At 42.2% G+C, this 72,089-nt stretch overlaps 2 protein-coding genes across 2 annotated transcripts; one reads left to right on the top strand and one right to left on the bottom strand.

Moving 5' to 3' along the window:
• Positions 1-19,514: 19,514 nt before the first annotated feature.
• Positions 19,515-41,624, bottom strand: CHIC2 (cysteine rich hydrophobic domain 2). The gene is made up of 6 exons (XM_088524704.1): positions 41,477-41,624; positions 36,209-36,263; positions 35,909-36,064; positions 23,744-23,800; positions 23,518-23,577; positions 19,515-20,460 (listed from the first exon to the last, which is right to left on the bottom strand). The coding sequence occupies exons 1-6, from the start codon at positions 41,593-41,595 to the stop codon at positions 20,410-20,412; spliced, it is 498 nt and encodes a 165-aa protein (XP_088380830.1). The 5' UTR covers positions 41,596-41,624; the 3' UTR covers positions 19,515-20,409.
• A 14,445-nt stretch (positions 41,625-56,069) lies between these two features.
• On the top strand, positions 56,070-57,003 carry GSX2 (GS homeobox 2). Its single transcript, XM_088524815.1, has 2 exons — positions 56,070-56,545; positions 56,663-57,003. The coding sequence occupies exons 1-2, from the start codon at positions 56,086-56,088 to the stop codon at positions 57,001-57,003; spliced, it is 801 nt and encodes a 266-aa protein (XP_088380941.1). The 5' UTR covers positions 56,070-56,085.
• The last annotated feature ends 15,086 nt before the right edge of the window (positions 57,004-72,089 follow it).

Here is a 72,089-nt window from a genome sequence, read left to right as displayed (position 1 = left end):
GCAAAAAAACAGTGCTGATCTTTGAAGATAAGCTGCCCACATGTCTTTCTGGGGGAAGCCAGATGGTCGCAGCGCGGGGCGCGCGCCGAGCTGCAGTGTTAGTACAGGCTGAGTGGAACTAATGAGCGCGGTGAGTGTGGGTGGGGTGCTCAATGGCTTAAACATTTGCTTCTCACTTTCTGCTTTAGATGATACTGGTGGTCCATGCTGGCTAGTAACCCTCAACTTCAATTAAGGTTGTAGGTGTAGGATTTGCATGTTCTTTTTCTTAATGTGTGGATGCTAATGAGAGCCTGCACTCCACCATACCGTGCATCACCATCAGGTACATCAGAAGCACCTAAAATGGATCTAAAAGTATATTTTGTACTTCCCACAAAAATAAAAGCATACTAAGATTTTTCATGTAGTTCCTATTAGTATTTTATCCAGTTAGCTTACAGGGTAGAAGTTGGTCTTTCCCAAATCATATTGCAAAATAACCTTTAATAAGAATATATTGAATATTGATTAAAAGTATCCTGCGTTTAGAACTTGAAAGCTCTATCTTGTTGGTTGACCTGACAATGCAACTAGACAAGAACTCTACATTCCTCAGAAGATTACAGATTCATATTTATTTTTTCCTGGAACTGCTACTTTCTAGTCATTTCTTTAAATCATATTACTGTGCTTAATGAAACCTTCCTAAAAGATGCTGACCAACAGCTTGAGAGAGATCAATAGGGAAGTGAATGAAAGAGGTCTCCCAGGAGGGTCACAACACAGAACCCCAAGAGTGAAATAAGTCAATAAGTCTGATTGGGTTCTGTTGGTGGCAGGACAAAACTAACTCCTACAAAGAAAATAAGCGCAGCCTTTCTGTTCACCCAACATCCTGGATTTTCTATACAGAACCTGGGGACTTTTAACAATGCTTCATGAAAAGAAAGCAAGTCTTCTTTACACCCCAGTAGCGGTCCACTAATTCTTGGAAAATATTAATAATAAAAAAGTTAACTGCTTTTGCGCTGTTTAAAATCTGTATAAATTACCATCTTAAATGCTTTATTTTAGTCATTTTCCCACCTTAGCACTTCAAAATAGAGTTCTAGAAACTATCCGTTTAAATACAGAAATAGAAATTGTTCATTTAAATTATACTTTGAGTCCATTCATATTCCACATGTCCTACTGCAAATTAAACTATAACTAAAGCCACATACCCTTTACTTTGTTAAGTATTTCATATTCTTCCATGATTTGTCTTTAAAGCATTGCCAGCACTCAGAAAAAGAGAGTTACCCTGATTTTCTAGGAAAACAAGCCATGTATGGTCACAGCACATCTACTTCAGCCTAGGGCCAGAACCACAAGGGTTGTACTCCTCATTGCCGCTCATGCTTCCCAGCATTAAATTCCTGAGTTAGGCACCATAGTTCCTCACAAGATAATGCAACATCTTGAGAAGGGAGTTATAGGAGCATCTGAGTTGCAACCGCCAAGACACTGACTGGAGAGGAACCAAAGACAGCGTGCTGGGAATCCTGGAGAGAGGACACGTCCTTGCTCAGATGCAGGCTCTTCCCTGTGGCTGCAAATTTGTCTCTGAGGCTTGGATTCACAGTCGGGGCTGGTTTTCTAGGCGCTGACACCTGGTTTAGGCAATGTTTTTCATTTAGAGCTTGGCAGAAGAAAAGCATTGGGATGTGGCTTTTCTTTCCTCCCCAAAAGGATGCAAGTGCAGCATTTGGTCTTAAGCTAATTTCTGAAAAGCAATTTTCTACCATGAGTCCACTCTCCCAGCATGAATTCCCACCTTCTGTGTAGGAAACTTGACTTACCGGAGCTGAGACCCTTCCCTAGCTGTCCTTTTACTTTCCCTCTGATCAAGCACATGGAACAAAGAGTACATCCAGTTGTCTCAGCACTTTTTGACTACCTACAGCCCCCATGCAGAACCTTGTAATGTGCATTGGCACCTTGGGCTACTGTAGTAACAGCAGCATTAGTTATTGGTACTGTTAGTTATTAAACATCTTTTAAATATTTAAATATTAGTCTTTTGTCTGATGTCAAACTTCTGTTTCAATACGAAGAGTATGGCAAAAGCCTATCTTACAGTTACAAACCAGCAACTCTATTTTATTGCTCTTTTTTTCCCCCCCTCTGCAGCCAAAATACCTTTCAAATCATTCCCAATATTGATAAGAACAGGAAAATAGCTCTTTAAACTTTAGGAGAATATGTTTCTGAAAATTTCAGTGTCAAATGAACAACACTGAAATGCTCAATATTTAACAGAGTGTTTGCAAGTACAAAGACTAAGAAATTGTGAAAAAAAATCTGTCTGACATGAACATTTTTGCCTCAGTTCAGGTAATGAAACAGACTATAAATCGTTGCAGTGAAGTCTGATTTTTCAAATCCTCAGTAGGGTTCCAGTGTGGGACAGCAGAGAAATGAGGGCAACACTGTAAATTGGGAGGCCCTCTGAGCCCACCTCCTGCAGGTTACCTGTCCTGAAGACTGCAGTGGCCAGTAGATCTGTTCGTGCATGGAGATGGCCTTGCCTGGGCCTGTTCAGAAGATCTGGGTCCATTTTCAGGTTCTTGTAGTCAATGAAGAAGCACAGCCTGAAAACCCATATATGCTTGTAGGATTTTACATTATTTCTTATGATTTTTGATGAAGCTCCTAGTTTTCAGATGAAAAATTTAGCAAATTCCTCTCTGTGAGATCACAGTGATATCAGAGGTGATGAATGATTTTAGTCCTAAAAAGGTGAGTAACATTAAGCCTTAGTTATTCCATATACTAACAACATGTTGGCTTTCTGACATGCATCTAGTTTAGAGTCTCAATCATAAAATATTTGTTACCAACTAACAAGCTTACCTGTACTCTGTTAAAAGCAAAATGACATGGCTCTAAAAACGCAACAAACACGCTATAACGTTCTTAAGTCACACTTTTCTGTACTAATCAGCACCTGTGAACCTGAGTCCCCCACAGGCAGACGCAGAGGGTGTCTCTGTCGGCAGCAGCGCTCAGGCGGGAGGCCGGGGCACGCGGGAGCCAACGTGAGCGAGGCCCCGCGCGGCGGCCGCGGGTGGACGGGGCGCTCGGGAACGCCGGGCGCTCGGGAACGCCGGGCAGGGCGCTGCAAGCAGAGCCGAGGTGCCGGCAGGCATCGTTACGAGGCTTGAGACAGAACGAAACAGCAGCAACCAACGGCTGGGTAATCTTTTTGAAGGGGATGTGCTCCTCTTTCAGTGTTTCCTGAATCTCCGTGAATTTTGGTTGGGTTTGGATTCGAAAGCAACTCGCCAATGGACAAAATTTAAAATTGATGAAGCACAATTGGTCTGGTCATGGGATGCTTGGAAAAGAAAATAATGATTTTTCAGACAAAAACAATGCAAGGAAGCTAAGCCACCATGTCAACACAAAAGAAGGAAAACAGTGGTACTGAAATGGTTGGAGCAAACTACATTTAAAGGCAGATTTTGTCCTGGATTTTATCCTTTGCCACATTTAGAGGACTCAGTATTTTTGGATCTTCAGTAAATTCTTTTATACCATATCTTCCAGAGGATAAGCATGCTGGCAGCACAGCAAGGACCAAGAGTCATTCTCAACTTGTATAAAGCACTTCAGAGGTGTATGACCTGGGAAACTGCAGTGCTTAACTAGAAAGCTTGTGTTGATTAAAGAGTTCAGAAATGTCAGCTCCACCTCACATGGTTGAGAAAGATACTCCCAGACAAAACCAGAGAAATCACAAAACGCTATGGAGGCAGCTCTGGGCTGGGGACAAGTTCAAGAACGTAAACAGAGTAAGTGCAAGCTAGTTTGTCTTCAACAAGACGTAGGGCAATGCTGTATCACCTCTTCACTTGGCCTCCTGCACAACAAGCAGCGGATTTAACAGGGCAGCCTGCTGGGTCCTGGCTCAGCAAAACACTCAGGCTCCTAATTCCCCACTGAGTCCCAAGGGCAATCTGTGCCATGCTAGAGTTTAATGAGGCCCATGAGTATTTCTGTGGTTCTGAGGCTTGGGTCTGGGTGTGTTATACGATCTGTTTTTGTAGCTGTATGCCTTCTGGGTGACATCTCCTTGTTTGTTGACCCAAGATCAGAGACGACTGCAAGAGACAGAAAAATTAAGGGTTCATATAGTGAAGGGTTCATAATAGGGGTTCATACGAGATGGGGTGATCAGTGAGACAGGCCTTTTTGTGCTGGGGAAGGAGTACTGGGGAATCTGATGAAGAAGTATTTGCTGTGTATGAATACATCTCTTTAGCAAACCTAGCCCTCTGCCCTGGCATCTGCCAACACAATACAAGAGAAATTCCCAATCTAAGAATGGCAACAAACTTTTCTTCCCTGGTAGGAAGTGTTGTAAAAGGTAGAGGACTTAGATTTATGACTGTGCCTCAGAAGAATCAGCCACCCTTTTGGTCAGCACCAGCCCAGGCAGGCGCATGCCGGTGGCGAGAGCTGACCTTTCCCTATCTATGTGGGCAAGTAGGAGCAGGGAGTAGCTGTTGGAAAGGCACTGTTCCTAGGGGGTTTACCTGTTATCCATTGAAACAAACTGAGCAGTCTGGGGCAGTAAAAGGAGGGAGGGTTGGAGGGTGGGTGTGCATGGAGCTGGGGGACACCTGCAACTCCTAGGCTTCCTTTCATCCTTCTGTGTTCCCTCCATTGGTGCCAAGTCAGGGTCCAAGTCTGCCCATGAACAGCGAGCCTTTAGGAAGTGCTCCAGGAGGCTGCCACGTAGCTTCATGCTCAGCTGCAGTCGCCTCCTGCTCCTCCCTGTGCAGCATAAAGGAGGTCGAGGCAGCGGAGGGGAGGCAGAGGAGGGGAGGCTCTCCTCGCTCCTCTGCAAGAAGAGCAACAGGCCCTTCTGCGCTCCTGCAACTGACCCCAGGCCATATTTGGCTCAGAAAATAAAATTCTATTTCTGGTAGCAACTAGCTGGGCAAGGCAGATTATGAGTACTAGATACAATAACAACAAAAAGCAATCATTCTCATCGTTTTGAACCAAATTAAGGGTTCCTGCTGCAAGGCTTTTATATCACGTGGCCATGACTTTGAGATCCCAGAAAGCACCAAGGAATGTCACCTTAAACATGCAAAGACCTTGCAAAGGCTTCTGTTTTCTTCAGACTATAAGGGTTGAAGCTGACAAGAAAGCTGCACATGTTGCATTGAAGGACAGCTGTTAAAATAGTGTCCTTTGATCCAAATTCTTCCATGTTTATAGCTGGAGCAAGATAAAGTACTAGAGGATTTTCTTAGCCCAGACTGAAAATCATAAAAAGGATGAAACTTTCAAAACCTGAAAACTTCATTTGTCATGAGCGGGCATAACTTTAGAAATTTCAGTTAAAAGAAGATAACCCATGAATAGGCTATGAGGATTTTCAGACTTTCTATTTCCCTAAAGTCCTCTTTTGTTTTACACCGAGAGTGGTGCTGTCTCTTCCTAGGGAAGCGCAGGCAGGCAGTAGATTAGTCCTTATTTAGATGGTAAGTTCCAGCTATTTGAATTGTATTAAGCATTCTCCTTACTTCTGTGGGATTTGTCATAAACCTTGAGTAAATATACTTAGCACAATCTCAAAGACTGAAGTTTTGATTTCTCAGAGGGCTCAAATCTTTAAGCCTTAAAACTTCTCTTGTTTAAGAGAGATAAAGCAAAAGAATCTACTTGTCAAAACAAACACAGAAAAAAACCCCTCACTACAGCCCTAGACATTGTCTCAATGGGAAGTGGCACTCGTTTGAGCCTTTTCGGCAGCATTCTTTGCCCAGGAGTGAAATCTATTATAGGAATTAGCACTGCCCCTAAAAACGGTAGCATCGCTATGAAGCAAATGAATCCGTCTCTCTTTCTCCCCCTTTCCCAATGCATTTGCCTTCTTCTAAACAGCATTCAAAGACTTCTTCAAAGGTCCTCATCCTATCTTTGTTGCCATGGTCTCTCACGGAGTTGAATCAACATTTTCAGAAGTACTGCCTGCTCTCAACGCATTGTTGTTGGGATGCTGAGTCAGTTCTCTGCTTACGAGCGCAGAAGAAAAGGAATCTTTGAGAATCGATTTTAACATTCAGCTAACCTGAATGGGGAAAAGTGAGACATCCAGGCGCTGCTACAATGAAGGCCAGGTTTTCAGGGGTTCCCTGTATTTCGGAAAGAAAAACAATTTGCCTTGAAGTTTTGTTTTCTTTTCAGCTTTAGTGGTTTTACTCTTTTGTTTTATTCATAACAGACCTGAGAAAGATGATTGCTTCCCAGAAGGTGGTGGCAGGGAGAGGAGAAGGAAACACAAGAAATACGAAGAATACTGTTGATTTTTAAAAAAGGGCAACAAAAACCACCACCACCAAAGCCAATTCCTTGTTGTGGAGTGACAGAGGATCATGGCTGATGAGTATCAGCAGTGAGAAACAGGGCTGGCCTTGGCATGTGGACAGTGAGAAGGGAGAAATCATGGAGATTCATGATTATTTCTAAATAAACTAGTAAGGTCTTTGCTTGCATTCACTCTTTCTTTTCTGTTTGTCTCTTGCTTAACTAGTAGCACTGCAAGTTCTTTGAAATAAGGTTCATCTGTAACATGCATATTTGTACAGCATGTAGGAAAACCAAACTACTATCCTAACTGGAACTTCAAAGTTTACTATATAAGTAAGTACACCTATTCACTATAGATATTAGAACAGCAAACACCGGATACAAGAATTACAAGCCAAGACAAGATTTTTGTCACAGGCTTGGTTACATGAGCTTTAAATTGTTTTTAGCTGCCTGGTCTCAATTCTTTTAGCTTCTTTGAACATCTGCCCTGAGCCAGTGGTCTGGCATGGCACGTTACAATCTGTATATTTGCTCACTCTTCCCGCGGGAGGAATTAGCAAGAAAACTCTGTTCGTCTAATTATATGGCTCAGCTAGAGAAACTCTATTCATCTGTCTGCAGCGAATTACACCTTCATGGAATGGATGATGACTTTGCCAGGGACTTTCTGAACATTATAGCAAATCATTGAAAATTTTGCATCCTGCGTTGTTAATATAGGTCATGAAGTGGATTGAAAGAAATTTTAAAAAAACAAGTATATAAAGTATACAGATGGTTACAGTGGTGCATTTGAAAACACTCCATACTCAGAGAAAATAAATAAATAAGGAAGGAAGTTCGCAACAATTTAATAAGGGTAAAATGCATTTCCCCTTCCATAGCTACTCTATGTCCCCATGTTGGGGAATTTGGTTAGTAGATGAGGAAATGCTTAACGAGGATCTGAACAGAGCAAAATTCCTGACCATCAGTCTTGAACTCTGAGAGTGGACAAGACACTAGATGTGTGAAACATCAAGGTCACAGGCTGCGGAAAGAAAAGTGAAATGAGGCAAGAGCTCTTCCTGTAACTTCATAAAAAAGACAGACGCACTGAAGGGGAACTGCTGATCTTGGGTTTTCTGTTTCCAAAGCTATCTGCATTTTGGAAGTTTTGAAGATATTCAAAGAGATTGTATGAAAATTCGGTATTACAGGTACCTTCCTGGTCCTTTGCTTGCCATTTTTTTCTGTGGCCCTTGTGGTTTTATTTATTTCTTTGTTTGTTTTCTATGGTTTTCATACACATAACTCTCCCTTCTCATTTCACCTCTGAATCCATTCCCTCCTGATCTCTGGCATTTCCGCTTTTGTTTTTGTTTGTTTGTTTCTTTCTTCTTTCTGTGCTACCTGTACTCCTGTGCTCGTAATTTCCTGATCTCCATTAAACTTTCCTTTTCCTTGTTCTCCTAAACGCCACCTTCCCCAAATTTTCTTGTTCCCCCTTGACAGTCTGTTCTCAGTTTCTAGTCTTATTAACACTGCTTACATACTTTTGTTGGGGCTTCCCCAGACTTTCTAAGTTTCTTTTTTTCATTTCCATTCTCCAAATAGCCATGGCTCAGTCTACCATGTACCCTTGATTCTAACCTATCCCCTGACATCTATTCCTTCACTTGATTTCTGTTTTGGACTCACGTGCTGTGCATCTGAACTGACCTTTTGCCTTTCTGGCTCTCAGATCCCTATTCTCAGCTATTCTCTCCCGAATAAACACCTCTTCTTACGAGTAAAATCTTTGAGACACAGCTTCTCACCGCCTGTGCCCTCACCCTTCTCTTTCTAACTGGGCTGCCCATTTTCTGCCCACGGAATTTGACGAAACCCTCCCTTCTCCCTATATCCATCTCAGTGGCATCCAAGATCCTAGTGAAAAATAACCCAAATCCGAGACCTCATCGATGTGCCGTACCACCTAGCATGAGTGCCTGCCTCTGCTCACGAAGGGCTAAGAGCTAGAACAGCAAGGGTATTTCAGGTCAGGCCTGAGGCGAATTAGCAGACAAGTTGTGAAGCTTACACAACATGTGGCCACATTATGTGTGGCTCTAGTCAGCACTAATAGCCTGTCACTGAGCCCCATGTTTAAACAATTTGAGCAAACAGCAAACACAGAAGATGGGAGGGGGGAAAAGGCCTTCGAGGAATGAGAGAGATCAGGCTACTTAGATCACTTGGCATGCAAATATTGCAGTGACGAGGAGAGCGGAGCACCTCCTGGACGGTGAGAGATGCCACCAAGTTCCTACCAGGCAAAACTGTAACACAATATGAAACCAAAAATATATAAGTTGTCTAATTTTAAGATTCACTCAGCCAGCAATTTTTCCTATGTAGGAAATCAGTTGTTGGTTTAGGCTCTGTCTGATCATGTGAATTATCTGAGAGAAGGAAAACACGGTTTTGGTTTAACAGAAAGGAAACCAAAAAAGGGAGGAAAAGAAGGAAAAAGAAAAACAAATTATAGTAGCAAGGAAAAAAAAAGAAAAATGTAAAGTTCAACCATATCCACATAAATAACACTGATACTAGGGTTGGGAAGTAAATATAAAAACATTTTTTAAATAGAAAAACTTTGAAACCATATTGCATTGTTTAGCATGAAAATAATAGGCTTTCAAGCCAGTTCTATTAGAGAATGTATTTAATCCAGTGCAGAGCTGGCTATGAAACCATCCACTCTACCATGGGAATGCTTAGCTCAGTATCTGGTAGGTTGCCAACCATTTAAAATGTTTTTGTGTCGGTTTAATGATTGTTCCCATGAGCACTGGTGGTGAGGGTTGACATTAATTAAAATACTAAGTCATCAGAGCTTGCATTGTGGGGAGAGGGAAAATGGGCTGGATCCAATCGTCCTCAAGGTTTCTTTGGCTTTCCACATTTTTCTCTTGGACGCATCATACATGCCAAGTATCCCTTTAGCTGAGGTATAACAATATAAACAGGCTGTCTCTGCAAATATAAAGTGATCTTTTTAGATTTTCCACAAACTTCCATTTAAGTGATTAGTGGACACTCATTAAAATCAGCTAATCATGTAATGTGGCTGTGTGCTGAATGCTAAGCAAAAGGCCTACATGAAAGAGGATTTTAAAACATTGTTTCTCAATTTATTTCTACTGTACACCCAATGGCAGACAGTGCAGTAGGAATTCTGGGCCTTATCCTCATTAATCTCAATGCACATTAGCATGTATAAAACCAGCCTTGCTTATAGCGTGTTGGAAAAGGTGTGTCTGTAAAGTATATGAAAGACTCTAAAGTATGCAAAGACATTTGGGCATGGGTTTTTGACACACTACAATGAATTTCTTTTAGAACTGGGAAATTAATACAGAAAGCACAAAATTTTGAGTAAGAGCTACTGCTAAAATTGGCAGAATTTGGATGGAATAGCTATCCTCTGCTTTCTTCTATTTTATTAGATGAGCATCCAAGATCCGGATCTCCAAAGCCACACAAATAGAAATTAGTCACTTAATACTCTCAGTCCTTCAAAAAACTATATATAGAACGAATATAGACACTGAACTTTTATACTACTACTATTTATACAACAAATCTGAATTCCCGTCCTATTGACAGGGGCTTACTCACTGCAGAAACCATGAGCATAAAAAGGAAAGTTTATACTAAATACAATAGTCTACCAATAGTCTAAGAATGAAGACCTCTGGCTTGAACAATGTAGAACAACATTAAAAAGAAATCAAAGCAAGCTGAGCTCACACGAATGCCACGAGACGTTTCCTCAGCCAGCAGTGCATAACACAGAGCAGGCTGCCACTCTTCATGCAAGAGATAAGGGGGTCCTCATCTGGAGACACATTTGCTCCTTAGCATTAGGAGCAATGAGGTGTTGAGGCTTTGGACCATCTCTCCTTTGTGAGAGGAAAACCCTGAATCCCAAGGCAGTGCCTAGAACTAGGTGGTCACTTTGTCTGCTCACTCACTGGTGAGTGATGTGGGGCTGCTCTACGGCACCGGCTGCTGTGTAACGATGTGGGAAGACTCAAGATGTTTATAAAATATGGGAAAAAAAAAAAAAAAACAACTCACGCAAATGCTGCTACTTCATTAGAATCACAGGATTTTTAAGATTGGAAGGGACATCTAGATGTCATCTAGTCCAACCCCCTGCACAGGCAGGGTCACCTAGAGCACGTGGCACAGGACTGCGTCCAAGTGGGTTTTGAAGATCTCCAGAGAAGGAGACTCGACAACCTCTCTGGGCAGCCTGTTCCAGTGCTCTGTCACCCTCACTGTTAGGAAATTTTTCCTTAAGTTCCTGTGGAACTTTTGGTGCTTCAGTTTGTGGCCATTACCTCTAGTTCTGTCGGTGGCCACCACTGAAAAGAGGCCAGCACCATCCTCCTCACTGCCTCCCTTGAGGTACTTATAGACACTGATCAGATCCCCTCTCAGCCTTCTCTTCTCCAGGCTGAACAGGCCCAGCTCCCTCAGCCTCTCCTCATAGGGCAGATGTTCCAGGCCCCTCCTTGTAGCCCTGCACTGGAATCTTTCCAGTAGATCCACATCCCACTTCTACTGGGGGGCCCAGAAATTGACACAATACTTCAAAGTACAAGAGCGGTGCTTTAGCAAAGGGGATGAAACTTGTCATTCTTGAGGGGAGCAGGGGGATTTCTTCTACACCCAGGTAGAAGTTTCCCTGCCCAGACCAGCAGTCTGTACCTCTATGCGTCTGCTGAGTAGAACAGCAAACTGCTTAGAGCAATACAGACATCGTTCAGGAAAGACCCTTTACCTCGCTGGCACGTCGAGGCCCAACCTTTTGCTGTGCTGTCCTGAGCTCCTGCAGCAGGTGGGGATTTAGATCCTCACTGGCTAAAAGTGCCGGTGATAGCAAATCCTGGAAGATAGGAACGCTCCGACTTTTCTTGCCATGACTCTTCTCCAGATAATCTTTTTCTATAAAAATGCTACCAGGCCCTTGAGTCCTGCAGGAGCCAGGAGCACACACAGAGGAGGGCAAGAGCTGAAGGATACCCTTGACCACATAGGTCAGGGGAGCAGGACCGACATCCTGCTGGGGCTCTTCTGTGGTGGGACCATGAAGAACATGTGGGAAGATGGTCTGAGGGTCGGCAAGAGGCAGGTGAAAAGGCTTGAGGCTTTTTTTTGATTCAAAAGGACAACATTTCTGGTCTTTAAGGAGCGACTGGGCCTCTGAGGCACTGTGGGCCGCACGGTCTGTGAGCTGGGGGCTCCGGGGAGCAGCCCTTGCTTGCGACAAGCGAGATGTGGTGGCCGGGCCTTGCTCGGAGCGCGCGGGAAGGCGGCTGGAGAGCTCCGGGTGGCGCAAGGGCCCGGCGGCGCTTCCTAGAGCCCAAGGCCAAGTCCCTGCAGCTCCACAGAGGCCTTGCCAGCCCCCAGCCTCCCCTCCCAGGCCAGGGACACCCGGGCCGCCACAGCGGGTCCCTCCGGTTGCAGGACAGGGCTGGAGCCGGAGGCACCTCCTTCCTCTCCCCCTCAGGCAGAGCTGTTTGCCGCGAGTCTTGCAGCAAGGGAGAACTAGGCCCAACACGCTCCTGCGCGGGGCTGCCGGCAGCGCCCGGCCGCAGCAGCGGGGCCCAGGGCACGGCGGGCGCCGTCGGCGGAGCCGGGCACGGCGAGTGGGTGGTCTGCGCGGCGCGGACGGAGGCGCCCGCGCGCCCCGCGGCCCCTGCGGCCTGGCCGGGGCCGCTGCCGCAGCTGGGCCCGCGGCGGCCGCGCGGCGCTCCCGGCACATTTCTTCATTTCTCACTTGAGTGCCCTTCTTTAGTTCCCTTTCAACTGCCCACTTTATATCGGCTTCATTACACCACTGCTCCATTTGTAATGTAAATCGGGAAACTCAGGGAAGTTTTTCTTTTGGCCTTGTCTACGGAAGAATACCGAGAGGTATTCAAAACGTATTAACACAAATCAATGGCACCAATAAAAGCAAAATCTCCTTAGCAACATAATCTTGATTGCAAAAGGAGAACTGAGAGCATTTAGCAGAACAGTGGCCCACATGGAATACGCATTTGTCTAGAAGAATGCGGCACAAAGCCTAAAAGAGAGATGCTGAAAAAATCCAAAATTAACTCACACTGAACAGTTACTCTTTTTTTTCAAAAGTACACAATTGGCTACATTAAATCTATCGTGCGCTTTTCTGCTCAGCAACATTGTATCATACCGCTTTGCAAGCTGAAATTACAACACCCTGAATGCTGCTTCCCAGTACCTCTGGGGAAGCCGCCCCCTCGACCCCGCCTCCATCGCATGCATGTGGGTGTGTGTGTGTATATATATAAAATACACACACATATACACAGACATATATACATATATCACAAACACACACATAAACACTCTATAAAGGAGCTGTCTGGATTTCCATGCTAGAGTAACCAGAGTTGTAAAATGTTACTCACACACACAAAAAAAGAAGGTGGATGATTAAAATCAACGTCCTTTTTAGAGCACTGGAGAGTGCAAAGTTACTTTTGTTCCTCAAGTTTGGGTTAACTGGTGTTTCGTAGCTCAGAGTCTTAAAAATGCTTGAATTGCATAAACGGGAATGATTTCCTTGCAAGCACAAGGTGTCTGCGTTGGCTTGATGCAAAGTCTGCATTAATTGTTTGAGACCACTAGGGTGTAAAAAAGAAGTGCAGAAGCAGCTTCGACATGATTATTTAACCATAACAATAATATATATAGCAAATCCTACTGGCCTTACATTTTGAAAAGCTTAAAGAACTCCAAGTGCAGACTTAGTAAAAACTCGTCTGAAACACCTCGCACAAGCAAAGACTCTTAAGTTTGGTAACTCTGTAGTCTCACAGCCCCGCCAAATAACGCAAACCCAATTCCTCCCCCTCCCCACAACCAGATTAGAAGCATTAACTGGAAGAGTTCTTTTAAATTTTTAACATGACATACAGATGAAAAACAGTAAGGCTTAGTAGATAGGATTGCAATTATTTTATTAGTTTGTAATACATACAACTTAAGAAATGCTTTTAAAAAGTTTTATATTGGAGTGCATTCCAATTCTGGGTCAGGTCAGGAAAAAAACAATGCTGATGTATTAAATAATATTCTATAATTCAACAATAGTTTTCAGTAATTTAGCAGACGTGGTTAAATACTCTTAAATATGCATTATTTACAATTGTGCAGCCTTAAAAAAAAAAAAAAGAAAGAAAAAAGAAAAAAAGTCCTTTTCTTCCTATCTCCCGCTCCCAAAGCCCTGTGAACACAGTACTGGCCTCTAAGCTTTCGATCTCTCACCCAGACTTAAAATATTTGAAGAGGAATGTTACAACAGTGAAAGTCACAGCAACTCCATCTTTCTAAACTCTTTATTAGAGGAGATTCCCCATCGACATAACCGCCACCGACTCTCTGCATACAAATAGCAGCTTCCTTAACATCCAGTTCCAGGATAAATTATTGCTTATGTATTTTCTGCTTCAAATGAATTTTCAGCATAGTCCAAAACATTATTGGAATTTGCTTACTTGAAAGATAACATGATTTCAGTTATTTTTTTTTTTTTGGTTACTGCTTTGTATTTTTAAACAGGCTTTTCCTAAATATACACAGTCCAGTGCAATTCTCTGCAAATTCTTTTAAAGCAACATGAATTACATAGGGCTAATTTAGCACACAACATTTAGGCACTGGTATTTTTTCATCCTTTTTCTAATTTATATCTGGAATTAGTTTTGTATTTTCATTGCCATGTTCAGTCTTTATGGAAAGAAGAATTCCATTTTTTCAAAGCAGTAACTATTCTGTGTTCCTTGAACTCTCACTGAGCCAAACAGCTCACTGGCAATATTAAAAAATATATACACTGAATACCCTATCACTTTAGAAAGCAAACACAAAAGATCAGAGATTTAGTGTTTGAGTGAGATTTTTTGTACTGATACAATGAAATCAGTTAAAACAGACACACATAAAATATTAACTATATTGCATCAGGATATCTTTTTTTATTATTATTTCTGAACATATTTTAGAAAATGAACTCAAAATTTAAAGCACTATAATAGAAAACTATCTTTAGATAATTACCAGGTCTAGTTTTGATATGACTAGTAACTTCTAGTGATGAAGTTGCAAATGAGAAGAAAAAAAAAAAAACCCTCAATAAAGAACAAGTATCTGCCCTCCAAAAGTGAGCATTTTTCAACAGTCCCCCTCTCCATAAAAGTTACAGCTAGCTACAAAAATCTATTTAACTTACCTGAACTTAAGTTATCCTAACTGAATCCTACTCCTGGGTATTAGATATATTGTCACCTGACAGGAGCTGTCTGGACAAATCAAGAATTGTCTTTGGAAACAATTAGCTATGCATTACAGGCTCCAGCGTAGAAAAAAGACTGTTCTGTATTCGCTGTGCAGCTCTCAGAGATTCCTTTCTGGTCTGGGTATATAAAGGTTAAGAGGGAAGCTCACCCTAAAATCTGCGTAACTGCAGAACTGTCCGTCAATCAGGGTACAACCCAAAGAAATTAATGACACTTGTTAGACTTAAAAATGTATCAAGATTAAGTCTAAATAATTACTGAAATGGACTGCAAGCTTTTACTTAAATTTCATCATTCAACGCTATTTCATGCAATTCAAAATTATTTTCCATCACACTCAAATTTTTCAGCTTAATTCCCAAGTTTGATCCTTTGGATGTTGCTTCTCCTACTCCTTTCTATGCTTCATCCTTTGCCTCACTGTATCTTTCCTAACGGTCTGTCATATTCCCAGGGGTCAAGCATTTGTGAATCTCTTTCAAGAAAATAAATCTTAATGAAATATTAATAATCTAAATGAAGCAGAAGAATTTTGAAAAAAACATCTTCCACAAAAATAATAAAAAAAAAATCATAAAATATATATTTTCCAGATGTCAGGTGGTGGAGATACACACATAGCATAGGAAGCATCGATACACCAAGTTCTATGAAGGGATTTCTCTTCCAATTTTTTCAAAAAGCATATTTTTAGTTTATTCCAATCTCACTGAAACATCAGTATGTAATATAATGATGTCTTAAAAAAAAAAAAAAAAAAAAAAAGACAGGAAAAAAAAAAGATAAACTTCAAGACACTGTTTCTAATAAACAAACCTGACTGGCTACCTATAGCTAACTTAAAACAAATGCAGAAAAGAGTTTTTCAGCAGCAAAAGTGTTTGCTTTTGAAGTACTTCTCCCCTTGAAACATTTCTACTAGCAAGAATGATACTGTTTTCTCATTACCAGAATCTCCTCATTCATCCTGCCTGGAGAGAGCGCTTTATACGAAGAACAAAGACAGGAATAAGAAGGAAGCACCATTAGAAATACTCATTCTCACTATCCAAATTAGCGAGAATTCTTTTATCCTTCCTAGCCCATTCTAAAATATCTATTTTTTTTCCAGCAGCTTAACAATAGAGGGTGAAGGGTGCTCTCGTAGCTGTATATTGATAACATTCAAAATGGTCATGCATATTACAATCAGAAGCTTTCTAGGGTGCAGTTTGCAAAATAAGCCTTCATGCAGATAGGCATTCAGCTCATTAACTCCATTTCCATTTTTTCTATTAGTCCCTGAGAAATTAATACTTCTACCTAACATATGGCTATTAAAGGCATTAAAACCATCATACATATAATTTTTAGGGATGGAAATACAATGCGGCTTTACGGAGAATTATCAAAGAAATTAGAGCAAATTAGTAAAAGTTAATATTTTTTTAAGATGTCTTCTTTGCATAAACAATGTTGCCAACTAGCAGCATAAATGATTTTAGTCACAAATACAGAACTGGCCAGCATCACTTTTCCTTAATAAGTTGTTACGGTGAGTCCAAGACATTAGAGGCTCTAAGGCATCTCTAGTTCAGTGTTTCCTTTACATAAAATACTCTGGATTTTGACCTAGTGTCGTCATGATCCTTCTTTTAATTAATAGCAGGGCTTGAAGAACTTAAAAGAAAAAGGATTTTCTTTGCTTAAAAAAATCCTTTTTCCTGTCTAAAGTGGTCTCTTTAAATTGTTCAGAATTATAATTTGTGTGTGTGTAAACAATTTTCATTACTGCTCAAAAAACCATAATCTAGGGATCCCAAAACAACAAGAACACCTTAAAATTAAGACTTTGCAGAGCGGGGGTAGTGTAGGGAAGGGAATAGAAGTTCTTTTTCCTTTTGGTTTCTGAGAAGTTACTGATTGCATTTTAAAGCTCTCCCCTTTAACTGTAAGGGCTAAAGAACAATTTACAGAAAAACAAAAACAGACTCTTCTCTAAACATATACTTCAAAGTTGGAGTATTGCAAACATACACAATAGTCTTGAGATTTTCAGTAAATTAATTTGTTATATTATATTTACAGATGATAATTTACAACCCAGCTACTGCAATAAGTTTTTAGAATCTTCTGTACATGGTTTATGTATCATGGAAAATTTTGGATTTGCAATGGGCATTTTTGGTTTTGCTTTTACATATAGTTTATTAACATGACTCCTACCACGCTGTTAAAAAGCTCTTACCTACCTCCACAAACATTTCAAATCTCTGTTAAAATTTGCTAATCACAGAGTAAACATCAAATCATAGGCATTCAACAAGAGATAAACTCTACAGATTTTTTCATGGATGATCAGAAAGCCTTTCTCTCTTGGGACTTATTTCTACTTCTTACTAAAAGAACACTTTTGTTCTTACCAAAAGAACAAAAACTTTTTTTTTTTCTTTTTTTTTTTGTTTATATCCCATTAAGAAACAAATCCTGATTGCCTAATCAAGGTCACTGCATCTATAAACACTAATTTATGTTCTCAGAGCATCACTGATACTTTAGCACTAGTTTTTCTGGATCAGGGGGAAACATACATAATCAACATCATTTGCTGATCAGAAGTGATGAATATCAAGTGGGTATCTAACTTTCACTATTCAAGAAGGGTGGGAATAGATAACTTTTTTTGCAGGAAATGCTGAGAAGCTGAATGGATTAGTCCAATGTAAATATCCTATCTCCTGGAAGTTCTAATAGAGCTTATGACCTGATGGAACTATTCAACATTATACTTTGTCAACTGGACAAAAAAAAAAAAGTTAAGACATGTCTTCTTACTAGCATATAAGATAACAAAATTTAGACATTTCAAAAAAAGCAACCAATCAAAAAAACCCAAAACGAAGAAAAATGCTACTGGATGCTGCAGGCATTAAATGGATGATTTAAGGTTTTACTATATTTTAGCTTCAATCTGTAAAAGTTGAAAGCTGTTGTGTAAAAATGTTTTATAACATTCATACTACATGAGTGTACTACCTCAGCAGCGGAGTAACATTTTGGAGAGCAGGATTCATCTACATATAAAGCAGATTTCCCACATTGCCTGATAATACTCAGGTGACGCTGATTTCTGTTGCAGTGAAATATCAGGAATCCTTTCAGAGGCAATTACATAGGCCTCCTTCCTAAGGGATTAACACTTTATTTGCTCAAAAATTCTACTTCGGCCACCTATAGTAAAATTCTTAGAGAGTAGGTGATAGTTAAACACTGAAGTCAAGCAGCGCACAATGGATGCACCTAAGCAGACAAGATCTTCAGCAGCACTATCACTCGTGCAGGGGGTTGGACTAGATGACCTCTAGAGGTCCCTTCCAACCCTAGGCATTCTAGGATTCATTCTATGTGGAAGTTTCCCTAGAGAAACGCTCCCCGCAGAGCCCGGAGCCGCCCCCTGCTCAGAAGGGCCGCAGAGGCGGCAGGTCGGGCAGTGCCGTGAGGAGGCTGCGCGGCCACGAGGCCGGCGGGGAGAGCCCGAGCTCGGCGCTACGCAGCGGCTCCGATTTTGATAAGAAAGTCTAGGCTCGGTATGGTTCAATACTTAATTTATTGAAAACTGGCACTTAAAAGAAATCAACATTTATTTCTGGTCACCAGTGTTATTACCGGTTATTATTTCTGCTCAGTCTCCACCTCTGCGCTGTGCCTCCCACCTGCACGACCTCAGCTGCCACCAAATCTAAGGCTTCTGGCCCACTTCACAGGCCAGAATTGGCCAGAGACTAACTAGCACTTCTGGGGGAAACGAGGATTAACTGCAGACACACTGACACTAAGGGAGAGAGAGGCTGAAATTGATTAAAAATCATAACCACTTATTCCGGGGAAGAAACTGTTGTAGGATCCAGAAGACTGAATCTCAAACTGATACTAATTAATTAATATATATATATATATTCAATCAAGCAAAGCAACAGACTTGTAGGCTTTTACAAAAAGCATAACTGAGCTATTCTCAAAGTAAACATCAGGAGCCCACACACAAAAACTGAGCAAAGAATGATTTGGGGGAACAGATACAGAGGGCTTAGAACAAGGAAACTTAAAACTTTCTAGACTGCTCCTACTGTCAAGCATTTAGGAATATGATACTCACTAGAGAAGGTTTTACATAGAGTATTTTGAAGACATAGAAAAATAGTTCACAGCATCAAGGTACCTGTAATATACTACCTTGAAATAAAACTTGTATTTAAAAGATTAAAAAGAGAAGGTTATTCTTGTAGTGGTATCAACTCGTTATTCATACAAATATTAAGCAGTTTTTCATATATTCACATTATTGCTTGCTAGCACAGCTGTATAGGGAACATACTCATAGCTTACACTAATGTTCATGTACAGTAATTTTAGAGACATAAACTTAAAAATATGATTGAATAGCAAATAAACTATAATGTGTACAGATTTGTATAACTAAAATATAACTAGAAGAAATACTATACAACTGGCCTGACCCAAGTATATATCATATATCCAGTTTAAAAAAAAAATCTTTACAGTTGTACAGAAAATAAGCTTTATAAACCAAAATGAGCAGAATCAAGGGTGCGATAAATATTTATCTAACACATTCAAATTTACACTGTTGTCCAGTGTACCCTGCTTTGATTACTTTGATTCATGGCACCTCCATTTGCATCTGGAACTGTTCAAGATTTGATCTAAATTGTTCAAGATTTCCTATATTAACTTTTTTTTCTGCTTACGTGGCTTAAAAAAAAAAAGAAAAGAAAAGAAAAGAAATACCCTTGAAAGATCTTCTTGAAAAATAAATTTAATGGAAGAAATACTTAAGCACTCCTGCATTCAGGATCTGGTAAACAGTAAGATAAAGCTGATACATGGCATTAGCCTGAATTAAAATAGCTACATTATAATCTGTAATACTAGCATATTTTTGTGATCCTGAGCTCTACTGGCAGATGCATGCAATTCTCTCTGCGATTCTTCTCGTCTGAATAAAATAATTCTATTTTTCATTCATTTACCTTTAACTTTTTCAGAACCAGCTGAGAGGATTTCTTCATGAAAAGCACAAAGATTTCTACCAATGTAATGACATTTGGGTTCCAAAAAACAGTTTCAAAAAGAACTTTTCCTCACCCTCCTGATGGAAATGGCTAGGCAATATCCCAAAAAGAAACAGAAAATATTTACAGCTGACATGTCACTGACAAAAATTTACGTAAATCATAGAAGTTACTTCAAAAACATAAATTAATAATTAAAAGGACTTGCACAAAGTACAGTCAATCAGTTGTGTCATTTTGGGGTAAAAAAATATCTGCTCACTTGTAGACCATTTTCAGCTGTGTATTTATAGTTATATATATATATGTACACACACGCGCGCACACATATAAAAGACTTTGAAAATCAAGATACATTAACAAACAGAAGAAATAAAAGTAATAACTTAAGTAGTAGTTAACATGTGCATGAAATGACTTTTGCAAATTTTGACCAAACGCACTTAGGACATGCTCTTATTTAAAAAATAAGAAAAAAACAAAAATAAACAAATAAACAAAAAAGAATGAAAACACCACAAGATTCTGTAGAACCAATGCTATGTCACCACCAGGAGAGCACCAAGCAAGGCACCATTGGAAAGACAACATACTTGGATAAGTCTCTATAAATAAAGTAAATGCTAATCTGGTCGAAAAATCGGTGTCTTTGGTAAAAATTCTATAAGGATGACCTGTATAAAAAGAAAACAAATATATATTAAATTGAAAATAGCAGAAAAACTTATTATCTGAAGTCTATCACAATGATAATTCCCATTTTCTTTTTTTTTTTTTTTTTTGGTCTTTTTGGAAGTATGTCAAATTGCAAAAGAGAAATGAATGACAATCGGTGATCACAATACTTTCCTTAAATTGGAGACAACTAGAAGATCATGTTGGACTAAGCTCAATTTAGGGCAGAAAAAAACTCTAAATATTAAATAATCTTTAGCAAAGTTCACTTATTAAGTAAAACTTACAAAAGAGATGGAGGTATTCATTTAAAACAACGAAAGGGAAAAACATTTTCAAAGTTAATTTTCAAACACACCTCTTTTTATTAAGTAGAGTTAACGTAACTCTACTTCAATTTTTAACTTAATTTAGGACTCTAAATCATGTTCATTGATCTGAAATTCTATAGAAAGGTATATGTTAACTACTGCAAAGTTCTTGTATCAGAAAGACTGGCAGGTAGCTAACAAGATGCTTGACTAGTGCTTCCATGTAATTATTCTTCAAGTCCTGATTCTAATTTAAATACTGATTTAGCATTTAGCAAGCTGTCTACATGCTGTAGGACAAAGTGAAGAATAAACTCCAAGTGTATAACCTAAGAATACAACCTAAGTCCTGCTTTGTATTTTAATAGGTAGCTTATCTAAAATGCTCTTTCCTATTTTCTCTCTTCAGTGAGAATCACAGAAATACCAATATAGCTGCATGATCACAGCCATTAAAAAGAAATGCAACTGATAATATGGCTAAGCTTTTTATATATGTAAGGGAGTTTGTCTTTCAAATAAGTTAAAACTGTTTTTTGACTGTAAAATGTTTTATAAATTAAAATATCTTATTTACAGATAGCTGGCAACAAAAGAGAAATGAAACAAACTTGTATTTTAGCAGGCAGATTAAGGTGACAAATGAAAACAGCGTATGTGCTTACAGGATAAATGCTTTTAATTATGACAGCATCTTGAGAAATGAAAAAAGAAAAGAAAGAAAAAGGTTTGATCTCTGAGCCTAACACTCTGAAACGCTGAACCTCTGAATGAGGCTCTTCAGGCTGTGTTTTTGCACCTACGCAGAAGTGCCTTGATTTCAAAGTGCTGCAAATTCCTTGCACTCTCCTGGCCATGGATGTGAGCTGATCATCACACGTCACCAGTGCCCTGGTGCACAGGGCAGGTTAAGGAAAGGGAGGGCGAGGTAAAGCTGCACATCTGTGTTTATGCCAAAGGAGTCACAGTATGAAATATTGCATACTGCGTATCCTCTGCAGCACTGGATATGGAACTTCAAGTGAACAGAGCACCAAGCTTTGGGTACAAGAGCTCAACTTAAAGCACTCATTTTGGGGGGGGGGGGGGGGCGGGAAAAAGAGCTATGGGTTTTTATCAACTAAGCCATGAACACAAATCAAAGGCAGCTTTAAAGGGACTAGAAAATTAAATAGCTGAAAATGCTGCAGAATAGTTTGGTTAAAAAAATCATTAAACTGCTCCAGAATGCTTACTGGCATTTTACAAATTAAATATTAAACAAAATCTTAGATCTTGATCCTGTAAAACTATGAGACAATGCTTTCATCTTATTAATGCAAACAGTTCAACTGACTTTAAATCTAATTTAAGTAATGAATATTTATTTTAAAATGTTCCCATTGTACAGTTTGGCTGTACTCCACATTGTATTTGAAAACTAGCACTTTATGTTTTGCTTCAATTTAATCCTCAAAAGATTTGATGCAACAAAATTATCTGGAAATACATACATGTTAGGTGAAAGAAAAAACACTTCCACTTAGGTCAAGCTCAAAGCAACATACTGAAATTATCTTTATTTTTTTATAGTGATACATCACACATCTATATTAATTTTTTTAATAGAACAGATACTGATATGAAAAGTCTATTTATTCAGTGAACTGAACAGAGCTGTAAAAGGGGCATTAAAAAAATCTTATATTTAAGGCTAGAAACAAGACCTAGTATAGAAACAGGAAGAAAAAAAAAGCAGGGAGGAGGGGAAGGTTAGCACAAGAAAAAAGGATTTTAAGACAATTTCCAAACTCTTAATCACACTCATTTTTATATACTATGATAGCTTAATTATTTCAAAGAAAAGACAGCATATTACATAATGAAAGAGTAGAGATAAGTTGGAAGTAGATATATCTACTAGGTATTTCTCAGGGTTTAGTCTTTGTTTTGTAAAAGTTAACCCCTTCCTGTTTCAACTCCTTAAAGTTTTAAAGCAGTTCTGCATATTCTACTGTGCCTTACAATTTAGTATCTAAATTTCTTTCTAGTTAGTACCCTTTGCTTTCTTTCAAGAGATTTTGAAAATGGAAATATAAACAGCAACAAAAAAGGAAGAAGGAAGCCTGCTAAACAAACTGAAAATCCACATAAGATATTACTCATTTCAAACTACATGCCACTTCCCAGTGTATATTTCTAAGAAATATGGATTTTTAATGGGATCTCAGCCAAGACTGACATCTTATTTTATTTCAGAGACTGACTTAAAAATATTTTAGCCACACCAACTAGAAAAAAAGATGCTTTCTAAATAGTTGAGGTAAGGGGCAGCTAAAATCTGAAAAGGCTAAAGGTTTCTTAAGCTCCAACAGCTTAGTTGAAAGGTCTTCTTCCATACTTTTAGACTTGATTAGCATTAGATAAAACAGCCATATCTGACTTGCTGCGTAACCAAAGTTGTGGTTATTCTTTATACAGCATCTAAAATTTCACACTCCATCAACACATGTTCAAGCTATTTTATCTTGGCAATTAATTTATTATTTTTCAGAACACAGTGAAGCCTTGTTTTCAAGTCATTCATAACTTTATAAATCAGTCCTACACATGAAACCATGCATCTGTGAACCGTAGAAAATCCTTGCACTCAGGCGATTAAGCTCCTGACACCTTTACTGATTAATAATCATGAAAAGAATAAGATCAGAAGCAAAATAAATGATCATTTAATAGAGAAACTCACAAAACAGCCCTTTAACTTACATATTCCATCATGTTATTCGTTTCACATTTCCTTTTGCTTAGTCTCCAATGCAAGCACAGCTAGACAAGGAGGAAAGAAAAAGAAGAAAAATGAGCTGTATTTTATTGCAGCACACAGACTAGCCCATTTGTCCACCTTTCATATTTTTCGTTCAACAAAAGCATCTGTTTCCATACTGTGCAATTCAAACTCCATCAGTACGAAGCTGCTCCCTGCAGCACTCACCTTGTGGTATAACCTATTGTTTTCCCATTCTAATAACTTCTCAATCGATCTTCGTGTCTGGAAGACAAATGAGAAAGAATTTTACTCTTGACTGGTTTTAGAAAAACTTTGTTTTGCAGCTGCTTTTGTGTGAAAAGGGGAGAAGTACAGGACAGTGACTGAGTACAGGGTGGTCTCTAGCACTAGCAAAACTTCTCTGGCATTAAATAGTAACCAGAACAGAAACAAGCCCTTATGGTATGCTAAAAAACAGCTCCAAATTGGGTGGAAAAAAAAAATGTAACCATTTTGAAAAAGCTGCTCACATATATGCTACTGTTCTTTTGTAGCAGTTACAGCTTTGAAATCTCTTACACAACAATTTCCAAGTGATCTAAGTATAAATGTAGGAAAGCTGCTCCCTAATATCAGTGGTCCAAACACACTGCTGCTTTGCTGCTTCAACAGACAAATGTTGCATTTTGCAGTGCTGCAGGTCAAGTACACACGTATGTAAGACTCTGTTGGAGCAAACAGAAAAATAACATTTTGTTATGTTCATATCCAGATTTTAGAGAGGCAAATCTATGTGTGGAAAGTTACAGGAACATGTTCAAATTAGTATTAAAATAAAAAAAAAATCTAATTTATATAAAGAGAAATCTAACACGTACCATTCTAAAGCTTCGAAGTTTCAACTGCCTGTGTTTGCCAGAGAACTCCGAAATCTTTCCTTCAAAGCCTTTTAAGGCCACGCATGTTAGTATTAAAGAAGGACATTCTTCGCTGTAAAGTCTCAGAACATTTTCAGGATAATTATTCAGTTATATTTACATTTGAGAAATACATTCTGACATTTATGGTCATTTGACTGCCAGAATATATACTGCTTAGCTCTAAATGGGATTTGCTACTGACTCTGAATAAAAAGAGGATAATTCATGGTGCCAGGTGTTAAGATGAGACCAACAGAGCTGCAGGTGCAGAAGGACAGAGCAATGACAAGGATCAAATACAACTTACTGCAGCTGCAACTTCCTTACAAGGCATGGAGGGGTGAGGGGAAGGGATGAGAAAGCACCGCGCTGGTACCGCTACAAAACACGAGTACTGTAAGTGAACATTAACAAATCAAAATAAACGCTATTTCGACAAACAGGAGTGTCTGAAGAAAATAAAAATTAGGTGGCACGTTATTACCGTCCCGCCAAATATCAGCATTTCGGTTTTGAAACGCCAGTTGCTCTCTGGCTTAAGCCCGAAGCGGCTGCGGGGAAAGATGTCTGAGGACGGTCGGCGGTCACATGACTAAAAATTAGATCACTGCCATCTGAGAGCAATCATTGCATCGCATTTTTATTACGTTGTATTTTAAAAAGCATAAGTCAAGGCATCAGAGGGTGCAAGGAGACCAGGGCCAGTGCCTAATTTATCGCAGCAGTTTTTGGAATCGAGTAGTTTGGGCGTTATTGTTATTATTATGTTTTTAAAGACAGTGCCCTCTAACAATAATCAGCAGACCTCACTTGTTTCTTTGTAAAGATAGCCTTTTAGAGTCCGCTCTCCTTTTAAATGAAAATAGGGCAGCAGTTATGGTCACACTTTTGTTAATTTAGTTGCCAGTCAGCTCCAAATCAAAAGAAAATAAGGCTGCAGAGTGTAATTAACATTCAGTTCAGTCGTTTTGTCCCTTGTCTAGCCCCCAAGCTTTGTTAAAATTGCCATCTGAATGCTGAAGGCTGTAGGGAAATCGATTTGATTCTAATCGCACCATGAAAAGAACATGATCTAACTGCTTTCAGCCCTCCGTAAATCTGTACTAGGTCTTTAGCACAATGCAACTTCCAATTTAAAAAGCACTGAATGTCTCGTCAATGACTTTGTGAAGAAAAAAGAACAAGGAGCAGACATAAAAATTCCAATAGTTGTTTAAGCATTAAAGTTCATTTGCATCACAGCAAACCTGAAAAGGGCTGACCTCTCAAACCGCCTCTCAGGTCTATGAAGTTGTAGCCTTGACAAGCTCACATTGACAGAGCTCATTGACTCTGAAAGGCTACTCTATCAATGGTGAAAAATGGCAATAGGTTCTACTCTGAGCAGGCATCTGCCTGCCCACCCGCTGCTAAACCAATGGCAAAACTGATTCAAAACCTGAATCTACCTTGTAATCTTCCTTGCCAGGACCTTTTAATAATAGATTAAGATCACTATACAATTTAATTTCATTGTTTGGTAAAAAGAGTGTGGAAAAACATCTAAGCTTTTCAAATTCCAATAAAATTATACCTATATTACAACACATACACCCACATAAGAAATTGATCGGTAGCTATGGAGTATTAATAGGTTTATTTAAATAATAATCCAGTTTAAAGTCATTCTAATTAGTACGGTTTTGACTAGCATTAGATAAAAACACATGTAGCCTCAAGCCTACGAGTATTTATGTAGCAAAGCTACACTGTGGTCCTTCCTTTAGCATGACTTAGGATATCTACAATTTCCAAACCGTGACACTTTGCAGATGCAAAAACATTACTGAAAATCAGACTGTAAAATATTTCTGCAAACCTCAGTACTCAGACTAAAAAGAGATGAATTAAACAGCATCGCACAATTCACTATAGTAAGTTTTCTTCCCACTTGACAGGTGAAAAAAAGCACATGCACGTGCAGCTTAATTAATCACTGCTCTTGACATCTCAATGATTTACAGTGAGGAGCAGGTGAGGACACACAAAACCAGAAAGCAGCACTTGATGTGAGAGTAGCATTTCCAGCACACTAGGATGACAAGCTTATATATTCTATCAATGGTGTACAGAAGAACCTATACAGCAAATTACGTGTTAGCCACAACAAAAGCACAAATTAAGTGGAAGAGAGCCTTGCTTATTAAGAAGATTTAATACGATTCAACTTTTAATTTTTTTCTTTAAAAAACCTACAGCAAAATTTGAACAAACCGAAAACCTAAAACTGCAATTCAAATAGACTTTTGTTAGCACACCACAGATAAGAAAGTATGTTTTGTATCATGCTCAGGGAAAAATGCACATGGCCTTTAATGTCCACTTGACAAAATTCTATGGATAATTTCGCCAGTGAACTGTATAGATGTAATGTTTACTGAAATATTTCTGAAAAACGACCATTTAAAGATGCTCGTGTCAGACAATGTCTTTTGAAAAATTCCCTACTGGGCTACCAAAAAAGCACAACTGCAAATATGTGTTTACTAATTCACACTGCTCCCAAATAAGCCAACTAGTTTTGCATTCAGATGTGAAAACAAAAAATTAGCAAGACTAAGCATGAACTTGTCATGCACAAACACGACAGTATCGAATACAAATGAAGCGTTGTCTGCACCAGGAAATACAAGATCTTTCTTCTGTCTTTGCAGAATCAATCAGGTGAGGATGCATTTCCTGATGCAGCCCTGATCTGGGCAGAGAGGCCGTGTGGACACGTGGCCTTCTTGCAGTGTGTGACCTGGAACCTACCAGCAACACCAAAACCAGCACCGATGACCAGGCTGGAGCCACCTCAACTCCTGCTTTAAGTCAGTAAATAACTGGTAAAATACTAATGTTAAACAAAAGTATCTTACTATGACTCTCCAAATGATGCTAACTTGAGTATCTCCATTTGTCTTTACTTCAATGGTAAAACATAGCATGAATAGTAGTAACGAATAGTATTAACACGATTCTCTACTACCGTTTTTTAATTTCATAGTCTTCTGGGAACAACAGAAGAATATATATATCCATATGCTTTTTGACTTTATTGCAGCACTAGTCCAATAAACAGTGCATGGAGACTTTCAAAATATTTTATACAAATCTGTACCACAATCAAGCAGTAATAAATTTGAATCTTGCAGTGAAAAAATATACTTCATGCTCAAATTTCAAAATACAAGGAGACTGATTTAAACAGGTTTTGTTGATCATCAGATGGTCAGAATTTGTGTTAAACTATGAAAGCAAGGCCCATGATCTTATCAGTACTTGAATTATGCCATCTACTCTCTCTTAAAGAAAGAAACAAGGGAAGCTGGAATTTTATGTTTATTCTTCAAACAAATATATACTAGTCTACAAAATATTTATCCGAGTAATTTAACTAGCAGTACAAATAATGAAATATAAAGTTAATAGATAGCTGAGTCACACAACGGTATGCAGCATGCCTGAACATTCCCCATATTATCTCTCACAACCAAATGCTTTCAAGTCTGAAAACACCAAACCCACAAATTAATAGCATGCCTATACAGTTTGCATGAATTCGATATGAAGTACTGATGACCTATATTAGCGCAAGAAATGTATGTGAATATGCTTTAGACTAAGCTTGGAAGAAAAAGGTCTTGAATTTGAGCAGGACAGTATCACTAACAATTGCTTCTAGCACTAAAATATGCTTTGTACAGTGTTCAGACTGGGCAGACAGAGATATGTCGATATATATTTCCAGGGCTAATACTGGTGACAGAAATATAAGAGTTTAACTGGAACGCACACAACAATTACAGATGTCTTCTGCTGCGTTGAGACATTCTCTGCCTTGAACACTGTATCACAAATAAAACCTTTCAGAAAGTGTAAATTGCTAAGATTCCCACCTGACTGAGGCATTATGTGTTTGTGAAAGATGACAATGACACAGGGGAAACCTGGACTGATTTCCAAGTCCTGGAAATCAGTTGAATATCTGCCTCAGCATCTACAGTGGTTTGAAGAGAGGCCTACTCTTTTCAAAGGAGGAAGGATGACACAAGATGCGCCTACCTATTGCAGTTAGGACATTTATCACTAAAGACTAGTGAATGTGTGCTCATCCCAGGAACCATGCAGCATCCATGCAAGAAGGCAAGTGAAACCCAGCCAGTGGATTGAAGAAAATATGGAAATAAATGGACCATTCTAGTGTTCTTCGTAAGAAACTGGATTAACTACCTCATCTAACAGATTTATTATTACTGCATCTTTTCTTACCTCTCAGATGATTCTAGGCAGAAAATAAGCCCAGAAGAAAGCACAAGCCAAACTTCCTCATTAGGCAAGGAAAAACATATGCCCATAAATTCTGGAGCAGAAGGAACTATCAATGTCAGGTTGACCTCAGGAAATCTCCCATCTTAAAATACAGCTCTGAGGATATTGTCCCACATCCTGATATTATCCATAAGCTGACCTACTTTGCATTGTTCCTGTTCCGAACCTGGGGTAGGTGCATCACAGAGAGATGAATCCAAAGCTTAATGAACCAGATGAGACCAGCTGCTTTCTAGGAGAATATCTCATTACATTGTCTGCTGATATAAAGATAGCAGCATTATTTGGCATCAGCTGCATGCAATGGTTTTGAACATCTCAGGCAAAGATATTTCTAATGTACATTTCTCAGAGACTCTGGTAATCTTGATCTTTAAGATCTTAAAACTGTTCAAGAAAGTGCTAATGCCTAGGCAGTCATTAATGCTAGTGGAGAAGGTAAATGAAAAATTACATCCCATTTACATTATCCAGGAGCACAAGGAAGAACATGTTACAGCATCATCATCGACCCACTCGCTGACGGATACTGGATGAATATTGAGCTAAGCCATGGCACAGAATGAGAAATTACCATTCAGCTATCACGAACAGAAGAGAAATTAACTGCTATCAAAATCTCTGTCAGTAGCCAAAATTTATCCTGCAAGAGAAACATGTGGCAGAGAGTTGTTGTCCAGGAAAGTTCTTAAAAGCTGAGTTACAAAAGTCTCTTATAAATTTACTCTGCCTGTCCAACAGGCTCATGATGCGAGTCCATTGAGTATTTTAACTAGAGGAATATCTTGTTTAAGCCAAGTCTCTGAACAAGAATACATAGCTACTTCTTGTCATACTAGCTACTACTTTGTGGAAACCTCTTACAACGGAGAAGTCTGGTACTGACAATGGTCTTCAACTTGGCAAATTGACATACCTCTCTTGAGATGGCCTGATAGTGATGTGGAAAACTGCATTTTACAAGGTGGACAGATGTTGAAATGATCACTGAAGCAGCATCAGGATTATAATTAGTGTTGTTGGCCTGACCTTAAATTTGTAAATAAAAGTGTTAACACTTTTACTCCGAGATGAAATTCCAGCTTTTGATTCTCTGACATTGCCCTCCTGCTGAAGGATGTTCTCACAGAAAGAGACACAGAAAATAAACACAGAAGACAGAACCGACAAGAACAGGATTTAATCTCTACCAAATAACCAATATGCACTAAGGAGAAATACAAATTTGAATGTGGATGGAAACAGAAGAAACTTATCTCCACCTCTTTTATAACGTTACAGATATGTTAGTTTGGGCCTTAAAAAAAAAAAATCCAGTTATATACTGTGTAGAATGGTTCAAGGCCCAGCGTAGGTAGAGAAACTAAAGAATCTCAGGTCACATCTCTACTAGGAAATGAAACAGTGCCCAGAAACATTCTCATTCACTTGAAGCCAGCTGGCAGGGAACAGCTTTCATCTATATTAGACAGTTTCTTTAACCTCCAAAACATTCATAGCGCCTGAAGCATTCTGATAATGCCTAGGAATTGTAGAACAGTGCAGGCCAAGAGCCTGCCAGCGACCTTTCTGAGGGTACGAATTATAAAGCTCCAACTCCGAGGGATGCTGTCTGGTTCAATTTATTAATATAGGGGAAGACTTCTTGCTACCAGGAGTCAGAGCCAAGGGGCCTAGAACGGAAAGAAAGATGCATGGGCAGAAAGCCTGAAAGGCAGCACAACATAGCAAAACAACTTCATCAAAATAACACGGGAAAATAACCTCTACAACAGCCAACCTTCCCGCAGTGTGTACGCCAAAAAGGATGATCCCTTGGAAAGGCAGAGTCTCTCCAGTGCCTTGTCAGTCTAACACTGAATTATCTCCAGAAACTGCTTGGAAAAGTATTATGCAATTGGAGCTCCAATGCCAAGTCCCAGACAGATAAGCAGAGCAGAGAAATCTATATTTTCTTCAGTGTTGAAAATAAATGAAAGGTATTTATAGCTACTATAAACTGAGCTAATGTGTTTCAGGATCAGTACCATCTACAGACAAGCAAGACTACTGTATTTAAAGGAAATTCATTCCAGCTCCTCCACAACACATTTAATCAATACTTTGGAAAGTAGTAATTAGCTTATGTTTATACAGTATTTGAAGATGTAAACTGCTATGCAAGTGACAACTAATGATGAGGCTTAAGTAGCATTCATCAGCTTTGTGCAAATTCACAAACAAACAAGTAGCTCTTGAAAGCATTAGTACAGATAGCTCCTAAATATCTCATTCTGCTCATTTTAAAAGATTGCCCACGACCCTTCTGAAAAAATGCTTAATGAAACATGCAATTTACTTGCAGAATGGAAGCTTTTTTAGCGATCTAGAGGTACTGTAATTCTATCATAGCTTTCATTGCTACTGTTTCTGTTGAAATTACTTAGCCCATTTAGAAAATTGGGAACTATAGCATTTAGTTAATACAGAAAATGAGTGTCAATTGCTTGAAAAAGTGGCTTCAAATGGGGACCTGATCTTGTAGTGCTTTCTGAATTATAATTCACTATGTTATTCTTTCAGTTTAAGGAACAATACCTTAAAGACTTAATGTTCATTTATACAATCTGGAACTTTTCCTGGAAAGGACAGTACAATCTATGAGTGAAACTACCAAAGATCATCGGTCATCTAGATTGGCAAATGAAGGATTATGTTTCCTGTAATTTTACTGCAGCTTTTATTCATCAAAATGCAATCAAGATCAAAAAAGAAAGGCAAAGAGATATTGAATCAAATTAAAGATTTATTTTTCTGGTGAACAGTACCAACTCCCATCCCCCCCCCCTTTTCTTTTCCTTCAAATAGTGCAGTGCAAACAAAGAAAGAAAACAATCCTGTACAAAGACTTTCAAGACTAGCATTGAACAAAGCCATGAAAAGAAAAACACAGGGCAGGAAAATTCTCTACTTACTGGAAGTGGATAAAGTGATATAATTAACTATTATGCTTACAAATGTCTGTGATTTAATAAATTTTAAGCACCTGCTGATGTGAGGAGTGAAATCCATGACTTATTTTTCACTACAGAGAAAATAAGCATATATTCTCATTTGATGCAAAAGTCACTGGAAGTTTTTATGTAATTTCAAAAATCATATATTCTCACTTGTCATAGCATTCCCACTCTAGACTTAAAAAAAGACTATGAAAGGCAGTAAATACTCAGAATACAGATAAAGAAATATTAAAATAATCATTATAATTTCCACAAAATCAGAAACTGTAGTTTACATTTTGTCTACCTAAACTTTAGAGAAAATGTTTCCTTGAACAAGAGCTGTAAAGTATAATGCCAACTTACAAGCGCAGTAAGACTGACTCAGTCTCATTAAAACAGACATTTCTTAATTGGCTATTCTGAGAAAAAAAAAATACTATTTTGTATTATAAGCAAGTATTTAATTTAATCGGTAGTTCCATTTAACATAACCTTATCCTGAGAAACTCTCCCACTTGTTAGATTACCATATATGCAACTCAGCAGAACAACTGTCTTCCAGTAGAAAACTATTTGCACTTAGGAACTGTCAACATATATAATCTACCTCATTTGGCTATGATACAAACAGAGGGGATTCAAAAAGAACAAAGATAGTCCATTTTTCTTGTGCAGTTATAAGTTCTATACAAATCTGAGTTCTACATGTGAACTGCTCCCATCCTGCTTTCAAAATCAGACTCTTACCGGTACTGTTTTGGGAGTCTTTTATGATCCTGTAGCAAAGGCTATAACATAGGTGAGTTCCAAACAACTCTTTTCACTATAAATCTATCACTTATGACAGGACTGAATTAGCAAAGTCTAATTAATTAGCAAAGTTGGACAACACTTCTCCAAGAACTGCAGGTATTCTTAAATAGATATCTTGTTGTATTATCCATTAGAGACAACTGCTCAGATTCTACTGACCGACAAGCAGGCTGCGCATCTGACTTTCTGAACAGATTAAGGCTGAAGAATTTACTCTCCCTAAAAATCATTCTAAGTTACGAGTATTGGGGGAAAGGAATCTATTCGGTCTAAAAGTTGAAGGGATGAAGTAGGCATCTGTCATCATGGATCCCCACTTCGTCAAGAACTACATCTTGGATACGCTTGGATACTTGGATACTCTGTAATTTTTATGTCTATATTTATAGCTGGAGAATCTTGTCTATGAAAGGAGATCTGAAGAAGTCAAAGCAAGGAAGATCATTTGATTTTCAGAACCTCCTGACAAAACACAGCAAAAAATAAACAGTACAACAGTTCAAGTATAAGAACTGAATATCTTAGGTTGCTCTCTTTTTTTTTTCTCTCCTCAGCAAAACTGTGGCACAGCAGTAAGCCAAAACACTCTATGGAGTGATTAAAAGTTTCAACCTGGGGAAGCATTCTCACAATTTTCAGCTTGCCTTTAAGGGCAAGTTAGTTTTTTTTTCTCTATATAACACTCTTCAGCTGTGTGAGTGATACTACATTCTGCAAGAGAGGACACCAACCCTTTAAGCAGTCCCCTTACTAGCCACAGTGCTAAATAACGGAGCCATAACATCTGAATTCTCCAGATGAAATAAAGTAAGTTTTAGTCAGAGGGAAATAATTGGGCTGCCTAAACCCAGTGGCATTTAATACCCTACGGTGTTTCTGAGACCAGAGATTGGGATACAAGACAGGAACAACAAAATATCTCTGCTCTTCTCGCTGACAAACAGATGACCTCTGATGTGCCACTCAGCCTCCACAATCACAACAGTCACTATGGTTAAGCAGCTGAATCCTATCTTCAGTTTCACTAGTGCAGGACTTTCAAGCTTAAGCCTGTAAGTCACTCAATTTTAAGTGCAGGAAAAGACCCAGGGTTGCTAAATCATCGCCTGGTATCAGCTCTGATAGAAAAGTATGAGATGAACCGACAACCTGGGCAGTACTTGTAGGGCGACCTCAGCAACGTCAGCCTCAAGCTGCTGTCCTTGTTCCTGCTGTTTGCTCTCTTTCGGAGACATATTCTATCTTCACACAATCAGTATATTGCAGCAACAATTAAATCACTAACCACTTTCCAGCTTACTCTGAACAGAACATCCAAGCATTTTTCCCATATTTATCCTTTTGGAAGAACAACTGAAGCACTTGTTGCTTCATTGGGTTCCCATACAGAACTTCCTTCCTCAGTTTCAAAGTCCAATTTCTCACCTCAGACACTACAAGCCCTTGCCTTTTTCAAAAGGAAGGGTTAAACAATGTATTTAAAAAGTTGATTAATAGTGACTTGTAGTATTAGGTTAAGAGGTTCCAGACAGATGATGTAGCCTTGTAGCATCATGTCCCTGTCAAAAACAGAAGACATCATTTTATACTACCATGTAGCACCCTGCTATCGTTTCCTTCTTCAGCAGTATATTATGTGGGAAAATGGGTCTTGTAGTAAAAGCACCAGCAGCATGCTCTTCACACACTGAAGATGGACAGCAGCAAGATGAGCTTGCCTTGAGCTTGTAACAAACAGAGCAAGGCCTGGAATGGAAAGGTAGCCTTCCCTTCAAGGCACTTAAATCACCAATTTGGTGATTTTTTGGTTGGTCACCAATCTGTGACCAACAATCAACCAGTTTTAATCCACTGTAAACAGAGGTTTCAGGATATAGATATATTCTGCAAGAGACGTACTAGGTCATGACAGTTTAAAAAAATAAAACCTAGCCCCAAAACCTTTTGATGTATTTCACATCAAAGCTAACAATGGTTCTTCTCACGGACTCCCACATAAGACTTTTGTACCTTATCCTGCATATAATTAAAACTAGTCTTAAGCAATCACTCAAACAAAACAAACAAACAAAAAAAGAAAAGTAGAGGAGGGGGGATTAAATATTCGACTTCTTTTTTTTAATGAAGAACCGAGGAAACTTTGAAGATGTTTTCCTAACACAGAAAGATAGATCATACAGAAAAAAAAAGATTTGTGTAGTGTTGATTCTATATTTTTTTCAGTAGATGTGGGTTTCAAGGATCTATATTGCCTTTGCAGCACTTAATGATACCATCTTAGGACTACAAAAGCAGCTTGCCTCAGTTCTGGTTTTAACGATTCCACCTGTGTGTGCACACACTCATTTGAAAAGAAACTTAGAGCTGCAAATCATTACCAAAAAAATGCGCAAAGAAGCTACCCTTAGACTGCAAAAAGCACATGACCACTGCGAACTTTAAAACGCCTGATTTACTAACCAAGCAAAATGAGGACTTGGGTAAAGAAAAACACATTTTTGTTCAATGAATGGTACAAAACATCATAGTATTAAGAGGTATGACACAAGAAAGAATATACACCAGTCTTGCCAAGAGGTAGAGACACAAACAGCACCAATACAGGAAAGGATGTGGAAGCACAGAGACTTTTTGCAAAGAAACAAAATAGGACTAGGCAAAGAGGCTATTTATGTTAATAAAAATGAAAGAAATGGGAAGGTAGCCTAAATACAGGCACTGAGGAAAGCGAGCTGAGACGTGCACGTGCCAGGAGCTTCCTCTGTGAACCATGCACTTGGCTCGCTGTGTTTGCAAAGACAAACCACTACCACAGTGTTAGTTTACAAAATCTTACTCATTTACAACTTTGAAGGAAAATCCAACAAATCAATCAGTTACCATCTTCAAAAAAATGCCTGTTTAAACAAAAACCTATGTGGTATTAAGGCCACGTAAGCAGCTTTTAACAGTAGACTGCAAATCAATCACTATCAAATTCTGATGTCCCCAAACAGGGTATTACAAACAGGATGATAATAAAAAAAGGCATTTTGAAAGTTGTTTCAATATTGTGATGTGCATGGGTTGTACAGGGTCCTCTCTGATTGATATCTGGTAGTATAGCTGAATCTACTTTAAGCTCAAAGTTGGAGTGGTGTCTGTTGCAACTTTTAGTAGTATGATAAAGAAACTAAAGCAAAATAGCAAAGTGTATGAAACCAAACTGGCAATTACTACCATACAGCCTTTACAGGTGGAGAAATTGCAATATGAGAACAAAACAATATATTTCTAACTTTAAACCACTGTTATTATTTTTCATTAAAAAAAAAACAACTTACTCTTTTACTGAGGCAGATAACTGGCCACATACTACAACCTAAAGTGCAGCAGCAGCAAAGGCATCCACAAAGTAGCCATCGTACATTAACTGGAAGGTTCTTCTTAAGACAACCATTAACTCTACTGATGCTGGCTTTAAATTCTTCTGGTGCAACCTACGAGGGAAAAAAAAAAAAAAAAAAAAGTAGTACCATAGCAATGTGATTTATTCATTTTTTTTTAAATGGACTATACCTAGAACACTTGCTTTTATAACAAGATCTTACTAAAATTTTAGCTTCTTATTCACAGATGCTCACCTTCCCAGTTAAAGATGAAGGAAATTCTGCTTCAAATTTGTTGCTCAGTCCAAATCTGCAAAAAATAAAATGAAGATACAAAAAATAAAGAAAAAATCATCTATATCACACACAAAAAAAATACACAACACAAATTAAAAGCATCTCATAATACAGTCAGAGTTAATACGAGAGCAACCATCAATTTCAAACAGAAGTATGATTTGCTAGGAGTAATCCCTAAGGTTATGCTAACAAATGAAAATGAGGGGAAAAACTATAATCGTACACAGATTTAAAACCATCCTGCTCAGTTTCTTTTTAAAGTTCTATTGAAACTGTTGACTCTTCCCCAAACTCTTCAAAATCCTTATAATCAATAATGGCAAGTGTGAAAACTGAAGAGAAATACTTGACAGGGGAGGCATAAGTTAATGCCACAGATTTTTTTTTCTTCCTGCTTCCTGGTGCACACATATCTTGAGAAGAAAAAAAAAAATCAGAATAATGAAGAATGTAAAGCTATGAAGGAGTGTGAGATGATCTGGAATTACAGCCTACTCTGGGTTTCAGAAGATTTAAAAGATAACAGTTTTCCCTAAAGCTCAAAGCAAATCTGAATGTTTTCTGGCACCCAATATGGGAAAGAGCTTCTAATACACACCTGCAGTTCTACAAATCCATTGATAAAACACTGAGACTGACCTCTAATAAACTAAATACCGGACACTGTAAAGCTAAGTTTTGGTTAACAACCTCTGAATATAACCAAAGCAGTATTACCAGATACTACAAATAATATCACAAATCAGAAGTTGTTCAAGAGCACTCTGGCAACAAGAACAGTTACACAACTCAACCATGTGCAGAAAGGTTGAACTGAGGCTTGGTTGCTGAAGGTACCAAAGAAATAATTCTCTTGGACAATATGTGTATTGAATCGCTAGCTATTCTTCAGATGATTTTCTTCCTGCTGGACTGAAGGATCTGCCAGTTGAAAATTTTGTCCAAGTGATCAGCTGGGCAGTCAAGAGCTGTGCCACTAGTGAGGCACTCTGAAGGGATCTCATAAAACTGAGTAGGCAAAATGAGCTTCATGTGCACAGATCAGCTTCAATGCAACAAATAAAAGACACTGAATGTTGGGGAAGCTAATTTAACCGTGCTCACATGATGATGAACTACAACTCAGGAGAGAGATCATCACTGATGATTCTCCTAAAATATCAGCACAATAAACCAGAAATGGCACCAACATACTAGGAAGGTGATTAGCAACACTGAGAGCACCATTGCGCGTCTACAGAAAACTCTACTATACCCATATATTCGGTTCTGGCATCTGTGGAGGACTTTGTGGAGTTAGAGAAAACAGAGAAGAAAGACTGATAAGGGGATGAAGCAGCAGCCTTATAAGGCTAACAAGCTGATACAGGTTGAGAGGGAATACGAACAAAGCACAAAGATTCTGAAAAGCTGTGGATAAGGCGAATGTTAACTGTTAATCATCAAATCCCACAACGGAGGGCACTCACTAAAACTATTACAAGATTAATTTAAAACAGTTGCAAGAAAGTGTTGGATTTAGGAGGGACAAAAATACATTTCTCCCCCCATCTCCTGTTTTAAGATTATTGCTTTGCTTTAGTAGAATTTTACAAACGCATTAAGACAGACCTTTAACATGGAAGCTTTGACCAAAATGGTTATACTGAAGGTATAAGCAAATGACAGTAAATTTGTAGCAGAGGCATGTGGCAATGTTTAATACATCACAGAGCTGCTAAACTGGAACAGCAAAGGCAACTCTCCCAGATACCAACTTCATTCCAAGCTCTCCACATTACATTTCATTACCAAAAAGCAGGTAGTAAAAAAAAAAAAAAAAAATGAAAGATGACTCCATCCACTAAAAGTCTTAGTAAGCAAAAGATGTGATCCCAACCTTACCACTCTTGACTGCATGATGTAATCTGAAAACTAAAAGATTAGAAATTCCACAAAATACTACTAAAGGTTCATTGTTCAGAAACAAGAGCTCTAGTAAAGAACAGCAAAAAGAAAGTCTTAAAATCAAACCTAAGACACCAACAGCACTTTGGAAGTGCATTTTCTCAGAGGGCTGTCCTCACCTAGCACTAGATTTCTGGTGCACAGTTCTTCATCTTCAGCAACATTCACACTTCTCCGCCTGCCCTATGCCTTTCCCACTTCGTATCACATGCTCAGCAGACCCATGCTCACCTCATGCACAACTACTTTCCTTAACCTTCCTGGAACCTGGAAAAGTGTTTCTTAAATATGTCTCTGCTTCAAAGCTTCATAAGAGTTTCTGTCCTTGTATATAGTGGAAAAAAAATGATGAGAGAATCTTTAATGTATAGAAGATTACAGTGTAGACTCAGCCAAACTGCAGTCCCTTCCCAGCCTGCAGCTTTGATCTTCCTAACACATCAACACACAAACAAACGTCTTCATCCAATCTAATGGGGTCTAAACCATTTTCCATTGCTCAGTTTTGCCCTTTAGGTCTGCATCTTCACAGCCCTTAGAAAACAAATATGCAGTCCACCTATCCTTAGCACTCTCCATCCACCTCCTAGTCCTGTTTTCACCCGTATGTCCTTGATACAAAGTAAGCTACAAGAGGCTTTACTTCACCCTTTACTTGGGTGAAGTTATATTTTGTGCAGTTCCCTCCTTCCTAAGACTTGCATTACGTTGCACACAACGCAATAAGCTGACAACAGCACAGAAGAGCATTTACTGGTGCATCATGACTGCTCTGCATTGCTCTGCTACTGCAAAAGACTCATAAATCCAACTTCACTGCCTAGCAGTCTGGTACGTGTAAGACACATCTCAATCAGTTAAAAAGAAAACACACACTGGAAAGCCCAGGAAAACACCCTCTGGAAATGTGGAAATGCAACCACACAACCTACTGCAATATCCTACTAGCAGTTTCAAACCAACCACGTTCGTCTCTTTCCACAAACATGTTTTTACAAGCATATCCAAAATACCTTGAATTTTCAATCCAGTTAAGTAATGTAACTAATGTTTTACAGTTTCTGAAGTGTTAAGATCTTGCTATTAAAAGAGACAGTCTCAGGCCACCAGCCACCACCTCAAATATTATTCCTGCTTACCAAGCTTTGAATCTGCTGGGGTGAAAACTGCTTACCTGAAAATTTGAACATGCCAAACAATCCTAAAACAGTGATTTGAAGAGTCTAATTTTCAGCACTAAAAATATAGCCCCTCATCCTGAAAAGAGAAAGTCTTCATACATTTTATTTAGTTAGTATTTACCTGTATTCCCTCGATTGCTTTTAAGTCCAAAGCTTAGAGAGGACTATCACACATTTTCCCTAGCTGTTGAATGCAATCAAGTAAGAGTAAATGCCTTTTCTGTAGTCATGGAAATGACACATTTCAAACTCAGCATTATGACTTCCGTGCAAGATCAGAAAGGATATGACTATGAAGAAGAAACTTTTGTTTAAATATATACACAGCTGAGGCAGTCAGCAACTCTTTAAACTGCAGAGTCAGGGAGAGATCTGGTATTGTTATTGGAGTTGATATTTGTCTTACTTTACTGTCAATAATTTTAAGACCCTGAAAATGCATACATGTTTTTATACCTAAAAAGAAAGAATAACTCTATCTATAGGATTTGGCCTGTTCCTTAAATTCATCAAATGAATGTTCTGAAAGTGAACTAAATTTAAGAATAATCTACTTGATCAATGGTAAAAACTCAGAAGCTTTACAAAGGTAAAAGTGGCCTGCACAAAAGAGTAGATGAAGATCAACTACATAAACTTAGAAGCACGTGTTCGTATTCCCTTCTTTGCCCAAAAGCTGAGTAACTAATATTTATGAAGATCTTACAGCAATAATGACCAAGTGAAGATTAGTGAACAATTAATGAAGCAACTACAACTTCCTTACTAGTCACAGATAGGCTATGCAAGCTTCCTCGTGCTCCCACTAATGGGCCTTGCCCTTGCCTCGCATTATCTTACCTTCAGGGACTGCAGGAGAAACCAGCATTTGTCTCCACTTCGGTTCTTTACACTCAGACGATTGCCATTGAGACAACTCTCTGATTAGGGCTTCGATCTGCTTAGCAGAAACTGACTGAGGCTGCGGGCTTACTTGCCAAGAAGTTAAACAGCTATTGGATGGTAGCAGCTTCAGATCCCAATAAACCAGTAAACAAAATCGCATGTTTGAGAGTTCAGCTGCACATTGCTGTTACTTTACTGAGTCTCCCTTCCACTCATCATCCTTTCAGCCCTTCAAGGCTCCCTCAGCATCATACTGTGTCTTATTCCCTTTTTTTAACCAAGTAACAAACTATCCTGTTTGGTAGTTAGTCCAATCAATACTATACTAGAATTCTTTAAAAAGAGCTCCCCTCCTACTCTGAATTTAACACCAGATTCCTGAACAGAGCAGCATCCCACAGCCAGCACAGTTCACAGGAACAGAAGTGCACAATCGGTTATCTTCAGCTCCCCGGTGCCCATCACGAGCCGGGTCCTGCTCTGCAGTGAGCGCAGGAAGGAAGTTTGCATCACTGCTTTGTGTCCTCGGGCTGGTATTTTACCCTCTGAAACTGCTCATCATAACTGACAACTGTGACACGTCAGTACAGAGACCCCAATGGAATGGGCTGCCAGAAAAACACCTGGGCTTATCAGGTTCTTGAGAAAGGTGACGTTATCTCGCCTGTCCCTTGCTGCCACATCCTTGGGGACACAAAACACTCCCTAAACGAAACCCAGAGCACCTTCTCCGTTAATCACACTGCTGCAATGTGTATCTTAACGTGATTTTAGATGCACCCACTCGACTCACAAACACTCCTTGTTTTAAAAGGGTCCTCAGAGGGTCCCTGCCTATGAGCTGCCACGTGCCAAATGGGATGGGTCAAATGAGTTGGAAAGGGCCCTAAGCGACAACCCGGGTGGCTACACAGACACAGACCTGTTATGCAGACATACATATGGTCACGTATGTAAACACACGCGTGCACGGCGGTCCCACGCAGCTGCTTCCGGACACCTCACCGTTTCCACGCGAATATCCCGCGTTCCTGGCTTAGTCACGGCTCGGGACGGCGCCGCTTCCTCCCGGGACGCGGCGGGGTCGGGCAGGGCGCAGGGGGGCCCGCGAGGCTCCAAGAGGCCCCGGCCTGACCCGACCCGCTGCGCTCCCCGCGGCCTCCCCGCCCCGCGCCCCCCGCCGCCGCGCAGGCCCCGGCGCGGCCCTTACACGGTGACATGTCCGGAGCCGCGCACCACCACGGGGTCGGGCGAGTACTTGAGCAGCTGCTCCTCCAGCGCCCGCTCCTCGTCCTCCTCCTCCTCGTAGATCTCGTCGAAGTCCGCCATGGCCGGGCCCGGGCGGCCGCTCACGGGAGGGCGCGACGGGGCCGGCCGAGGGGGCGCCGGCACGAGGGCCCCGCGGAACCCCCCGGCGCCGGGGCCGGGCCGGGGCCGGTGCGGGCGGCAGCGGGAGCCGCGTCCAGGCGGCAGCGGCAGCGGCTCCGGGCGAGGAAGCGCCCGTCACCCTCCGCGGGGGGGGGGGAGGCGGGGCAGGAACAACAACAACAACATCCGGCCGCGGCACCGCCCCCGCCACGCCCCCCGGCCGCGGGGCAGCGCGCGGCGTCTGCGCCTGCGCGAGGGCGCGCGGCCGTTGGGCGGCCGTTGGCGGGCCTGTTGGCGCGGGTGTTGGGACGACCGTTGGCTGCGCTGCCCCTGCCTGCGGTGCCCACTCAGACATGGCCCTTGGCGGTGCTTGGGCGAGGAGCGGGTTGGCTCTGCTAGCCGCATGTTTTCTTTACTCTGTTCTGTAGCCCTTTTTGGGCTTCCTTGGGGGGCATCATAGCAGGGTGAGGGCTTGCTCTTGCCTCAGGGGTTGTCCTTTTGAACTGAGTGCTCTGTGGCATCCTGCTAAACCATGAGGGCTGTGAGGGAAGTGGCTGAGCTGAGCAAGGGCTGGTGCCAAACGCTGCGTGTCCAGCTTTGCCAGCCCACACGCAGCCTCTCCTGGTGTCCAGGGAAAACACCGCATCCAGACCTTATTTGCACAGAGAAAACAGACAAACAGTGCAATTTGAGGAAGAGTCGTGCCCCTTTTAGAGCTATAAATGTAAAAACAAAACTGAATACAACTCTTGTTTTCCCTGTGCAGTTTTGGTATTCATCACAGCTCAAAGCTAGTGCAGAGGCTGGACAGGGGACAGCCAAGCAAGGCCGACGTGGGGTTTGCCAGTAGAGCAGCACCATTTTAGAAAGGTCGAATGGCCTTTTTGTTGAGCAAGCTGGTGGGTCATGTTCTTGCCAAGCGTGTAGGCTTTATGCATTGTAATGGCACATGCAAGGTTTGGAAAAGTTCGAAAAAACCTCTTTGGAGTTGAATCTGCTTCACGGGACTGTTCAGTTGCTTACATGAATAAACTTCTTCAGCTCTGACGATGTTGAAGAGAATTCTACATTTCCCCTTTTCTTATTATTTTACCGTGCATTTCTTAATTACAATAGTCTATTTCTCATGTTCTTCACTGGTAAGTCTTATTTCTTCTTTTCCTCTGAAACCTTTGGGGTTTGTTTATTTATTGCTACAGAGTATACGCTAGTCAGCTAACTCTCTGGAAGACTATGTGACCTGTTTATCGCTCATTGAGATGGCAGATGTACAAACAGTATTGTTGTGAGATAGTTACTGTATTTGCATTCGATCCTACCATTTCTTGCTATAAGGGGGGGGGAAAAGAAAAGCAACATATTTTAATGTCACTCTTGAAAACTAAGTATTTCTGTGTCATGACCTACTTCATTTCCTAAAAAATAAAAAATAAAATTCTACAGAATAACCCTTAATTCCCCTGAGTAATAGTTTGCTTTCATAATAGTATGCTTACTCTTTTTTTCCTGCCTAATTGCTATTTTTACATGTCTCTCACATAGAAATTTGAGTTTGTGGGACAGATGACTCATTGCTTCTGCCTAGCCAGCCTGAGACTGAGAAAATGGACCAAATTTGATACTGAAAAATCCTCTGATTTCATTAAAGCTTTGCCTCCATGTGTCAGTTTGCTCTACCTACGAAAATGAGGGATTCACAGGAGCGGCACGATTGTGAGAGCTATTGCTGCAGTCCTGAGGACTAGCACCTGCTTGGGGCTCTTGGAGTCCTGTCTAAGGCTGCTTTTTGGGCATGGTTTATGCTTTCTGATTTCCGTGTAATTGCTTGATGCCTAGAGAAATAGGACTTCTTTCTTGACTGCTGCAATACACTTAGTAAGTAAAAAATAAACTTTGTATCATTCAGGTAAAGAGTTAATGCACTACTGTTAATCACAGATAATTTTGCTAAAGTGGTCTTTGATACTGGTTAGTCTTAAATTTTACTTATACAGAAAGAAAACAACAGGTGAAACTTGTTACATAAACAAAGATTCAGATATATGCCTGTGATTTTTTATGTGAGAAAATACTTGTCTACCCAAAAAGTCATGGATTCACAGAGAAAGGAGTAATGATTGTAGGGACAAAAAAAGATTGCAGCTCTGAAAGTTGAACAGTGGCAAAATGAAAGTGTCTTTTTGACAGATTCTTGGGGATGAATATAGCATCTTTTGAACAAAAAGCTGACATTAAAGATAGCCTTACTGAGGGAAGCTGATTGCCACTTGTCTTTCATTGAAATGGATCACAGCCATTTGTGGTCACGCACTTTGTGCATTGCTACTTGTCACTGGGAAGTATTTCCTTTTCTCAAGGCCTGCTAGCCAGAAGGTAAACACACCTGTGACACTGTCATTCTTGAATACTTTGTACAGCCAGTGGTGGGACTGATCATGGAACTCATTGAAGCTTTTGGATTGCCAGCTGCACTTTATTCAGGATAACTTAAAAAATAATTAAGCTCCTTTAATCTGGGCCGTGTGATGAAGGGACTTACCTAGAAAAGCTGTCGGCGCAGGTGTGTTTTTGTGCACGTGTGACACAGAGACAAGAAGCAGCAGCACTGCAGCAACATTCAGAGAAGCGTGGGAGACACCTCCACTTCTCACAGAAACACCCTTGGGACCCCAAGGGAAAAAAGGAAAAAGAAAGACACTTTTGGATAGAAGCATAGTTAGAAAAAGACTTGTAGTTGAGAGCTTCTGCTACTTGATTTCTTCTATATTCACCAAGGCAGATTTTTATGTGCATTCTGTATCAATAAATAGGCACACATCAAAGAAACACATTGTTCAAATCTCAGTTTTTCTTCCCAAGAAAAATGGCAGTTTTCCAGACTTCATATATTGGCTACTTGTTCTTAGACAAAGAAGCAACTTTTCTTATAAACACACTGGAACCTAATCTTGTTGTGTTCAATGGTCTTTGTAAGCTTGTGTTTTTTAAACCAGCTGCCCTTTCTGTATCCCTTTGCAGGAAAAGCAAAATTTCAGGCATATGCTACTGCTCTTGTTGTGCATGGTTACTTCAAGAAAAAAGAAAAAGAAAAAGAAACATTAGGAACAAAACTATACATGGAAATTGCTTTCCCGGTAAGCTCCGCACAAGCTGTGTGTATTTTACACCCTTACTTTTTCTTGCTATATCACCCATCTTTCTTTAAACAAAGGTGTGGCATTTTTTATTTACTACTTTAGATTGTAAGTACATTGAGCCAGGATTGCCACTCTTCCTTATTTGTGCCTTTACAGTGGTCTGTAGTCCAGAGAAGAGCGGCTGAGGAAGGATCATTTCTTCCTCTGCATACTTTGGAGGATGCAGAGAGGAAAGTGGATTATGGAGGCACATGAAAGTAAGTCAGCTGCATTCTGAGTTATTCCAAGGCCTGTTTTGTAAAATGAGTTATTTAAATTGTTAAAACAGTTCAGCTTCATTAGTAACAACCAAAGTTTTATTGCTATCCTTATTGTAAACTTTTCCTGTCTTTCCCTTTCTACATCTATCTCACATGTTAATGAAAGGAGGTTGTTGGGGGTGCAAGATGTCAGCCTTCCCTTCTTGGTATTGCCGTGCAGTTCCTCAGGCCAGAGTTACACAGTGCAGCCTGGCAGCACCGTGTCAGAGACCTGGCCGGTAGCTTGGAAGGGGTGGGTTTGCCTGGAGAGCATAAGCTGGGTCCTTGAAGTGATGCACAGGCTCATCTCTCCTGTTTGAGGTCTGAGAACCCAGTGTTAAGTTTGAGATGCCCATGGTGTTTCAACATACTTTGTGTTTGGTAGCCCTTGATATGCTCACAGCACTGTCACTAACTTTGGTTGCACCTGTGAGTGCGCGGTACATCTCCATGACAGACTTCTGGGACAAGCACTGAAAACTAGCAAGCCCCTATGAAAAATGCAGTTTCAGCAATGTTTCCATCACCTCGCATGGGGACACTTAGAATCCCATTTTTCAGGCACAATCTACCTGCTCTGACCATGACATCACTCTTTTCCCCAAATCTGTGTCTCATTTGCCAAGCACTGTCAATACTGGGCGTACCAGGCACCAACTGGATTGCTGTGGCAGCAGCAACCCACTCACTCCATGCAGCTGGTGTCCCAGCTCACGCTGTGGGAGATGAGGATAATCCTACCCCTGGCATCACCCAGCTGACTCATGAGGATCTTGCAAGAGGCCACTTATCTCCACTCATGACACCTCCTTGGCATGCACAGGACTACAGCTAACCTGGGTGATCCTTATGACACTTGCCTGGAGCCACTTCAAAAGAAATTTGTGGGTGTCTTTCACATCACTGCATTCTCTTTGATGTCTACCCCAAATGCTGAGACCCCTCTCCTATTTACGGTACCCTGTCTTTTCCTTGGGAACAATATAAGCCGTGTCAGTCTTGCAGTGACTGTATACTTCTTTCTCTCCTTTCTGTATCCTTCTTCTCTCTCTCTTTCTCTTTTCTGTTCATTTCACTCTTTGTCTTGTTTATTGCTGTATTTTCCTTTATTAATTAGTATATTGTTGGGCCTCTAAAGAAAGCTGTTTCACTCAATAGGGCATCAAAGAATGAGCAGCTGCTGCAGGAGTAACCTGTTCTCTGAACGCCAGCTACCACTACACAGCAAAGCAAAGCTGGCAAGAACAGCTTCTCTTTTTACTTTCCTAATTAATTAAGAGAAGAGAGGGAGCAGAAGGGAAAATCGAGTGCTTGATAACAGCAAGGGAAAAGGGAAAGCAGGGGAGGGAAGGCAGAGCAAGATAGGAAGAGGGGACTACGACTTTCATTCACGCCACTGAGGAATTTTAGTAAAGCTGGGGGGGACAAGCAAACTTTCCAGGACGCTCACATCAGACTGTGTTTACTTTTTCTCCTCCTCAACCTCCTCTCACATCAGACCCTTCCCTTGACACATTGCCTCCCATCTCTTGCCTGCCCCTCTGTCCCACTTAATTTCTCCATTGCTCTTCTAAGCCTGTTGAAATGCTACTGATAACTTAAATATTCCTGCTCATGGTGCCAGTCACCCTTTCCCTTTGACTTTCAATGAAACAAGGCAAAAACATAAGGGTGGGATTCCAGTTAAGCTATTATAATAAGTGGAAAAGGCAAAGTCAGGAAGGGAAAAGTAGATATAAAAGAACTTACTGTTGGAATCAGGGGATTGCACTATTTGCCTAGTGCCTAGTTTGCCTCTGCAGATGAACTGGTTATTTTGCAAAAAGCTATGTGAAACTATAGGTAAACTATCAAAAGGTTTCTGTGTGAACAGAAAGGGAAAAAATGTTCTCACTGTGGAGACTTAACTCCAAAACACTAACATCAGTTAAAATATTACTCTTTATGAGGCAGGATTGCTCTATTAGAGTAAAAAAAAATGATGAACAGCTCCAATTGTGTGTTTATAATTTCATTTTCTTACCTCCTGTCAAGGAATTTATATAAAGAGTAAAGCAGGTACTTCCTTTTCAAAATTTCTTTAACATATAGTGAAATACAATGAAGAGTAGACTTCTCGTCATTTGAAGTCTGTTACAACTGGACAGGTGCAGTTGGTTGTTGTTGCTCTTTCAAGGACCACAGAACAACACACTTCTGAGGTTAGAATATTCAAGTCCAAAAAGAAATTGTAATATACTAGACTTAAAGATCTACTTGGTTTCCATGTAGCCTAAACTCTTGAATGTTTTTAGGCATGTCACTGCCTTCGGTAAGACTCTTGATACGGGCAGTGTGTGTGCTCACCTGTTTCATCTCTTCCTGATAATGTGGCAGAATCCTTGCTGTTTTTCTTCTTTCTTCAGTCATAACTGTTAAACAAAAGCACAAAAAAAAAATGATCCATTTGTCCTTTTAGGTGAGACAGATGTGGCACTGAAACCGATGGGGTTTCCACGCTGCAGGTACAAAGTACACTAAAAACAAACATATGTGGGTCATATAAACATGGCAATACAACAAGTGTTGTCCTGGCTTTTTAAGATGTTCTTAAAGTAGGAAATGTGCAATATCAAATCTTTTTTCAGAAGTTCACCTTTAAGGACAGTTGAAAACAACTACCAAGGGATACTGTGGGCTGAATTCCCTGAGGTACCTGCTGGAGGTAGAGGTGTTTTTATTTGAGTAAAATTGTAATGGGATTCTGTCCCAGAAAACAAGCAAACGAAACCCAAATCCCAGGCTATGCTAGCTGCTGTTGAGGCGGGCAATGATATTCCTATGAACTGCAGCATGGATTTTAATTTAATGAATTTATTTTTCTTCGTTTATCTGCTTTTACATCCTGTGATGCCTCAACCAATAGTACATATTTCTTTTGAGGATGGTATTTTTTTTTCTGATAGATATGACTGAATCCCTAAGATTTTTACTCACCGTCTCATACAAGCAGTGAGTAACTAGGGTGAATGTTGATGATCACTTAACTACTGCAACTGAACTACAAATTGTTTTTTGTTAAAACCAGGACAACTGTGGCAACTTTTATATGAAGAAAGGGTTAAAAATGAAATTTAGTAATCTGTTGTTAAAATAAGAAAATGCCTTTATGTGAGTTATTTTAGGTGAATTAGACAGTGCGTATGTCCATCTTTGCTTGAAAATGCAGAATTTCAAAGTTTTTAACCTGATTAGATCCAAATACCCTGTACTATGCCACCCACATCTATCCAATCTGTCAGAAAGTTAGAACTATGTATTCCTTTAGGATTGAGAACATAATTCTTTGGCTGTCAGATTACTCTGACAAATTACATTATAATTACTTCCTCATTAATTACTGTGACAAATGTTGATCTAAAGAGAATAGGGAAAGATGACGTTCATTTAAAATTCTCAGAACATGAGTAGCTAAGATATCCCCTGGACTCCTTTAATGTTCATTAATATTTGAGCACGTTAACATATTCATACCTATTGCATGAAAGCTAAAAGAGATTTCTATCATTCTCTTCAAAGAGTTCTTTAAAATATATTGGAATTTTATTTCCTTCTGAAACTTATTTTAATTTAAAAATTTCTATTCTGTGCTTCTAAGAAAGCTCCTTTCTCTCTGCTAATGCAAGCCTTGGTTGATCATTGGTTTAACAGCATAAAAAAGTAGATGCTCCTATTCTGGGAAGTTGTTTTGAAAGGTGACAAGAATGCCTATGTAGAATACATCACATTTTGGAGTACAAGGCCGCCCAGGAAATTAAAGGATGACTAAGAGTTCAAACATCTCTGAAGAAGTATGAGAGATGGAAATAATTTGCAACCTGAAGAAAGATTTACCTTTCTTTGAAAACAAAATATTGGAAATGTGTTTCTTCAGGATCACTTTTCCTCTCTGAGTTCGTTTTGGGCTGTTGGCAGGCCTGAGCATCAGGCTGATGAGTGCAAATTATGCATTTTCCCATAACCATATGAATGCTGCTGTTTGCTGAGGAGCAGCAGAGTGCACAAGTGATTTAAAGGTGCTTTGTGATCACATTTATAAATCTTAATTTTGCTTGGCAAGACATGGGGTAGAGTTGTTCTCTATCTCTGAAGAGCCTGGAGTAACAATTCTACCTTGCAGCAGAGCATAAATTAGCTTGGTGACTGATCTGCTTGTACACGACACTGGACAGCTTCTACCAGGATCTGAAAGCAAGAGGAAAACTTGTATCAGCTCTTACCCACCGAGAACTGGGGAAGCTGCTTTAGGTTTCCTTTCCCCGAGCAGTTATTATAGTACTTTCAGTCGCATTCAGCAGACTTTTTGCAATTCTGGAAGGTCTTTTATGAAGCACTGTTAATCAGTGCAAGATGGCAAGAGACAGGCGACATTGGTTCTTATCCCAGTTTTGCCACTATCTTTCTCTGGGACCTTGGACCAAATTGATCTTTTGAATCTGTGCACTTTTCTCACACTGGGTGATTTGCTGGCAACAGTCTCATTGACTGGAAAGCTCCCAGGGAAAATGGGAAACCTTGTCACACAAGTGTTGTTTCCATGTGTGCATCTAGGAAGTGTGTTCATGGCTTTTACTTTTATTTCTTTGGTACCCTTGAAAGACCTTTTGTAGCTCTGGAGAATGAGCTGACCCCTTTTGTTCCCCCAGCCTGAAAAAAGGTTGTATTTTGTTTAATTAACCTTTGAAAACATTGGGCCAAATTCTACTCCCACTACATCATTCAGAATAGCTCCGGAGTAGCTCTAACTTACAGATATGTATTTGAGAACAGTATTTTACCCAAACCCTTCCATCCTCTGAAGTGTAACAAGTCCATGGCTCAGTATGCCAGAAGATGCAGACAATTATACCTCTTATACATCGTAGCATTAGTTGTATTCCAGGCATATTGGTGCTTTAATGTTCCTCTGGTTCTTTGTCTGAACTGCAGTGTAGCAGAGAAGACCTGCAATGCTAAACTGGAGATATCTGAGCCTGAGCTACTCTTCATGCATCTTTGTTTCTGCATTTTTTTTAAAAAAGGAACAAAGGGTAGAGACAGAAGTTTTGAAAGTATGGTAGTTATAAATAATAAAGGACAGGCCATGGAAAACTTTTTTGTTATTATTCTTATAAAATCACATTTTTGGGTTCATTTTGGTGTGCTAATATCATATGCATCTTTAAAAGGTAACTTTCTTCATAGCAAAGCAAGAAGCTGACTGCCCTAGACTGTATGTTACTGAGATTTTCCTTTCTGATGCCTGTGTGCTCAACTCTCTATTATGTGAGTACTCATGTTTATGTCAAAATAGACATTAGCAGTTGGAATATGTCTTAACTCCAATAAAAAAAAAAAATGAGTAAACACCCATCTGGTCTGGTGCCAATGCCTTTTCTTTAGGCATGTTTAGATTTCTTTAGGTGTGTTCTTTAGGCTGTTCTTTAGGAATGAGCTGCTCATTCTCGCTGAAGGAGTCTTGTCTCCTCCTAGCCTTCCCTGATGGAGTAGATAAACCGCTCTTTGAGTCTTCTCTTCTCATGAGGGTTGATGTTTCTTTCATACTAAGTGCCCTTTTCTGGATCTGTTCCAACTTAGTCTTTTCTGATTATGGACGTCCAAGGTCATATACTGTCCCAGGTGAGTTTTCCCCATAAACTGTGGCATTAGCATTTCCTTCTCCTTCGTGGAAACACCTTGCTTGTTCCGCCTGAGGCTGCAGTTATCTCTCTCCTGACCAGTCACTCTGATCCTTCATAAACACATAGTAATCCACCCAGGGGGCTCAGTCACATTTTCAGCCATTGAGCATAGTCTTGGCTCTACCATTGCACTTGTGTTACTCTTCTCTTCAGGGAATCCACTTCTTCCAGTATGGTTCTCCAAACTGCAAATGCTGACTTTTACTCCTTGGTTATGCCAAGAAAATAAGTTAAATTAAGTAATTCAAATGCATCTGTGATTAATCTTTGAGGAACTCCATCCAGTATTACCCTCTACTTCCGCCTTGACAAGAGAAGTCCCATCTCTCCTTTAAGAAGTTCGTTCATCTCTCTGTACTTCCTAGACAATCCCCATATCCGTGTATTTGATCCATGAAAAAAATGAAAAGATAATCATTTTATTTGTTTAGATTAAATGATGTGAACTAAAATTAATACAATATTCAGATGAAATTCAAGCAGCTTCTGTAATGAAATAAATATTTATTTAAAGAAATGTGAAGTGTGTTTGATGACCTCCTTATTTTTCTCTCAAGCCATGTGTATCATCCATCCATGTTAATCTGTGTCGGATTTCCTCTGTAAAGCAGTATTTCCTCTGGAAGCAATTCAAAACACTGTTTTTGGTCACTGCCAAACAAATTGCTTCAACCTAACCTCAACTTAAAAGAATGTAAATGCATGAGGGTGAAATTTCAAGGATGGAAATGAAATATAGGTATGTTCCAGAGTCCACAGGCAGCATTTTGAATCCCTGTCTTCCCTGAGCTTGGAGTTTCAGCTTCACTCCCTGCTATAAACCCTCACTGATGCTGTTGCAGAGGTTCAGCTTTATCCTCTTTAAAGGAGGACACTTGGACACATATATTCGAAGTACAGATCTGAGTCAGTCAGGAAGAACCTTGCAAAATGAATAGTGATCATTCAAATCAGAAGCAATGGCAGACTAAGGGCTGCTGTTCTTTGGTTAGCGAGTTAAAAAGAGTTAAAAGAAGAAGAAAAACAAGACATCTAAGTTATCATCGGAGGCCAGCATGATGACAATTTATGATAGAGTAAGGGCATGGGGAAGAAGCGCACGCTGGAGGTTGCTGCCCAGGCTTGTTTTGAAGCAGTCACTCAAACGTGAGCGATCGCAGGCCACCCTAGAGGACTCCTATGGATGTTTCAGTAAACCCAGGTACAAAGAAATGGGTGAAAAGCACACATACACACGCACGCACAAAAAAAAAAAAAATGTAGCACGAACATTTCTCCCGGGACGATACGAGAGGACCGGCTGAGGGAGGAGGCCGCGTTCCCCCCGGCAGGAGAGGAGCGGGAAGGGGCTCCCCGGCAGCCCCGCGGTGGCCGCAGCGCTCGGGGCCGCCCGCGCTGTCCCCCCGCGCAGGAAGCGGCGCGGGCAGCTCCGCGCTCGCCCTCTCCCCGTGCCCTGCCGGCCCCGGCCCCTCGAGGAGCTCCCTGGCGCCCCAGGGCGTCGCGTCCTCGCCCGGGGAGCGCGGGGGCTTCTCGGCCGCGGGAAGAGCGGAGCGGGGAGAGGCCGCGCTCCTTCCTGCGCGCTGCCCCGACGGTGCCTCCGAGGCAGCGCCTTTTGAAGCCTCACAAAGCGCGTTACGCCCCGAGATTGTCCCTTTGGACAGATCTACAACGCCTGGCTTCATGTTTGGAAGTTAAATGGACAGCGAGGTTGTTGAAACTCCCACGCTTTAAGCTAGTGCAGGCACTGGGCGCGTTCGCCTGTTATTTCCATACGTGGAACAGGCAGGGGCGGAGGGAAAAGGCTGCCGGGGGAGGAGGGGAGGACAGTCCCCTGGTTTAATCCGTGCTCGGGGCTTGGGGGAGCAGCCTAACCCAAAGTTTTCCTCTCTTTTCTGTTCCTCACTTTATTCTTTGGCAGGTTTAAAATAAGAGCTGGCTGCAAAGCGTGTTGCGCCTTGGGTAGGTAGCTTGTGTCTCGAAGTGACTGGCAACGTTGCAGCTCCATGAAATCAAAATTTATGATTATTCAAATGTTGGGGACTGTGAAAAGAGAGGAAGAAAGAGAGAAAATTAATATTGCAGCTGTTCTTCTGATTAATGAGAGATAATTGCTCATGAAAAGTCACCCCTGTGGCATTTTGTTGTCTCCTGGATCTTTGTTCTTTTCCACTATTATTGAGGACTTTCTTGAAGACTAAGCGGTTCTTTTCAATTTTTGGTATTCAGAAAGTGTTGCTTGGTTACAGATAATGGAGAAATCTCGGGCTATATTGGGTAAGATGTGCCACAGACAGCAATATCACAATGCCACGCTCAGAAAAGGATGGATACAAGTTAACGATGCGCTTTCAATAAAACATTAATAGACTTGTTCACGCTTTTATAGTGACCTCATTAACGGGAGCTGGGGGCACGTCCTGTCCCTCGCTTGCGCTCGCTTTACAAAACGCGCCCCCGGCACCACTCCGCGCTCAGGGAACTAACACGAACCCAACGCCGTATAGCGAGAAAACGCGTTTAAGAGCGTGCGTTTGGCAGCGTTTTCGGCGGACGCGGCGTTTTCGGCGTTTCGGCGGAGCCGGCAGACCGCGCGGTGCAGCCCGTGCGGAGGCAGCCGCCGTCCCCGAGCGGGCTCTGCTTTTTCTTTGGCGGGGCTGGGGGCAGGGAAGGGAAAGGGCCGCTTTTGTCACTTAAGCCGTGAATCTCTTCTACATAAAGGTGTTAGAGACATCTGGAAGAAAAGAGGAACCAGCACCCAGTCCTGCGCTCTGCAGACCAGGGGAGCGGCTCTGATGTTCTTTTTGAACCGCTCCACTTTGAAAAGGGGGCAATTTCGTTACATTCTCATTTGTTACACTGTCTTGAACTAAAGGCAGACAAAGCTATACTCTGTCACCCCGAGCAGAATGAAGGGAATCAAAGGATTTTCCCTTAAAAGGACTAATTTTCTCCTTGAATTATGAAAGTAATGGCTAGGTAACAGCCTGTGCTCTGTACCCAACTGCTTAATACCTTCTAAATCCTTCCACGTGGCTCTCCCAGTCGTAGCAATTAGAGCTCATTATAGGCTCATAAGAGCTCTCATTTCGGGGATTACTTAATGGACAATGAAATTTTATCGGACAGAATTATTGAAAAATAAAATTGTAACGAGGCCGATGTGATGTGGGCGCACGCCTTGCATCATTCCGCCTGGTTTGGGATATCTTTGCTTTCAAATCACTTCTTTTCTTGCTCTTGCTTTTTTTTTTTTTCCTCCTCTCCCTTTTAGGACTGCACTCCGTTTATTATTACAATTACACTTTGCAATGTTGATCCGACTCTTGCTCTGCCTGACTTCCCTTAGGACAGCCAGATCCGCTCCATCATTGCAGACAAGAGCTTGTTCCACTGGAGGCGGCGGCTCCTCCTTTTCCAGAGTAGCCCCTCTAGAAAATATATATATACATATATATATATATATATATACATATATATATAGAGAGAGAGAGAGAGAGAGAGAGAGGGAGGGGGAGGGGGAGGGAGAGGGAGAGAAGTGGGGGGAAGACTAAGACAAATCCAAGCCTCCTTTGGATTAACGGGTGGTAGCTGGGAGCCTCTGCCCCAAATCCCACTGCGGCCGCAGTTCGGATCGCATCGGCCCCGTCGGCGGGTCGGGAGGCAGAGCCCCTTCCCTGGCAGCCTCCGCTCCCGGGCGGCCGCCGCCCATCGCGGCAGCCTCGGGGCTGAGGCAGCGCGCCGGCCTCGGCAGCGGTTTGGGGAAAAGTAGGTGAGGTCGGAGCTGACCCGCCTAAACCCTGCGGGTCCCTAATTGTTGTCACAAGACGCGGGATTAGCGCATTGCTGGAATAGCTGTCTGTTTACACTGCGGAGCCCCGCCGGCCGGTAAACACTTTCTAATTGAATTCTAATCACATTCAAATAGCTCCATAACCAGCCTCAGCTGCAATTCATAAAACTTTAATTGCCATCCATAAATCCTCGCCTCGCCGGGCGCGGAGTGTCCCTCGAGTCCGGGCGGCCCCTGCCCCGGGCGGCAAATTCATCCAGCGGGGCTGAAGTCGCCCCGTCGAGGGCTGAGGGGATGAGAGGAAGAAGCATCTCGCTCAGGAGATGGGGCGAGCAGCAACTTTTCAATATTATTTATCCATATTTAAGCTGAGGGCGTTCGATGTGCAAGGGAACTTCTCCGTGTCCCTGGCCGGCCCTTGTGTTTGGTGACGGCCTCTGAACGCGTTATTAAGGCAACCGATTCTGTTCCCAGCCTTTCCGCAGCCCCCGGTAATGAAGCGTATTCTGTATTTTCTGCTTTAGAGCACAATTTCCTTTTCCCGAGTCGAGGGGAATTGGATAAGCGGCCGTTTTTCGACGCCGCTTCACATCTGCCAAGCAAGAATGCAATCGCCCTTCTATTAACGATAAGTCTCTTCTTAAACTCCCATAAAACAGGTCATTGGAAAATCGTATAATATGCTGCAAATACCTTGGCTTTTTAATGCAATCTGAAATGCTCGGGAGCCACCGAGCGCATTTAGCTGTTTATCCAATTTCACTTTGAGTGATTGCTTCAGCAAACTTGGTGGAGATCAAAGAGTCCCCCCCTGACATGGTCGCCTTTCATTAGCCCCGCGCGGGCGGGGAAGTTCCCTTGGGAGCTTTCCGTCCCGATACCGTCGGGCTGCGAAGTGTCCGGATAGCTGGAGGTTTTGTGCGTTGAAGTAATCGCCAATTTGGCGAGATGCTCCCGGGTCGGAAAGGGGAAGGGAGGCAGAGAGCGGCTGCCTGGCCCGGCGGGGACCGCGCGTGTCCGCGCATCACCTGCCCGCGGGGCGGCAGGCAGGGAAGCAGCACGGTCCGGAGGGGGAGAGCCCCGCACACCCCCCGGCAGAGACGCCCTCGGGTGGGTTTTGAGCCCCGCGGCTCTGCTGACAGGGGGATGGATGAGCCCGACATGCGGCGGGGGGCGGCTGCCCCCTCCTCAGCTGCGGTGATTCAGCCGGGGGCTGGGGCTGCGGGCGGGCAGGCGCTCGGAGCCCCCCCGTTTTGCCTCTCCCGCCGCTCGGGAAGCCGAGGAGATTTAGAACTGCGAGGCTTTCAGCTATCACGTGTTTAAATAGTTGATATAAAACCCCGGCGCAGGGGAGCCAGGCGGGGGGACTTTAAGACCAGCCCTCTCCGGGGACCCTTTTGTTCGCCTCTCAAACATAAGCACCTTCTCGCCTCGCCAGGGCTGCAGTGGCGACTTGGCCGAGACGGGAAAGCAGCAGAGCCAGCGGCGGCGGGCAGCGCTGCGCAATGTCCCGCTCTTTCTATGTCGACTCCTTAATCATCAAGGACTCGTCGAGGGCGGCTCCGTCGCTGCCCGAGCACCACCACCACCACCACCACCACAGCCAGGACTTCTTCCTCCCGCTCGGCATGCCGGCTCCCCTCGTCATGTCCGTGTCGGGCCCGGGCTGCGCGGCCCGCAAGAGCGGCGCTTTCTGCGTGTGCCCGCTCTGTGTCACCTCGCACCTGCACAGCTCCCGCGGCGGCGGCGGCGGCGGGGCCGTCCCCCTGCTCAAGAGCCAGTTCCCCGGCGGCGGCGAGGCCCAGTGCTGCCCGCGGGCGGGCCCCGCGCCGCCGCCGCCGCCGCCGCCGCCGCCCGCCGGCCCCGCGCCCGCCGCCGCGCTCGGCCCCGCCGCGCACCACGCGCCCGCCTGCGCCGCCGCCTACGGCGTGAGCGACCCGCGGAGGTTTCACTGCCTCGCCATGGGTAGGACGGGGCTCCCGGGGCCGCTGCGGCGCCGAACTCCGCGCGCTCTCTTATGCTGCCGCTGCTGCTCCCCTCGTCCTGCTTAAATTCTTGTCTCTCTCTCTCTCTCCCGTCTAGGAGGGTCCGATTCCAGCCAAATTCAGAACGGGAAGAGGATGAGGACGGCTTTCACCAGCACCCAGCTCTTGGAGCTGGAGCGAGAGTTCTCCTCCAACATGTACCTGTCGCGTCTGCGCAGGATCGAGATAGCCACCTACCTGAACCTGTCCGAGAAGCAGGTGAAGATCTGGTTCCAGAACCGGAGGGTGAAGCACAAGAAGGAAGGCAAGGGCACCCAGCGCAACCCGCACGGCGGCTGCAAGTGCAGCACGAGCCAGGGGCACTTCCCCAGGTCAGAGGACGAGGAGTCTCTGTCCCCTGCGTCGGCGACCGAGGAGAAGGAGATTTCGCTACTATAGGAGCCCGCCCGGCCGCGGCCTCTACCTGGCTGAGCGGCGCTTTCTGCATATGAATATATATATATACATGGAATGTAAATGTTTTAGTCGCGAGAGTTCAAGTAAAAAGTTATTTATGTAACCCCAGGAGCGGACACCTGCTCTTCCTAACGTGTAACACGGCACTGGATTCGCGCGGCCCGGGCTTCCTCCCCTAACTCCCCTCCGGCAGTATAAAGGAAAAAAAATCATGTTTTAAACCGAAAGTCGAGGTTTTAGAAAACTGAAAAGTGAAACAAATCAACAACAACAACAAAAAACTTTTAGGATTGAGGACTTCTCCGATGGACTTCTTAAAAAAAGAGAGAGAGAGAAAGAAATGAGAAGAAGAAAAAAATGAAAATAAAGTTCGGTCGTTTGGGTTTGGGATGTCTGATATTTTGTGAATAGTTTTATATAAAATTTATATTTATATTTATTTAAATAAATGAGATCAGATGAGAATTGAATGTTTTGCTCCTTTTGCTTCTCTTTTTTTTCCCCTCTAAGTTTCAGACTAGTTCGAGCCGCAAAGGTGGCCTGCCTGGGGAAGGGTGTTTTTATTTGCAATCCTTTGCACGATGGAAACGTGTCTCCGTGACAGAACTCCGTAAAGAATACAAATAAATGCCGTCAGCTACTAACCTGAATATGTTTTCCACCGCCCTACGATTTCGCTCGGATGGGAGAGAGGAAGAGGAGGGGGCCGGGGGGAGGAAGGGAGCCGCTGTCGCCCGGCGGAATGCAGATGAAGGAGCTTTTCGGAGCTCGGCTCCAGCAGCTTTGTGCTGCCCTGCAGCCGCACAGAGCGCACGGCCGCGGGCCCGGCAGCCTGAGCCCGGCTGTGCGCCCCGCGCAGCAGCCCCGGCCCGGCTAAAGCCCCGCTTCTTTATGCAGGGCTGAGCGCAGCGGTGCTAGCCAGAAAACACCGAGAACTTTGATTCTTTTGCTCAGTTTTGGGGGGGTTAATTATTATTATTATTATTTTCTCAGAGGCCGGCTTTTTCGGCGCTGGTTTGTTCTGACATTCTCGGCCAGCCCCCGAGAGCAGAGCTGCTCCGTGGGGAAGGCCGAGGAGGGCGTCCCGGCGGAGCAGCCCTGAAGGAGCCCTCTCCCTAACATTTTGTTTCCTAGCTCCTGAGGTATCAGCAGGAAAAGAGCCGACCGGAATAGCCATTTATCTGCCCCTTGCGCTTTTTTTCCTCGGGCGGGTTTCACACAGAATGGTTGAGATTGGAAGTCCATCTAGTCCAACCCTCCTGCTCGAGAAGGGACACCTAGAGCACGGGGCACAGGGTCGCCCGCCTGCAGTTTTGACTTCAGCCTCTGAACTATTGCAAGGCTCCCAGGAAAAGACACCTCTAAATAATTATGACAGGACTCATGGTTGATTCCGCACCTAACCTGGGAGCTTCAGTTCAGAGGCACATCCCTATCAGAAGCCTACTCGACTTCTCAGGAGGAGCCGAGCAGCAGGGCTGTCCACTGCTTGCTGCCTGCTCAGCTAACGTGAACGAGCACAGGGTACATTGGGATGGCTGACAGCCCAGAAGAGTAGTCCCAGGACAGCCCTGCACTCTCAGATCAACAAGGAGAGATCGGCTGCATGGGCAGCTCTGGGTGGAATTAGAAGCCCTGCTCTGGGCTCTGACCCACTGCCTGGTGGGGTTTGGGGCAGAGCCCACATCCTGTGTAAAGCAAAGAGGAACAGAAATTTACAGCCTGGACTTGGAAAGCAAACCCAAAATGTCACTTTTCCTTCTCACAGCTACTTCACTCCTTCAACCAAGGGCCTCCATAGAAGCCAACCACACAGATGGCAGATAATGGGATGAGGACGATGCTACATCTCCATCCCTGCACTCACCAGGCCGAGAGGGTGGTGGCTGCTGCAAGATGGTCAGGTGGACTCGGGTTTGCATCAGGACCCCTGGGTCTAGCTTGCTCCTAAAATCCCACTCAGCCTTTCCCTAGGGAGAGATGGGGAGGAGGAGGTGACACTGCCCAAAGGCCTGCCCACCCACTGAACAATGTCACCCAAAGAGCTCACAAGAAGGGAGTCCACTGGCCTGCAAGGCCTTGAGGAGGCAGAGCTCATCCGAGGGAGAAATATATTAATCTAAATGCATCTAAATTATACTACACTTCACTAGACTATGCTACTATCCCATTAGCAACATCCTTTTTATTTCGAGATGTTCCTGTTAAAAGAAATTCCACCGTTCCCTGTCTAGAAAAATGAAGCAAGGAGGCGATTTGTGCCGACACATATCAGAAGACACCCAGAACTGGACCCTAGCTCTGGAGAGGCTGGGTGAATGTGGCACAGCAAGCACGTGAGAACTAACCTGTGGGAAAAGCGCAGCACGCCACAGCTAGAAAGCAAAAACAACAACAACAACAACAAAAACTCACCCCAAAATAATAAACTTGCCACTCAGATTTAACCCCATATAGCCACCGGTATGAGGTATCTTTTGCCTGACATCTTGATGTTCGGAGGGAAACAAGACAGTGCCTGCCACAAGGCAGACCTTAACCTGCAAACCTCACGGGTGCGGGAGTAACAGTGGTGGCAGCGGTGGCCTGAGCGCCATGTGACACTACTCAGACGACAACTGTTTCTTTTTATGCCTCAGAGTGATCCCGGCGTTATTTGCTACAAGTGCAGCAAACAAGAAGCAAATGTTGCCCTCTCGTTTCCCTTCGGTGCTTGTCATGACGATGTGTGTGAGCCCGTGCGAGCATGACTGGATTTATCTTTAGCACTCCCATGGGGGCCATAATTTAGCTTCTCTTTGGAAACCGAGAACGCGGACTTAGCCGGATTAAACCCGCCACCCCAGCAGTGCCCGCTGCGTTGCGGAGCTCGACGAAGTTTCCCAGTTTCATTTCCAATTTTAGTTGCGGGGGCGGAGCGGGGATGGAGGCACCGTCCCGACCCGCTCCAGCTGCGGCCGCAGCGCCCAGCGCTCCTGCCAGATGCGTCCCGGTGTCGGGTAAGGAGCAGCCCGGGGCCCGGGGGCAGCGCCGGGATGCGTGGGGCGCGCCTGCCCTCGAGCCTGCCCTTCCGTGACCTTCCCGGGTTTCGCATGAGCAAACCTGGAGCCAGCCTCCCCTCGGACCTTCCCCTCGCTTCCTGCCATTTAGCTCTACTCGTCCCAATTAAAAACGGAGGGGGAAAGCGGCCGCCTCGGGAAGCTTTGCCTGGGTGCTACCCTCATGGGATGCACAGCGCGGATCCCTGCAGCGGGGAATCCACCGCTCGAGCCCGCGGTGTTCGCGGCTCGGCGCCCAGCAGCCACGGTGACGGGCGGCGGCGCAGGGCCCCGCGTCGCGGTGAGGGGCTCGCGGCAGGGCAGCTTAGCGCCTCTCCGTCGCTCTCTGGAGCTGGGGGGAAGGAGGAACCGCCGGTTCCCTGTCCAATTCCCTGCGGGGGGAAGAGAAAGTAAAAACTGTTGGAAACATTTTTTTTTTCAGATCTTCGTGGCTGCGCAGGGAGCGGGGAAACTCTGGGGCCTTGGTGCGCGGCGAGCTCGGCAGCGGGCGACCGAGCTGAAGGCAAAGGCGGCCCGGGGCGCGCGGCGTGGAGCGACTCCCGGCGCGCAAAATGCGCGCATTTCGGCAGCTGCCGGTGAAGCAAAACGGGCCGGGATGGCAGCGGAATAACAAGCAGCCCAGCGCAAGCTGCCCCTCGGGCGAGACCGGGGCGGGCATCCGCGCTGCGCCCTCGCCCTGAAAGCGCCGATTTCACGCAGACCCGCTGCGCGCCCCCCCTCGCTCCCCTACCCCACTCAGGGCCGCGCATCCCCGCTACCCCCCGAATCCCTCCCTGCGCATGCAGAGGATTTAGGCTGTTGCAAGCGAAGCCAGGGGGATCGGAAGTGTGCGGTGTGTGCTCTGCAAAAATAACTAGTTTCAGATTAATGAAGGAGTGACAATTTCAAGGCTAACGTTGGCACTGCCCAAGCCAGAGCGTGGGGAGCTCGCCAGGCTTTGCTTTATATTGTCCGCTTTTCTGGAGAGCAGACAAAGATGGATAGAGAGACATTCAAAAGCGGGAGGCGTATTTCAAGCAGCTCAAAGAAGAGGGTTGTCACTTAAAGACAAGAACCATAGTGCTTTGATGACTTTGTATTAGCCTCACCGTTTCAAATAAGTGACTCCACTCCCTTTACGGAGTTCACCAAATTTAGTAGATGACACTTCAGCGGGGCTGCTCTGGGCAGCAACAAGAGCCTGTAATAGCGGGGGGCGGCGTAGGGGGAACTCCTGGAGGATTTAGGAAAGAAAAGTGCCGCTCCCGAGCTTCTGTCTCTTCCCATCCCCGAGCGATTAACCTCGATAGCGCCGCGGTGCAGAGTTTCCGTGGGGCAGCGCTCCGCAGCTTTGCGAGGGCCAGCTCAGCGCACGGCTTTTTTTTTTTTTCCTGTTCTTGGAGAAAAGCAGGGAACAGGGTTGAAAATAAAGTTGTGCGCAGACTTTGCACGCCTTCGTGCATGTCCAGGGCCAGACACACGCTTGTACCATACACGCCTGTGTGTGCCGGAGGTATTTGCTCCATGTTGCCGTCGGGTCCCTCTCTAGGTCGCCTCGCTCCGTGGCCTCCTCGGCTCCGCTGGGGACACCCCTGCTGGATGTTTGCCAGGAAAAGCCATGAAGGGCTTCGATTTTTTGTGCCAAAGACCGGTATTTTTTAAGATAGGGGACCCCCGACCGCTGCAGACCCCCAGGCTTTGAAGGCGCAGCGAAAGGGCTTCGCTGTGCGCTGGAGAGAACCGTTTAGTCACTGTTTCATTAGGCACTATTTGAACCTTGCAACATGTGGTAATTTCTGGGGCAAGCTGAAAAGGGGGGATTATGTAGGAGGGACACAAGGAAATTAGCGAACGGTTAATTTAACTCGTTTTCTGGTAGAATTTTCGATACATTCCTAATTGACCGAGGAGGCAGGTGAAGTCTTCAGTTCCAGGCAGACTCATTCACGGTGAGAATAAATGGCTCTTTTTCAACTCACACTGCTCACAATATATCATCAGGAAAAAGACATGCAATGAATATGTTGATTTTTTTTATTATTATTAATGGAATTACACCCTGCTACGCAGGTGTGAGGGTAAAAACCTATACTGCAATGAAATCAGATTAACAATGAAACGAGATTTTTATTAGCTTTCTATGTCACATAGACCTGGATTTAAAGTGTCAAAACAAGAAACAAGGAGGAGAGGGGAAAAAAAAAAGATGCTTCAAAGGCAAGAGTGTCAATCATCGGGCAGAAGTAGTAGCTCTGTATCCAAATAATAATTAGCTGTAATTCCCGGCGAATATCCACACCGCACACTCCATGCTGTTAATATCATATAGAGACTGTATGATTAGCCTATAATGGCAAATCTCCGCTGAGCCCGGGGGTTGCCAATTAACCCCGGCGTTTGCTGAGAAACAGGGAGAGAGTTTGAACGAAACGTGGGATCTTTATATTTCTTCAGGCGTTAAGCTGTGGCCGAGGCATTGTCGCCGTGAGCCGGAGTCGGGACTGGGGCGGGTGGCGGAGCCGGGACCGGAGTGGGGGACAGAGTTGAGACTGGGACTGGAGCTGGGACCGGGACCGGAGTGGGTGCCGGGCCGGGCCGGGCCGGGCGCTACCTGTCGGGCGGGCGGAGCGGTGCCGCCCGGGCCGGTGCCGGTGCCGCCGCCCGGGCCGGTGCCGGCCGCGTCTGCCAAGGGCGCCTTTGTCAGCAACCTGCTATAGAGAGCGGAGGGCTCTGCATGACAAAGCACAATTAAACCGGCTATTCAGCGCCGCTGCAGCTGGTAGCCCATTGGGGAGAGCGGGAGGGAACTCGAATATATTAATTGTGCGAAGGGGAGGAGAAAAAATACAAAAAAAAGAAAGGGAACAACCCCGACACCGCAAGTGTGTGTATTGCCCCCTCCTTTATTTATTTATTTGCTTGCTGGGACGGGAAGTGGGAGGAGGAGGAAGGGCGGCCCCGGGGCAGGCGAAGGGCCCCTCTCCGTGGAGTGGGGCTGGCCCTGGCGGAGCCCTCGCAATGGTCTGGGTGACGCCTGCGGGCCTCGGCACCCGTGGCCTTGCCAAGCGGAGCAGAGCGGCTCCCTGCCCGGCTACAGGAGACGGCGGTGGGCATTGGTAATCGGCAGCCAAGTGAAATTGTGGTTTAATATGTTAGCAAGGCCATAATTTCCTCTCAGGATTCGCTTTTCCCTACTTTTGTTTTTCTTCACTGTGGCCCAACCAGAGTCTATTGCGAGCTTGCTGAAAAGCTTTCGCAGACTCAGGGGCACCAGCCCCTAGAAAAGACTGAATGACAGCCAAAACAGAGAAAATGCTGGAGAAGTAGCATTAAAATTGACCCAGGCAATCTATGGTATTTCATTATTATCTTCCAAAACCAATGACCATAATATACATACGGCTACAGTCTGTATGAAAAAAAAGGAAAGAAAAGAAAAAGAAAAAAGAAAAAGAAAAAAGAGAGAGAGAATTAAACTGCAGAATGAAGTGTCCCAGAAAGGTATTGTATGGAATAGTCATTGCACTCTAAACAATCCAACTCTTGCAGTAGTAAATGAGTTTTTGTTGAGAATTATGTACCACTGCACAGAGAACTGAGAACTGATATAAGGTCTTGAGCCACAAAGACATAGACCTGAATAGGCATCTGTCCCTTTTCCTCTCTAGAAGGGTGCAATCATGAAGAAGGTTTTCATGCCACAAATACTCCCAAACTCCTCAAGTCAGCACGAAGCCAAGGCCACAGTGCATCCAGAAGATGCAAATGACACCTGAGTCAAGAAGTATGCCAGGAATAACACATATATTGCATTTGAATAACATATATATCTATTCTAATTTTCACCAATGAGCCTAGATTTTAAGCAGCTTATCACAGTTATCCAGTTCTTGTAGAGCAGTCATCACATCAGTCATGACTTTATAGTTTCAACAGAGTAAAGAAAGTAGAGACATCACTATTTACATACTGCAAAGGATGAGTACAGTTGCATTTTTTTTGGCTACTCTGACAGATGAAACTTGGATTTTGATGAATGGAGTGGATAGGCCCTTATTCAATGTTGACTTTAATTAACTGTTAATACTAAAGACATCATCAAGTCTTTAGACATATGGATGATTCCATCCAATTCAGTGGGACTGTGACCACAAGTTAATCCTGATTATGTTAAAATCTGCTGTATCTTTGGGAGGGAACCAGGGCATTAGCAGAAAACATAAATCCTAGTTGATGACAACAATGCCAGTTTTCATGTTTCTGGCATCATTTTCCCCTGTTCTCATAATTTTGTTTAAGAATGTAGGTCTTTTTATTTCATCAAATGAAACACAGTTTTCAGTGAATTAATGAATATCCAGAAACATGTACCATTTTTTCCCTCTTGTATAAGGACCTGCCAATTTATCATAGGGAAAAGTTACCAACTCTGAAATCACTATGTCAGAATGCTGAAAGAAAAGATCACTTTTTTTTTTGTATTGTTTTGATTGGTTTTCTCCCCCTAATTCTTTTTTTTTCCTAATCTGTTTTATTGTTTGTTAGCATCTTTGCAAGACCGAATGTTCTGAGGCAATGTACAGTGTAATAGACTTTGACAGTGAAGTCCACTTAAGTTAAGTTCACTGGGTTTTCAGTGAAAGCTGTTAAACTGCAGTATAGTTGTCAAAGTTCTTATTTACTTATTTTCCACAATTGCTATTAAATGTAAGCAAGTGATTGCATGCACAGGGTGTAGCTCCCAAGTTTTGGATTTTTCTTAGGCTAAGAAATGCCTCAGCTAGTCTCCCTCAGCAATGGTTCATTTCTCAAAGTTATGTGAAAAATGATCAGACCTTTTCCTTTTTTTTTTTTTTCAGAGCAAACTTAAACTAGAAGTTTTGTTTAGGGAGATAATTCCACCCTTTAAGCAAAGCTGCCATTATAGGTGGGTATGAGAAGAAAGAAAACCCAAGTTAGATGAGGACCTTGTACAAAAAAAAGGCATTGAGTGTTTCAGAAACCTTGATTCAGGACCTCACCTTCTTACTAATATTTGGGAAGAAGACTGAGTGAGTCTGCTATAAACATGGAGCAGACCTCATATATCTGCCTCATATAGGCCAAGGACCTCTCCATAGTAAACACGTAGTGGCTTCAGCTCCCTGCCCTGGTGCCAAAGTTGGTGACCGCAGCTGTGCTGCCAAGGTTCCCCCATTCTGTACTTCGCTATCCTCAGGAGGACCTGCAGCTGTGTCCACCAGCAAAGGGAAAGGGAAAACGCTGTATTTATGAGTGAAAATGAACCATGAGAAGAACAGACTGCCAGGCTTAGGTACACCAGCCATGTTTTTGCTGGGGTCTCATGGCCAATTTAAGAAGTCAGTACTGCCACTGGAAAGATGATCTTTGCCTGAAGGCCTTCCCTCCCCTGGTTCTCTGATCTGTCCTGTCCTCTGCTCTTGTTCTTCACTGTGGTTTCCTACCCAAACTTGTGTCCTGGCCTTCGTCCATTTCCTTAACAAGTACTTGAAAACAGAAAGGGTAACCAGGTCACCCAGCTTGCAGCTCTGCACCTTCGCTGGAGGTGGGAGCTGTAGCTTATCATTAGTCCTCTCCTAATTGATGGTGACTAATGGGTTCAAAAAAGACAGGGGAGCTGGGGGAACGAGGCTGAGAGATGGGCAGAGAGAGGGACCAGCAGACTGCTCTCCTAAATTTAATCTCCTTAAGAAGTGAGGTTTGCAGTATCAGCAGCTGGCAGAAACTGCCTTGTCAAAGTTGCTAGTTCAAAGTCGAAGTATCTTTAAAAAGCTTCAGAATAAATGCAGTCTTTGTAACAGGCTTTCCTGGAGGAAGATTTCTCCCATGTCGGAGGCACAGGAAAGTCACTGGAAAGGCGCAGAGCTTGGAGCCATAGTGCCGGGTACTTTTTGGGCACTTGGCCATAAACTCAAGAGATAAGTGGAGGGTTCTGACCTGCAAAGAAGAGGGTTGCATAAATGTTGTAGGAAAAGAAGAAAGTGAACTAGTCCATGTCTGGAACAAAGAACAACACAGATCTGCTCTTTCTGTAACTGTTTCACCTCTGTCACCCCTATCTTCTTCCCATAGGTCCATTAGGAAGAGGCAGAGATCTATTGTTTTTTTTCCTGAAACAAGCTCAAGGGCATATGAGGAAATCTGATATTTGAAACTGAAGAATAATTTTGGTGTTATAAATAGACATGAAAAAGTAATGCTTGGAAGTTTTGAGTTCAGTTTCAATTTCAGTTTTCCCATCATCTTAGCTTTCAATCTCAGGTGTTCCAGGATCTGTGACAAGTTTTATTCCTCAGCAATTATTTCTCACTCTCGCTATTCATAGACCTTGGCCTTCATATATTAGCCTATTCAGACCTTGGTTTATCTTCAAGGGATGTGAGAATCTCTTAGGTCACCTTTTGCAGACGGAAAAGTTCTTTTTTTTTTTTAATTTTAACAGAAGCAAGCAGTCTGTATTACACCCTAGACTTTCTATTACTTAACATTGTTCTTTTTTTATGGAACTACTAAGAGCAAGAGTACAAAAGCAATTTCATTGCTTGAGTTGCTTTATTGTCTTCTACTGTTTTGGGGATCACCAGGAAATGAGATGAGGAAGCACTTGTTTCTCTTTCACCTTCTAGCAACTTTAGTCTTTGAAAGCACGCAGAATAATGTTGGAAACGATCAACATACCAGATACCAGTTTATGGTTCATTTGTTGGTTATATACGTATGTTTTCTATTAAACATATAAGTTCATGCTCAGTCCTTTCAATCCACTTAAAATAGCAATAGAAAATCACAGGAAATTATGTGTTTTAAAAGATTATTTACACATAAAAATTGTATACTTTTGTGGATCACAAACTTTTGGCAGGAGCTGCTGGAACGTTTATGGAATTGACGGCCATGGAGATGGGAGAGGTCCAGGGCTGAGACAAGGAGCAAACAAGAGGACCCCTCCGGCCCTGCTTTGATGAGGAGCACAGACACCAGCTGCCCATCTGCTGTGAAGAGGGAACTTGAACTAAGGCCACCAAATGGAGACACTGAACAACCACAGGGCAATTTAGTAGAACAGGAGGAACAAACTTCAGGATCAGGTCAGGGTAGTTGGGTGGTTATTCCTCCTGGACCCTTTTTGGAAGGTACAGTAAAGGGAAAAGGTGAAATACAAAAAGAAATGGAGAAAAAAGTTTTCTCTACAAAAGTATTTTGTTTCATCTGAGGTCTCGCTGTTCAAGCTGCCAAGTCTTATAAAAGGGGGAACAGAAATGACCATTAAACCTAAGAATAGTGAGGGATTTGACAACCTCCTCTGTATTGTAACCAGAATGGAAAATGGCATGACATGAATCCTTTCTAGTGGTGCAACTGTAAATGAGAGTGGGAATAGCACCACCGTAACTATTACAAGCTTAATAGCGTAATCTTGTGTGGTCTTCTGGGGATGGCCTAGATGGGATGCCTTGGCTCTCTATTTGGTGGAAGTGCTGTGTGAGAACGGCTGTGTGCTCGTAGCTCAGGATCTGTGCTCTAGCAAATACACGTGCAGTAGCAAATACAGTATCTGTAAAGAGCAGAAGCTTCTGCTTTAATTACTTTGATGTTGATCTACTTCAAACTCTTCTATAACGTCATGACAGTGATGTTATATGACTATATTATATGACGGTGGCTACGAAGTACTTTCGTGAGCCTGCTCCAGCTCTTAAAGGCCTGCAGAAGGTGGGCTTTTTATCTAACTTGGGCTGTTCTTCCTCTCAGCAGGAAAGGTTGAGGGCCAGACATTTCAGACTGTGTAGCAGGCCCACATATGTGCAAACATAACTGTGCCCACAGGCAACCCCGAAGCCGTGTGTGCAGGCATGTTTGCACATGCAAATCCGGATCTCCACGTGTCAGCTGGAGTTTGCTCACACACAGTAACTAGCTCAAGTAAAGTACATCATAAAAATGTGACTTTAGTTGTTTTAGAAAGTGAACTGAAATGATAATATTTACCTGAAATATTTCATGCTGTTATGCATTTCCCGATCTCCTGGGAAAGCATGGGAAGGCTTTGCTGATCTGCAGGTAGAGCTTGTTTCTATTGTTTGGTTCCCATATGAACTTTTGATACCTTATAAGATTATTTTCATATGTCAGTATTATGCATCATTTAACAAAGAAGTGAAACTCTGAGAGGTACTTATGGGGAAAAATACACCAAGGCTAGGTTTGCAAAGTATGTCATATTGTTTTTGAGTAGAAGATTCAGAAGTTAAGGTAAGAACATGGGGTGGATAATGGCTGCACATTTAAGGCTCAAATAATTTTTCATCTAACACAGATCCTATTTGTATAATCCTGTTTGGATTATCCCTGCCAGAGGAATTAACTATTTTCACTCATTTGCATTTTTCAGTACTTTCTGGTACTTAATAAGCTAAAAATGTTGCCTTTTTTAGGACCTCATTGTTCTTCTGTTAGTGTGGTATGTGGAAAAAAACCACCATGTATGTGTGATCTCATTTTAAATCTATTATCAGTATTCTGAATAAAAAGAATAATTGTGCTATGCACTGAAATAAATGCAGTCACATTTATTTGAGGGCAAGATAATTTTCCAGAATATAAAATAGCAGGAAGAGCTGATTTTTGATCTAACTGAAGTGGACTCGCTGTGAAGACTCATATATGACTGCATATTTGAAGAGACTAATGCTTGTATTGTTTTTTGGTTCCATGCAGAAAATAGAGTTAAAACCTTTATAGAACCATTGGACCAAGTAAAGTCAAATCCATGGAGGTGCTGGTTCTTGTGAGCAACCCAAAAGCAGAAAGGATGCAGGAACCCTTCTATTGACTTCCTTAGTTCTGTTCTTTCCATGTGTTTGATAGATGAAATTTGTTCTTACAAGTATACTTTCGGGTTGCATACAGATAAAGCAATCTCTGGGTGCTCTGAGGATGAGAGCAAAGAGCAATTAGAACGTGTGTTAGGCTGATGTTAAACCCTGCACTGAATGCACTGTGGTGTATTCACAATTCAAAGCACACTTCAGGGTCTAGACTGCAACTTGATACAGAATAGTTCACTACTAAAAATGAGTGGACCACTAGGGCTTCTAGTCATTGCTTCACGCTACCTTCATTATATTTTCTAACTAGCTATCCATTTCTTACAATGTTAGGAAGAATTATTTCCTACAACTTCAACTGCTCTGTTGTTTAGAGAGCAATTATAGCCGTGTTACTCGGGAGAAAAGTGAAAATAAATGACCACCAAAAGCAGACTGCTGGCCAAAGATTAGAAATGCTGTTGGACGTCCCATTCCAAGCTTCCCAAGAAGATCAGTTGGATTTCTTATGGTTATTAACAGTTCATCTGGGTCTGTAGTTACTGATTCCAGTGTCATTCAGTGGACGGGAAGAATATCAGGCCCACGATGAAGGAGCACTTGTGCATTTGTCTATACCTTGCACTTGCATTTAGCAGAGCTTGCATTTATTCCAATACTGTGCTCTCCTGTATCTCCCTGTGGGCTCCTTAATATGTCTGGAAGAACAGAACATCTGCCTTAAGAAATGGTTACTCTAAAAGGGTCTGATTTGTTAAAATCAGTGACAAATCCGAATACAAAACCTAGATTTTAGTAGCACATAAGGGATGTATTTTTATGAAACACTTCCATGTATTTAAACACATTATTCCCAGAATTCCTACTTTTTTCAGACAGAACTTTTTATTTATGCTTATCAAGATTTTAAGTTTAATAACAAAAATGAATGTTTTATTAAACCTTCTGTAAAAGAACTGTTATGCTGAATTACTGTGCACATTAGATATTAAGATAATTTTGGAATCATCAGACAATTGGCTTGGAGCTCCCGGAGCATTATCAAAGCTTTACTGCAAATCCAGAAATATAAACATTCTACTGGTATTAAGGTGAAATCTTGCAGTGTTTATTCTGAGAATGGTGAGTATTAGAGCCAGTGGCAAATTATTTTTAAAAAGGAAGCATGAGTATGTTTTTAGATATTTAAGGCATCTTTGGCAGAAATTTAATTTTCTTTTCTTTTCTGTCTGAAATGTATATGCACATAATTTTCTATTAATATTGAATGAGAATAATTAAAGCACACATGTGAAATCAATTTTATTATAAGCATGACAATCCAAAAGCAAATGAAATAAAATGTATAAAATAAGGTCACAGGCCACTTCATCACACCTGTCTTCCTCCATGGACTGTTTTAGATAAGACCGATGTCTCAGGAATCCCTCACTGACTAGAAGAAAATGAAAGTATAAGAATTACCTATGTTATATATACAGGCTGCCGGAACTTCCCACTGTTTCACATTTATTAGATGGCAGAAAATCAAGCCTTGTGAAAAACAACCCAACCACTTCACTCTGCTCTAAATGTTGATTATAAGACATTGTAAGTATACTTAGGCATTTACATACAACTTTTTTTGTTATGAGGTCAAGTATAGAGCATTGTGTCAAGGGACTGTTTGCATTTTTTGATGTGCCTAGAGGTGCTTTCAAATTATTTGAGAAACGTGATGATTACCCTGTATAAAATCTCAGGCTCAAGTACTCAAAAGAAAAGAAGAGAGACACTTAACTCTATGCAAACACTTCTCTTGCTTGGAGCACAAAGAGCCGTCTTGTTTATACTGTTCCAAGTGAGACGTTTCAGAGGTGCTGTAGTGGATATGCGAGAAGAGTTGACAGTGCTATTGTTAATCCCATTCATCAGCATATAGGGATTTCCACTTGGGAATTATGTCCAACAGTACTTCCAGTCACAAGACGTTCTTACTTGACTTCTTCTTTACATGACTGACCCTGCTTCCACTCAAGCAGACAGCAAGCCTTCTAGTTTTGAAGTAGGCCAGATCCGGACTATAGTTAGATGAATGGTTGCACGCATAAGCTATGAAGAGAAATCCTGCACATAGTTTACAACATGAGGGATCACTGCATTAACGCTCTTAATATTTTGTGGTCATTGATTCTCTACTCTGTCATTCATGATTGTGAATAAGTATTTTTGCAAATCACTCTCTGGTGAAATGTCTCTCTTTTCTTTGAACATGGAGGCAACTTGCTTAGCCTGGGGACCTGCATGTAGATGGCTAGAGCTGGCCATTGAGAGTTCCTTTTTAGTAAATTCAGCTCCAAAAAAAACAGGCTGGTCAATTTTCCACTTCCTGCTTATATACGTTGAACTCCAACAGCCAATGTCCTTCTCTGTAGGTCTGTCTCTACACATAAAAAACTTTGGCAAAATATTATTAAAATAATACTTGGTAAGTTCTGGTGCAGTTTAAGTTTTGGCTCTGAACTATGCAGCAGGTTTCTTCTCTGCTTAAAACTTTATTTGGTCCCGTCTTTATTTTGTTATCACTAGGAGAAAAGTAATCATTGGTGTATTCCCTTTCAGTTCCGAAACTGCCGTGTTGAGTGGAGTGGAGTTCCATGGAGTGGAACGCACATAGGCGACCTCAGACCAAACTTCACAGCACAGACAAGATATTCCCATGTGGCTGTCCTGCTCCATTTGGACAGGGAGAGGTGGGAATTAACAGGAGGACAAGCAATTGGAAGATTTACTTTTTTTGTGTGTGTGCATGTGTGGGGGAGAGATCTAATTAATGATCCCGCCATCCCTTTAGTCTATATCCCAACCTTCACTTATGCTCCTGAACTTCTAGGGATCTTCATGGAGAAAAATGCTCCTTAGAGTGAGCAATATTCTTTAAAGGGTCTTTATTCCAAGGACTCCCCTTCAAACTAGGGCATCTGGTAGGGAAAATTTGGAACACCTTTGACTTAAGAATAGCCATTCTGGGCAGAAGTCTGGGCCAACACTTGGTGTAAGTTGATGTTAGTACTTTGACAGGCAAGAAATGCAGTCCAGTGGTGGGCCAGGGTGGGATAAATTGTTCCTCCTTGCTATTCCTTGGCATGTGGGGCAGGCTGTTTGCTGCACACAAAGCCTGGTTGCCCTCCAGAAGTACACG

Source organism: Tinamus guttatus, unplaced genomic scaffold, assembly GCF_059628265.1.
Source record: "Tinamus guttatus ecotype Peru unplaced genomic scaffold, ASM5962826v1 Tinamus_guttatus_pri_ptg000213l, whole genome shotgun sequence".
Classification (NCBI taxonomy): domain Eukaryota; kingdom Metazoa; phylum Chordata; class Aves; order Tinamiformes; family Tinamidae; genus Tinamus; species Tinamus guttatus.
The sequence above is the reverse complement of the archived record's forward strand: the minus strand, read 5'-3'. Positions and strand labels throughout refer to the sequence as shown.

Coding starts and splice junctions, on each gene's coding strand:
- GSX2 (XM_088524815.1), top strand. CDS start 56,086: ATGTCCCGCTCTTTCTATGTCGACTCCTTAATCATCAAGGACTCGTCG. Junction 56,546..56,662: donor GTTTCACTGCCTCGCCATGG/GTAGGACGGGGC, acceptor TCTCCCGTCTAG/GAGGGTCCGATTCCAGCCAA.
- CHIC2 (XM_088524704.1), bottom strand. CDS start 41,595: ATGGCGGACTTCGACGAGATCTACGAGGAGGAGGAGGACGAGGAGCGG. Junction 36,065..36,208: donor CTTCATCTTTAACTGGGAAG/GTGAGCATCTGT, acceptor TTTCCCTCGTAG/GTTGCACCAGAAGAATTTAA. Junction 20,461..23,517: donor CGAATAACATGATGGAATAT/GTAAGTTAAAGG, acceptor CTTTTTATACAG/GTCATCCTTATAGAATTTTT.